The sequence below is a fragment of the Ambystoma mexicanum genome, chromosome 5q (assembly GCF_040938575.1).
Source record: "Ambystoma mexicanum isolate Mex_15411 chromosome 5q, UKY_AmexF1_1, whole genome shotgun sequence".
NCBI lineage: Eukaryota > Metazoa > Chordata > Amphibia > Caudata > Ambystomatidae > Ambystoma > Ambystoma mexicanum.
This window is the reverse complement of record NC_090933.1, coordinates 936,808,367-936,880,455: the sequence shown is the minus strand read 5'-3', so window position 1 is coordinate 936,880,455 and position 72,089 is coordinate 936,808,367.

Sequence of the window (72,089 nt, the reverse complement as noted above, 5' to 3'; positions counted from 1 at the left end):
GTAGACTGCCATTTGGGTGCTGCCAGTCTAGCCGCTTCTCACTGTGGCTTTGTATATTTTTCTGGGCATCTGTGATCAAATGAAATAAGTCATTTATAACACGCCTGTACACAAGTGTTTCTAGGCGCAACAAGACAAGGGTGGGAAAATAGAGGGAGGACAAGACAAATAATCTTACTAGGCCTTGTGTCATTCATATTGTGCAAGTGCAAGAACGAGAAGTGCATGGGGAAAGCGAGGGGGAAAGTGCAAGGGAGAGGAGAGGGAAAAACAGGGCAGCAATGCTCTGAGTAAGTGCAGCCAGGGCAGTGCGGCTCTAGGTAGTGCAAAGAGAACAAGGGGCTGTAGGGTTACAGTTACAGCCCCTAAGTGCATGGTAGGCCCAGAGGCAGTGCAAGGGTGACTGATCAAGAAAGAGTCTGGACTCAGTGAGAGTCTGAGGGTAGCCAAACAACCAGTCGGTACAGCAGACAGGTAGGTCAGGTAGGCCAGCAGGGGAGGGAGAGAGAGGAAAGGTTTGCGCTGCTTCCGGAACTTCAGGTGGTCCAGCTAAAGTTTGAGAGGGGCAGGGAGGCTATTCCAGAGGGAGGTGCCTGCAGAGGAGAGAGATCTACCACCCACTCTCTGCCTGAAAAAGTCTTTAACCCTCAGAGAGGTGTAGGTAACAGAGGAAAGGGCTTGAGAAGGAAGATATTTTAGAAGAGAGTGTTGGATGTAGTGTGGGCCCCAGGCCCAGAAAGCCTTGTGGACAATGCAAAGGGTAATGATCTTGATCCTTGCAGCAACTGAGAGCCAGTGGAGAGATTTCAGGGCTGGAGAGATACGATCCCTGGGCTTGAGGCCAAGGATACGTCTCCCAGTCCTGTTCTGGATTAGTTGCAGAGGGTGGAGAGTAGAGGAAGGCAGATTGAGAAAGAGGCTGTTGCAGTAGTCCAGCCAAGAGAGAACCAAGGCTCTGGAGACAGTGAGCTTCTGGGGGAAAGTGAGAAAGGGAAGAGTACCTTTGAAGAGGAGCAGCTGGTAGTGGGACTTCCTGGCGATGTCCGAGATGTGAGGAGAGAACGAGAGAATGGAGTCAAAGATGACACCAGGTTGTTTGCCTCACAGAATGTCGAAGGAAGAGGGCACAAGGCGGGCGGCCAGAGTGAGAGACGGAAAGCAGGGGCTGGGGTCCCAATGAGAAGGATCTCTGATTTACTGACATTAAGGCAGAGATCATTGGAGGCACACCAATCCTGAATTGCAGATAAAAAACTCAGGAATGAGCGAGAGAGGAGAGGAGTCTGAGGGGAGCCTGAAGGAAAGCGGCGTGTCATCTGCATAACATTGAAAGTTAGAGGCGAAGTAGCGATCAGGTGGGCCAAAGGGGCCAAGTAGAGGTTGAAAAACCAGGGTGAGAGGATGGAGCAGAGAGAAAGGGACCAAGTTGGACCTGGGAGGGGCTGTCTAAGAGGAAGAAGGTCAGCCACTCAAGGGCCTGATCCGTGATGCCCATGTTCTCATGGAGTCGATTGATCAGGATTGATCAGGATGGCATGGTTGACCGTGTCGAAAGCAGAGGAAAGATCAAGGAGGTTGAGGACCGAAGGAATGCTAGAATCAAGGTTCGAGAGCAGATCTTCACAGGTGTTCAGGAGAGCAGTTTCTGTTACTCTGGTAGCTCTGAAGCCAGACTGAAGGTCATGGAGCACAACCAACAGATTCCGTGTGGAGAGTTAGCTGGGAGATGGACAGCTTTTACAACAGTTTTCACAGGAAAAGGGTGATGGAGATTGGGCAATAGTTTGCCGGGCAGGCAGGATCGGCAGACAGCTTCTTGAGGAGTGGATGCATAAGGGAGTGCTTAAGGAGAGAGGGGAACGTGCCAGTGGTGAAAGTGTGATTACAGAAATCGGCCAAGGCTGAAGCGAGGGTGTGTGCATTAAAACACATATTTATATCGTTCTGCTAGTGCAGTGTGTGGCATATACCTTCAGCAGCACATTCGTGGGTATTGCGCAAGCGTGATGGGGGTCCAGAGTGTGGCGCGACCAGTGATTTGTTGCTGAGTTGGGGGGGGCCTTCAGCATGGCTTGCAGGGGGGCCCCCACATTTTGTGTTACGCCACTGGGCCCACTTGCGGTTCGAAACCTCCATGCAGAGAGTTTACCCCACAGAAGGGCCTGTACAGACTACAGAGCGTCCATTGACACCGCCATCTTTGTGTGTTTCTTTTTCGGTCCTAGATGCGCGGGATCTGCAGCATTCATAATTGCAGAATGGCGCCATAGAGATGCGACATGGGCAGTGGTCGTGACTCACGCTGTGCCGCTTGTTCTGCCAGAAGCTCCAAGGAGGTCTCTCGCCTGGCCTAGAGGCATGAGACGGAGGAAAGCATGATCAATTGTTTTTAATCAGAGAAGTCATTCGGGGACTCATAGTCTTGCCATTAATAAGATCTATCCCCTCTAACTGCCTCCAAGATGGACTAGGAGTGACATGAGATCCCTACGGTTTAATAAGAAGTGACGGGTACAATACTGGTGTGAGCAGAGAGGATAATGAAAGCCCGCTTTATTGGAGCGGCCTTTTCATAGGATGTTTTATCGTTTCAATCTGCACGACGCGACGCAGCTGGCAGTATTGTGTTAAGCGCGCCGAAAACGTCAATCACGTAGGAATTAATTTGACTTAAAGGTTGTGCAATTAGAGATTTTTGTGAAATCCTAAAAGTGAACCAACGTTATTTAAATCTGGGAGTATATTTTGTCTGTGTTCGTTGCCTCCTGAATTCCTCGCCGGTGTTTTCCATTTCATCACTTCGTTAAGATGATTAGGTAGGCTTGCCTTGTCTCCGGAAATGTATTTCTTTCATTTCTCGGAGGTTCGTTGTGTGCCTACTGTGAACACGTCTCTTCGTATCTTGAGACTCATTTACAGGGTCTTACTTTAATAAAAATGCGAGAACAAGCCAGGCAATTCCCAAGCAAAATGGCAGCCATTTTTTATCATTCTTATGTTTATTTTATTGTGTACGGTGCACAGTGTAAACTTAGTTCCCTCCGGGCGCAGAAGCAGCAGCAAAGGATTGACAGCCGACATCGTTGTGGTGGTTGGGTTGCTGCAACAGGAGCGATGGCTGGAAGGCTTTGAATGCCTCTAGCCTCTGGCATTGCTCTGGGCAACTCACCAGACCATCACTATTCAGCCGCCTAGCCAATTGCAGCAAGAGGAAAGACCATATGCAAATCAGGCTTGCTCGCACAAAGCTTCAGTGGGCCATGTCTCGTTTTCCTATTAGCTCCATAAGTGACTGGCATGTTGATACATCTTGCCACACTTGGCAGATGAATTGCACACATGTATGGGAGGGAGTTCTTCACATCTACACTAATGTGCCCCATGTTGTGTGGATACGATATGATACGTTATTTATGACGCGCTTAGGACCCGGGGATCGAACCTGTGTTGCTCCATGTTGTCACGTTGACCCTGAGCTATCCTCCCGAGACCTCGAGGATGTGTAGGGTCTCCCCAGGGCTATGTGGATTTTCTAACATAAGAGTTACATTTTTCATTGAGGCCACCGTACTCTGTCCCCTTATCCTGTCTCCCATAAACTGGTTTGGGCTCATTAGCTGGCTGATCCCATTCCAGATTCTGCTGGTACAGGGCTAGGAGGAGGGGATAGTGGCAGTATTGACGGGACTGAATAGGTGGCAACGTATGGGTCCCAAACCAAGAGGGACGGCAGATGGGCGCCATTCTTCGGCCCATCACGTAGCCGGAGCAGGTTGCGTGAAAAGGCTGCAGGGACTTCCAACTCAGCAGACCAATTGAATCTTGTGACTCATTGGGGGTCATTACGACCCTGGCGTTAAGGGTTTAACGGTGCCGTAAAAGGTGTCGGCGCCGTTAAACTCTTAACGCCTGATTACGAGTTCCCTTTGCGGCTCCCGACCTTAACAGCTGGTCTTGACCAGCCGTTAAAGTAGGGACCGCAAAGGGACTTCTGAGGTAATTACGGTACCGCAATTTGCGGTACCGTAATTACCGCCTTCCCCAGTCCCATTGAGCCCTATGGGGCAAAAATGGGAATGGGGAAGGGCCAATGGTAAATGGGGAATTACCGCCCCGCCAACCTTGGAATGGGGCAGTATTTCCCCATTTACCATTGGCAGACTCGTTACAATACCAGCAGCAACCATGGTGCTAATAGCGCCATTGGTTACCGCCCGTGTTGTAATGAGGGCCAATTATGTGCTGTACCATTTAGAGAATCGAGTCAGCGCCAGAGCTACCATTTCAACCTCGGAGCATAGGAAAGGTGATTGCCTTAAGCAGGGCTGCCTTACGGGATTTGACGCATGGGGCAAGGCAACTTTAGTCTGAACCCCCGAATCAAAAAAATGCAGAGACCCAAGAATCTCTGACTTTGCCGCTCATCTTCACAATCTCAACCTGTTACTTGATAGGTTGCCCTGAAGTATTTAAAATAAGCATGGGAACTCCCTGAACGCACCCTTAACTCCTTCGTCTGTGCTGCAATAAGAATTATAGACAAGTGACATTTCAAGGATAGCATTAGCTGGGGTACACACTGGCGTAACAGGGGCCCCTGCAGCACCCGCAGTGTGGGGGCCCCGCCAGCACATGTCCTGAGAGGGGGACCCACTTGAAAAAAAAAAAGTTTCTTTCTGAATTCTCTCTGCATTCATAAAGAAATAATTTCTGCAACAGAAATAATTTCTTTATGAAGGCAGTGACTAAAAGACTGCAAAAATAAACTTGCTTTTTGAAGTCTGAGGGCTCCCCCGACCCCATGACGTGGAAGACCCTCGGCTGGAGGACTCCATGTCATGGGGTCGGGGGGAGGGCCCTATGACTTCAAAAATAAATAGTTTACTTTTGAAGTCACTCAGCCTTCATAAAGAAATTATTTCCGTTATGGTTCAGTCCTTAACTGAATAATTTCTTAATGAAGTTAGAGTGACTTCAAAAAGAAACAATGGGGCTCATTCTGACCGTGCCAGTCCGGAAACAACGGTGCTGGTAAGTTTACCGGCACCGTTGTTTCCGGACCGGCATATTACAGGTCTACCTGCTGGGGCCACCGTGCCTGACAGGTCTGACTCTGCCGGGCACAGCGGCCACGGTAGGCAGACCTGTCACAGAAGCACCGGCACTGTTAACAACGGTGCCGGTGCTTCTGTGTCCCCATTCCCATGTAGTAGGAATGGTGATTACCGAAATGACCGGCGCCTGACTTGCCGGCGGCAGTACTTGGAATAGCCCGGTGGCACCGGGATGTCAGCGCCGGTAATTTTTTACGGGTCCAGCGGCAACCCGTGGTTAGCATCGGCACGGTTACCGCCGGACCTGCAATGAGCCCCAATTTCATTTTGAAGTAATAGGGGTCCACTCAACCCCATGACGTGTGCGAGTGTATGGTGAAAGAGTGCACACTTAAATGTATAGGTGGCTGTCGGTGTGAGTGTATGGTGAAAGGGTGCACACAAATGAATGTGTCGCTGGGTGTGCGTATGTGCTTGTACGGTGAAAGGGTCACACTTTAATGTATGGGTGGCTGCCTGGGTGTGCCTGTATGGTGAAAGGGTGCACACTTAAATGTATAGGTGGCTGCCTGTGTGAGTGTATGGTGAAAGGGTGCACACTTAAATGTATGGGTGGGTGCCTGTATGGTGAAACGATGCACACTTAAATGTACGGGGCAGCCGCCTGAGTGTGCCTGTATGATGAAAGGGTGCACACTTAAATGTAAGGATGGCTGCCTGGGTGTGCCTGTATGGTGAAAGTGTGCACACTTAAATGTATGGATGGCTGGGTGTGTATATGGTGAATGGTTTGTGTGCTTGTGTACAGGGGCATAATAAAACCTACATTTTGGGAGGCTAACCCTTCAAATGTTGGGAGAGGCGCTAACTTCACGGGCGGTGGGGAGGGGCAACCTTATTTGTGTGGGGGCATGTAACTTCTTTACACATTTTAATGAGACTATTCTATTGCAGATTCAATGTTACAAGCAGTTAACTCTCTCCTTTAAGTCTCCTACTCCCTCTCTACTCTTCCAATCACTCCCCTGACATGCAAGTACTGGACCCACATCGTGATTTCAATTGCGTAAAAAATGTGGCATTTGAATGCCGGTACTAACAGTGAAATGCTTTACGTTGGTAATTGCTGGGCCCTTATTAACAGAAAAACCCAGGTGCCATTTAACATCTGCGTCCTGTTCTGTCCGGCAACTGGTCTAAAGGTCATCCAGGTCGAGTTAACATAGCCCAAAATTTCAGGGGGGGTGCTGAAGCGCCCAAGCAACTGAATGGTGTTGCGCCACTACTTGTGTTTAATGCCTTGATTACTCCTAGCCCTATTCTTCCTCGTCCCAGTACTTATGTATGAGGCATGAGGCACTCTGCCTCATACACAAGTACTGGGATGGGGTAGAGGTACATGGAGGTAATGCCTGACTTAGCTACCTATAATCTTCATTACTCCTATTCCCACTCTTCCTCATCCCAGTACTTACCTATGAGGCAAGGAGCCTCATACCTGAGCTCTGGGACAAAGAGGAGGGACGTGGAGATAATACTTGGCCAAGGAGCTGATTTTGGAGGTTGGGGTAGGGGGTGGGAGGGAGAGGGGTTGTCTGGGGTGGGCGGGATTGTGCGATAAATCATAATGGTTGTCCATGTCCAGCTAAGCAGGCATGATATGTGGTATTAGTGGCTAGAGAGGCATTTTGGTGCAGCCAGTCTAGTCATTCCTCAGTTTGGTGTGACTTTCTTTTAACTGGACATTTCTGATAAAACAGTCCTGCTAAGTGTAATTACCTGGCTAGATTGCCATTTGGCTGCTGCCAGGCTAGCCATTTCTTACTGCAGCATTGTACATTTTTCTGGACATCTTTGATAAAATTATATAAGTCATTTATAACGCGCCTGTACACAAGTGTTTCTATGCACAACAAGACAAGGGAGGAAAGACAGAGGGAGGACAAGACAAACGATCGCACTAGGCCTTGTGTCATTGTGAGAACGAGAAGTGTAAGGGTAAAGGGAGGGGGGAAGTGCAAGGGAGAGGGGAGGGGAAAACAGGGCTGCAATGATCTGAATAAGTGCAGCCAGGGCAGCATGGCTATGGGTAGTGCAAGGAGAACAAGGGGCTGCAGGGTGACAGTTACAGCCCCTTGGTGCATGGTAGGCATGGAGACAGTACAAGGGTGACCGATCAAGAAAGAGCCTGGACTCAGAGAGACTCTGAGGGTATCCAAGCAACCGGTCGGTACAGCAGACAGGTGGGTCAGCAGGGGAGGGAGAAAGAGAAAGCAGAGGAGAAAACGTTTTGAGCTGCTTTCGAAACATCAGATGGTCCGGCTCAAGTTTGAAGGGGCAGGGAGGCCATTCCAGAGGGAGGCACCAGCAGAGGAGAGGGAATTACCCCCACTCTCTGCCTGGAGAAGCGTCTAACCCTTAGAGAGTTGGAAGTATCTGAGCAAAGGGTTCGAGAAGGACGGTATTATGGAAGAGAGTGTTGGATGTAGTGCGGGCCCTGGCCCCAGAAAGCCTTGTGGACAATGCAAAGTGTCTTGAACTTGATCCTTGCAGCCACCGAGAGGCAGTGGAGATATTTCAGGGCTGCAGAGATCCGATCCCTGGACTGGAGGCCAAGGATAAATCTTGCAGTCCTGTTCTGGATTAGTTGCAGATGACGGGGAGTAGCAGAAGGCAGATTGAGAAGAGGCTTTTGCAGTAGTCCAGCCTAGATAGAACCAGGGCTCTGGAGACAATGAGCTTCCGGTTGAAAGTGAGAAAGGGAAGAGTCCCTTTGAGGCGTAGCCGCTGGTAGTGGAACCTCTTGGCAACATCCGAGATATGAGGAGAGAAAGAGAGAGTGGCATAGAAGATGACTCCAAGGTTTTTTGCCTCACAGGAAGGCGAAGGAAGAGAGCCCAAGGTGGACGGCCAGAGTGAGAGAGGGAAAGCAGGTGCCAGTGTCCCAATGAGAAGGATCTCCATCTTACTGGCATTAAGGCATAGATCATTGGTGGCGCACCAATCCTGAATCACAGATATACAGTCAGGAATGAGCGAGAGAGGAGAGGAGGCTGAGGGGGCCCTGAAGAAAGCTGAGTCATCTGCATAACACTGAAAGTTAGAGGAGAAGGTATAGATCAGGTGGGCCAAAGGGGCCAATTAGAGGTTGAAAAGCCAGGGTGAGAGTATATAGTCCCTAGGGAACGCCACAGACAGAGAGAGGTGGCAGGGAGAATGGGACCAGGCTGGACCTGGGAGGGGGGGCAGTCCAAGAGGAAGGAGGTTAGTCACTCCAGGGCCTGATCCGTGATGTCCATGTTCTCACAGAGTTGATTGATCAGGATTGCATGGTTGACCATGTCGAAAGGAGAGGAAAGAAGGCGGGTGAGGACAGAAGGAATACTGGAATCAAGGTTAGAGAACAGATCTTCATGGGTGTTCAGGAGAGTAGTTTCCATGCCTCTGGCAGCTCTGAAGCCAGACTGATGGTCGTGGAGACAACCAACAGATTCAGTGTGGAGAGTAAGCTGGGAGATGGGCAGCTTGTCCAAGAGTTTACCCAAGAAAGGGGTGATGGAGATTGGACAACAGTTTGCCAGGCAGGTAGGATCAGAAGGCAGCTTCTTGATGAGCGAGTGCTTAAGGGCAGAGGGGAATGTTCCAGTGGCTAAAGAGTGATTACAAAAATCGGCCACGGCTGGAGCGAGGGTGTTAATTTGGTCCTTAATGGTTCTGGAGGAGCAGGGGAGCACATGTTTGGACGACGCTTTCATAGATCGGACTTGCATAGAAACCTCGTCAGGTGTTGTCAGAAAGAAAGAGGAAAAAGGAGGAGGAGAGGTAGAGATGGCCAAAGGGGGCCGAGAGACGAAAAGGGAGAAGAGATAGAGGACAGGATGTCCTGGGAATTAGCGGAGAAGTGAGAGGCCAGAGCCGTACAGAGGGCCTTCGAGAGAACAGGAGAGTTAGAGACCGCAACAGGATTGACCAGTTCCTTGCAGATGTAAAAGAGTTTGGCCGTGTTGTTAGAGGCCGTGGAGACGCAGTCTTTAATGTGTGCTATCTCCTTGATGAGTGTTATTGCCTTGTCTGGCATTTGGGTGCAACCAGTCTAGGTATGTATAAATGTGGCCTGCCATGCTTTACTGTAATGTTATTACGTGTCTACACTGGTCTACATTGTGCAGCCAGTTGGACCTGTTTTCATTGTGGCATGGCATTTTTAATAGCAAAGCATTAATGTTCCTGTGCACTGTTGGTGACTTGCATGTATTGGATTGGTGTTACCCTACAAAACAATTGCAAACATTGTGACGTTATAGCCAATTTTTCTCAGAAAATGTGCTGTATACTACATTAAAACACATATTTATATCTTTCACCTAGTGCAGTGTGTGGCATAGCCCTTCAGCAGCAAGTTTGTGTGTATTGCGCAAGCTTGACAATCTAGGCTGGCCCATAGTGTTGCGCGACCCGTGATTTGTTGCTGAGTTGGGGGGCCCCCTCATTATGGCTCGCAGGGGAGGCCCTACATTTTGTGTTGTGCCACTGGGGGTACAAGACTCATTTCGACAATAGATGCCACATGGAAGGTAATTGGGTGCAGTATAAAATGCAGTTTAGATTAGTCGTCATATGAAAAAGGTACAAATAACAAAGTATAAAAAATGAACTCAGTTAAGAAGTCTCACAGACTGCACACATGCTCAAGCATGTGTACATGAGATTGACTGAAAGCAATGAGGAACATTGGATGGTGGCTATATTCGATGAAAAACTGCGATGAGAAGAGCGTCACAGTTTTCAAGTGTTGTTGCCATAAGTGGGCCAAGAAACAATTGACTTGCTGGTGTGCAATAAACCAAGGGTCACTATTAAGAGTTACTACCCTGATGGACTAGCGTTCCATCTGAATCTTGGTTCTTCGAGCAGCTTAAGTTAGCACATCTTGAGCTCAGGCAGGCTGAGCGGAAGTGGTGCCGCACTTACAGCCCTACCCTTAAAGCACAATATAAGCAATGCGCCTCTGGCTACTTTGCTGCCGTCGTAACATCCAAGAAGACCTTTCTCAAGCAAAAAATTGATTAAGACCTTAATAAGCCCAGAGAGCTATTTTCATGGGTTAGATCATTGCCCTCCACTGCCAACTTTACTCCAGCTGTGATCCCGTCACATGAACTCTGTGACTCACTGTCCCAGTTCTTCATCACTAAAATTGATGCTATTCAGGGGAACATCCTGCGGACGGTTCAGCCTACTGCACCTATTGGTGCAGCTCCAGTTGTTACTATGGAAGCTGGCCACCCTGAATGTGATTATTTCCCTATGTTTTCTGAGGCACTGATTAGTGGATCGATAAATCAAGGAGTCAGCAGCCCCTTCAGATCTGGTGCCGCTGTCAATGATGAAAGACACATCCAGCGCTTTTTTGGGCGAGATCACCCAGGCCATTAATGTGTTTTGCCAGTCAGGCTACATTCCACGAGAGTTGAAACTAGCCACTGTTATTCCACTCCTTAAAAAGCCAACCTTAGATCTGTCACATCCTGCTAATTTCCGTTCGATTTCACTGCTGCCTTTCTTCGGGAAGCTTCTAGAGGCCCTGATATCCCCACTTCTTTTATCTTTCCTTGAGACCTCACGGTTCTTTCATCCCCCCCTGTCTGGTTTTCAGCCGGGCCAGGGCACAGATAGCGTATTGATGTCGGTCAAGGATGATATGGCAAGGCTGGTCGATGCAGGGGTGGGGGCCTTGATTCTTCTTGATCCGTCAGCGGCTTTTGACACCATTGACCACCCTACTGTAGAGGACGAGCCAAGTACCCCTATCAGGAGCTCCGCCCTCATGTTGCCTATATGTTGGGAACCGGAAATTGCGACATGCGCAGTAGCAGTGAGGATGCCTATCCCGCAAATAATGCTTGAGACAAGGTAGCCATTGAGAAAACCCCATATGCATTCACAAAGAATGGTCTTCTGGAGAAGGTTTCGGAAGAAGTGTGAAGAAAAATAAGAAAGAATACTGGTGACGTCATGCAAAGTGGAATTTACGCACCCAGAAAAGACACGAATGAAGAAAGAATATAGACATTCTATAGTATTTGAGGATGAAGTATCAAAGTAAAGCAAAATTCCGGAATCGGAATGAAGCTTGCTCTTGCAGAGAAACACTGAAGACATGCAAAGTCATTTTACAATTGTACAGATGCTGTAACGCAAGCAGACAAAGTAATCCTGAGGCAGGCTACATAGTAAATAGAGTGCAGAGATGCGCCAATGTATATTCATAGGAATGTATAGAATCTCGATTTTCCTCAATGCACTTTAGAAAACTTAAACCCTTGTGAATGGAAAGGGCTTGAAGTGTGGCGCAGTTGAAAATAACTGATGGCAAAGGAGAATTCAAGAAAGAATGGCTGGCCCAGTATCAAGAGTAGGGGCTGCCATGAGCCTGGTTATCTGCTTGAGAAGCTACATGAATGTGAGAAAGAAGCAAATTCCTGTTTCAGGTGTAATGGAAAAACACTGAAAGTGTCAAGAGTTCATCATTTATTTGTAAAAGTATTAAAGAAGACCGGAATCCATAGTTTGCACCAATAATGAAATGCTTTTAATTTTTGAGTTCAAGCTGTATTTTGTTGTACTCAGTTGACAAATATTGCTCTGTCAATTTCACTTTTAAAGTTCTTATAAATTCTGCAGTGTTCATTGCTTCAGACAATTGTTCTGGCATCCTCAAATGCTCATGAATTCAAACAAAACTTTGATTTCCTTGATTGTGCATTAGTTCAAACATTCACTTTAACATCCTCAACAAGTGTTTCCCCACATTATGTCATGAGGTTCACCAGGAGGAAAAGTGCTAATTAATTTTGTATTTCAAATCCAATTCTGGTTATAATTTTTGTCACCAGGTCCAAAAACATATTCCATACATTTAGCCCAGTAGGAGATTTTACTCCAGATACTTCAACATGGTATTGTGTGGAAATACCTGTTCGTCTACAATCAGGGCTTCCCCAAGAATGTTTAAGTCCTTGCAGCGAAATACAAAATTAATTAGCACTTTTCCTCCTGATGAACCGCATGACGTAATGTGGGGAAACACATGTTGAGGATGTTGAGGATGTTAAAGTGATGCTTGGGTCTCTGCATTTTTTTGATTCAGGATGCAGCCTAAAGTTGCCTTGCCCCATGCCTCATAATCCCTTACGGCAGCCCTGCTTAAGGCACTCACCTTTCCTCTGCTTCGCGGCTGGAATGGTAGATCTGGTGCTGACTCGATTCTCTAAATGGTACAGCACATAATGAGTCACAGGATTCAATTGGTCTGCTGAGTTGGAAGTACCTGTGGGGTGAATTTACTTTTGCTTTCTCTATTGGGCAGCCTCAATAGAAGAAATCAATTTTTGCTGTCCTTTCTCAGTTCTTCACATTTAATTAACACTATAATCATTTAATAGTTGTCACGCCACTTAGCCAGAGACCGGGGTTCTCCGTGCCATCTCGCCCTGCTCCTTCTTGGCGGATCTACCCGCGCTTCCACACTTGGGGATCCACCGTTCGGAGGGCACCCGGGGTCCGTGGTTACATGCCTCTGTGCTTGCGCGGAGGACCGCATCCTAGCTTCCGCGCATGCGCAGTAGGCTGGGCCCTCGCGGCTTTGAAGGCTTGCTCTTCAAGCCTCGTTTTTGGCTTGTCAGCACCGGAAGACGAGACGGCTTGTATCTCTAGCCTCTCAGGTGCTGGCGGCCCCATAAAGGAAGCGACAATCAGAAACTAGTCGGGTCTCAACGTGGTTTGTTCTGGATCGTGTTGCTCGCTCCGCTTGGGGCTTCCTAAGCTATCCTGTTTCCTGGTCTGCTTCCCCTTGCATGCCTGTGGTTCCCTGCTTCCTGCATTGTGCTTTCCTGTTCTGTGACCATCCAGTCCCTGGGGTTGGAACCTCCCTTACCTGCCTGGGTTCCTCTACCTTGTGCCCTCCTCCATTCCTGCCAGCCTGTGTTATTCTGTCCCCAGGGCCTGCTTGCCTTTCAGTCAGCCTTGTGCATCCCGCTTCTCCTGCCTCCTCCCTTTTGCTTGTCTGTATTGGTACCTACCAGGGTCAGTTTCCATACCTTCCCGCCTGAATTGCTACCTCCTGCTACTTCCCTGAACTCACTCTGGACTCTAGTTTGGTTGCCTCTGTCTGGTCCGCCGTCTCCTCAACCTGCAACCTTTTACCAGCGTTGGATCTCCAGTTTTGGCACAGTTTCAGTTACCATCACTCCGTGGAACAGCTCTTCAGCATTTCTTCCTTGTCGGATGATCATCTGGTCTTCCACGCCCTTGGAGGACTGCAGTACACAAAGCCTTCCCTTCCAGTGCTTGCACTGTCCTGACATCACGGAAATCAGGGGGTGAGCGCATCGTGACGTTGGGAGTTGGTCCATCTTCCACCCAGTATCCATCTTGGGTTTAGGAAGGGCCGGTTCCCCGTGTCATACTTTCGTCTGGATAAGCAGACAGCCTGGCTGCCACTTCAAAGTCTTCAGCTAAACCAACAGGTACGCAGCACTCACGTGATACTCACCTTAGCAATAGTATTTTATGCACTAAAGAGCTCGGAAACATGGTCTCCAGTCACATGGTCAAGATGGAAATAAACTTTGGGTCGAGCTACCCCAAAACCAAAAAAGACCATGCCACACTCCCTTTTATTCTGAGGCACAGTGAGCCTCTACAAGACAGAGTTCAAAGCCGTAATTGAATGGCAGGAGTGATGATGGATAAGGGCTAATTGTGTGGGAAGGCATGACCAGGCCAAACCTCCCAGCACCTGGGGTAACGAGCTTGCATGCTGCTAGCAAGTGGAATATTCCAGAAGGGTAGAAGTGTGCCAACCAACTATAGAAGGCCACGTATTACAGAGCCTTATAGTTTGTGTAACCAATAGGGTGTGGTGTATTAGTATGACACGGAAGATGGCTTGCACTTGGGATGGGCTTAGTTGTCCACCTGATCTTACAGACCCAATCCCAGCAATGTGGAACACATACCTAGATGTTCCCTTTAAGCCTATCACATCCCCTTGTAGGTTTTCTTAGTTTGCCACATAGGATGACGTCAGTAGTGACAAATATTTAATATAAGAATCCTGTTTTTTCATGTGATGCTTTGAGAAAAATCGAACGAACGTCCTTTGATGTCCGTTGTAACTCCCGGTTTTAGATAATTGTTCATAAAACAGAACAGTGTTTTGACCACTTCCTGAGTCGATCTGATTATTGATGAATGAGTAAGTTCTGCATCCCCATCCATCTCTAAGTATTGCAACCTAATCTTAAAAGGGCCCCAGGTCCCGTGGTTCAGGTGGTACTAGAGGGAGGATGGTTAAAGATCTGTCGACCAAGTGGGCTTTTAAGGGTCTCAGAATTTTGGACGTCCTCTGCTATATAGCTGGAGGAGCGCGAGGCTTCCAGTGGATACCAGCCGACCTAAAAGTTCTTGCAAGACAATAGAGATAGGTGGGACGGGTCCCTATTTCCCAAAATCCCCTCCTGGATTCCACAAGGAGCTGAGCAGACCGAAAGCGTTGGTGGCCGGTTGAGGAGGAGACGATCCCCAGGGTCAGAAGCTGAAAAGCGAATGGTGAGTAGATTGAGAAAGGTGACACAAAATATGAATGAATAATAATTGGGGAATTTGATGATAGGAGAAAGTAACAGGTGGTTGGTTGGGTATTTAGTTAATGACGAAGAGCATTGTATAAAGGTATATGACGAGGAACGTCACAGAAAGCCCAGAGTCCTATGTTCAAGGAATTTTTAGAAGAAATTATTTCAAAATCCAAGTTCATAAATAGACAACACACAGACCAGGTCTGTGAAAGGGAATAACTTACACTCCTATCAGAGTATTTTTTAGGGGCAAGAATAGCAGCGAGGAGCGCTGAGGAGATATATGTTGGGGCCGGCTAGTCTGTCTGTTTGTGTATTGTATGTATTTTTTGTATAAGGAAAAGAGTGAGATGTCAAGGAGCAACAAACAATAGGTTGTGTTAAGAGGTTGAGAGTAAAAATGTATTTATTTAGTCATTGTTGGTGCCGACTGAATAGGTAGATTAAAGTAAAGTGTGAAATAGAGGCTTGGAGCAGCGACGATCGGTGGGTGCTCAGATGTATTGTTTTTCTGAAACGTATTTTCGTGTAAAAGTATCAACAGTCGATTAAGATTTGTCACAACGGAGGATGTTACGCCACTAATGCACCTGTGTAAGCAACTGCCAAAACAAGCACTCAAGCTTAAGCAATATAGTGCAGAATGTGTTAAGGGCACGGCAGATAAAATGTTCATGCCATGGCCACAAGGGGGATCATTGTCCAAAGTGGTTTTGAAACACATGGCCACATACATGCACCCAACGTACACAGGAAAGAAATTGGAAAAGAGGTTAGCTAGCTTAGAGCTTTGGAATATGTACCAGGAGGTACGGGAAAATCTGCCTCCTGAGGACTGGATACTTAATCGGTGTAAAGAGGGGTGAGTTGAGCCTTCTGCTCCCCATACCACGCCTGAAGTAAATGCGACAGTACCAAAGATGATGGAGTATATGCATTTAGGGAATTAAAAGCAGCGACAGGGTATAGTAATATAGTAATCCGATACATGAACCACCTGCTTATAGCAGTGATGAGAGTCCAGAAAGGATCGCAGAAAAGGAAGAGGTCTTACAGGATAAAGAGAAAAGTCAATGGCCAAGTGTGACCCTAGAAATGGAACAAGAATTTAAGAGATGGAAAGGAGGAAGAGACAAAGCTGACGAGATAGCGCTCATACAGAATGAATGGATGGGTGGACAGATATTGCTCAAACTTGATGGGAAGAACATCAGGGAAGTAAGGCAAGTGGAAGATCAAGATGAACAGGATAAAAAAGACAGGGAACGAGAGAAACGATTCAGAGAAGATGAGTGTAAAAGGAAGAGCAGACAAAGACAAGAACAGATGTATCAGGAAGAACAGCTAAGAAAGGAAGAAAGAGCAGAAAAGCAAAGAAAATATGCAATAGACAAAGAACAATCGAAGAACGAGGTTAGCAAAGAAGAGAGAAGAAGAGGAAGAACAGAAATTGAGTGATAAAATAATGCAAAGACGCAGAGACAAAGAGGTGTGTAGGAAAAATGAAATAATGGAAGGAAAAAGACATGAAGAAGAAAGCGTTAGAGGGGAAGCGAGGAAATGAAGGGAATTTGACGAGGAAATGGAACAAAAGAGAAGACAGAGGGCATGTGACGTTGATTGCATTGAGAAATAGCAAATGGAACCAAGTACAGTAGTATTATGGGGCGACACAGAGGAGTTTCTCCCACCACAAGAAGCAATGCCAGGACCCTCTAGGGTAAACCTAGAGGGAAATTTTGAGATAGGAAATATCGGAAAAGAATTGATAAAGCTTATCAGGAGATGAGGACAAAACGTGAGTTGAGGAACAGGGCAAAAGAAGATCGATTTGAAGTTGCCCAGCCACGAGGTAAGGAGGCAAGCCTGTTCAGTTGCAAGTACAGAGCATTATCTATGGACAGGCTGACTCTGAACAGAGATGAGAAGGATGACAGTCATACTATTTGGGGACAAGTTATGTCAAAGACAGAGAAACCTTCCATGGGGAGGAGGGTGCAAGTATATGTTTTCCTGAGGGATGCTTTCAGACAGACAAGAAAGTAAGATGGTCAGATTTAGACCAACCTAAAGAAAGGATGCCAAAGACCATGACGTACCCAGAGTGGTTTAAAGGGCAATCTCATAGTGAGAGGGGGGAATCAGCAACAAATGTGAGCAGACTGAGGTTGTTACCAGGTAGAAGGCGATCAGGAACCATTGTCCCTGCTATGGATAAGCAGGCGATGGGAGATGATTGCGATTTTGGGATTTCACAATTCCCTAATTAGAAAAAGGAGGGGTCAGACCGCAGTAAATCCCCTGGCCCCAAATTGATAAAGACCATTTAAAATGCAAACTTCCTAGCTTAACGGCGGGTGCAGGAAAATGGATTTATGAGTTAGAGAACATGACAGGAGGAACTACTTTAGCCATAAGGGACATTAAAGGTCTTCTGGCAGCTATCCTTGGGGAAAGGGCTGATGACATTTGTACAAGAGCAGGATACTCAAGTGTCACAGTACAGAACACAGCGCATGACAGACTGCCGTTCAATAATTGTAGGGTGGCAGTCTGGAAAGCACATCGAGAACAATATCCTGATCCATCAGATATGGGTACAATTATGGCACATAAGATGAAAGAGGATGAAGATCCGGTTGCTTACATTCAACATTTTCAGGAACAGTGGTCTTTGGAAACTTGAGAGCCATGGGGGAAATCAATACCTGTATTCTATCATATTTTATGTCAGGGATTGCCAGAACAGGTACAGAGGCAGCTCAAGAAGTTAGTGGGAATGGAAGCAAAACCATGGGCAGAAATACAGTTGACTATTGCACATCATTGCCGGTTGTTGCAAGAAAAGAATAAGAAAGAGGGAAGATGTCCGTAAACTTGAGGAAGTTAAATTAGTTCAGAAGAAATTGTCAAAGTATGTATATAGAAGGAGAAGTACTGATGAGTGGCTAAGGGCTGGGAATGCAGCAAGCAGCGGCTATGTCACAGACGAGTAATCAATGTCAATTGGATCAAGGAGGGAATGGATTCATGCTGATAGGCAGAGGAATTGGTTTCAGAGGAAGAGGAGGTTTTCAGAATAATCCAGGAGGCTTCCAGAAGAAATGCCATGAATGCTCAAGGCTTCTCTGGAGCTACAAGTAGAATTCCTTTTACAGAGAAATTACCAGTCTCTATAGGAGAATATGATATACCTGTCCCATTATTGTATTCAAGGCAGACACCAGTTAATATTCTGGGCTGAGATCTCATGACATAGGTAAATATGACAATTTCTTTCACTGACAAAGGTATAGTGTGTTCCACACCAGGAATACATTATTTAAACGTGGGCAAAACTATCATGGCATTTACAGGGCAATTAGCTCTGTGAGGAACACCATTAGAGCCAGAAGTCTTTCACTATGGGGTACACATTTTGTTAACATGGCTACCCAGCTTAGTGGGCAAGATTATGAGAATACCTGATGAATTTCTGTTCAGGCCACAGGTGTCTATGGATGAAGAAGGGGGACACACTATTCCACTAGAATTGCAGGCAGCCATAGTACGAGGGGAATTGGCTATGCTCGAAGGAACCGATGATGAGGGCAGGCCATGGAGAACTGTAATTGCCATTGGGGAAGGGTACAGATTGACTGACATCACTGACGAGGATATGTTCAGAGACAACCCGTCAGACGATGAAGTGATGCTTTAAATAAAGTATCACTTATTGGATCAAAATAGAAAGAAGAGAGATCCCACAGCGATTAATGATAGTGAGGCAACGTCCAGCATTTTCTGATGATGATATGGAAAAACTGCCAGCCTCTTTATAGACTACAGGCCCCTATGACGTAAGACTGTGGAAGGGGGTGGGAGAAGTTAAGATCAAGCTGAAACCAGGAGCGATTTTACCTCGTGCAAGGCAGTATCCAATGTTTCGACAGGCAGACGCAGGGACTTTTAAGACTATATCGGCTATGATGGAACAAGGCATCTTAGTGACGTCAGAGTCACCTTGTAACACTGAAGTGTGCCATGTGAAAAAATCAAAGGGGGGGCGTGGTATTTAATTAAGGACATGAGGCTGATTAACCAGATTGTACAGGCAGAATTTTCTTTAGTTCCGAACCCTATGACAATTCTATGCAGTATTCCCCAGAGGCATGATATTTCATGATGATGGACTTGAAAAATGCGTTTTTCTCAATTCTGTTGCACAAGAATTCTGAAGACCTTACGTCATTTACGTTCCGTCAGACTAAGTTGAAAAGCACACGTTTGCCCCAAAGGTATTGTGAATATCCATCGATCTTTAGTAGGGTCCAGCATATGGACCTAAGCAATATTGATTTGCCAAGTAGCGTGCTGCAGTACATTGATGATATTTTAGTCTGTAGCACAACAGAAGAGGAGTGAAGATGAGACTCAATTCAATTAATGATTATTCTAGCAGACAAATGATCACAGTGGATAAGGAGAAATTGCAATATTGTCAGGAAGAAGTGTTATACATAGGTCAGTTAATTTCACATGAAGGAAAGAAAGTTACACCCGAAAGAGCTGAGGCAATTATGAAACACCAAAACCGCACACGATAAAGCAAATGCAACAGTTTCTGGGACTATTTTATTATGTCAGAGCATGGGTATTTGATTATAGTTCATATAAAAGGCCCCTTTTGCAGGCTCTGAAGAAAGCGCAGGTGAATAACTAAAACAATTGAATGGACTGAGGCAATGGAGGAAGGATTTGAGGAATTGAAAAAAGCAATTTGTACAGCCAGAGTTTTAGGAATTCCCAATTATTCTGAGGAGTTCTTCCTGTTTTCGCACATAAATGGAACAGTTATGACAGCAGTTCTCACGCAGAGAACCACATTAGGGTACAAACCCTTAGCATATTATAGTAGGATTTTAGACCCAGTTCTGAGAGGACCCTTTCCTTGTGAACAATGGCTGGCAATAGCCATGTTCGCTATTGAGAAGTCTACAAGCATAGTGATGGGTGTTCCATGTCTTTATTTGTTGAGCATGCATTATTTGCTGTTTTGGAGAAACCTAAAGGTACATTGATGTCTCAGAGAGCTTCTGCTTATGAGGTAGTTATATCGAATCCAGCAATCAAAATAGTCAGGTGTAAAATAGTGAATCCTGCCACTTTTGTAGCTGAACCATTGGCAACGGATGAGCAAATGCATGATTGCTCCAACTATGAGGAATTTTATGATGAGATCCTGAGAGTAAAGGAGAATGTTCTAGTAGCGGGGGAGGTTCTCTTTATTGACGGGTCTTCGAAAATTGAACAAACTGATGGCGAAAGGCATTCAGGCTCAGCTGTGGTAAGTCACAGAGCTAATGGGGAATTTGAAGTTGTTGCAAGTGCATTTTTCAGCACAGGCTGCAGAGCAGGTGGCGCTTATTGTTGCGCTTGAAAATCACACAGGGCAGTAAGTAAAGGTGTACAATGACTCCGCCTACATGACGTCAACAGTGCACACAGGGCTAGCACGTTGGAAAAGGAGGGGCTACCTCCGAGTGGACGGCACTCCAGTAAATCATGCTGCATCATTGGACAGGCTTATTAAAGCACTACAGCTCCCTGTATCCATTGCAATAGTTAAGTGCCCAGCACATACTAAGAGAACTGACTTTATTTCACTCAGAAGCCAATCCGCAGACGAAGAGGCCAAAAAGGTTGCATAGTCATCTGATATTTTTAGTTTTGATACTCCTGAGGTGAAATAAAGAATTGTCACAATTATGATGGTAAATAAAGGGTTTAATTATTTGCCCAGAACGTAATTGATGGAAGTTCAAGGTGGAACTCCACAGGAAGAAAAGGAGCTGTGGACACAGAGGGGGGTGTTCTCTATCCCCTTTCAAATCATTGTGGTGACAGGAAAGCTCTGGTAAACCAGCTACACTTCCTTGCGCATGTAACTAGGGATAGCCTCGCAGCAACCATTGCGGAGGACTGGTTTGTACTGAACCTGTTAGAATACGTTGCTTTTTATGTAGTAAATTGCATTTTATGTCAAAAGTTCACTGCTGGGCACACACTGTGAACAGTCAGATGAGTGGTTCCTCGACCAAACTGTCCTTTTCAGCATTTACATATTGATTATGTTGATTTGCTGTAAGTATGTAATTGATATAGGTATATGATAGTGGTAGTGTGCCCTTTTTTGAGATGATTAAAGCTGTTCCATGCACACATCCTGATGCCACTTGCACTGCAAAGTTTTTAGTTTGAGAAGTATTTCCCAGATGGGGAGTATCTGAGGTGCTAAGATCTGACAATAGGCCCCATTGTGCGGATGAGGCATTTGAACAGATTAGCCTATTGCTTTGTATTATACATACGTTTTCTTCTGCTTATCACCCACAATCGAACGGATTATGTGAGCGACTCAACCGTCTTCTCAAGGAAAGGATAGTAAAGCTGAAATTGACACTTATGAAGGAGTGGCTGCACTGCCTGCCCCTTGCATTATATGCAGTGAGAAATCAGCCTGGGTCAGACCACCACCTCACGCCCCATGAGCTAGTTGCAGAGAGGCAGATAAGAACACCTCTGACTCCTCCATCGAGGAATAGAAGTGATGCCCAGACAATTGCAGAATTGTTAGGAAATGAGTTACATGCGTACTTAACTTGTATGACTGCTAGTATCTATGTCATTTGGGATCAACTCAAGCGGAAGGGGTGTCGGTCTCAGGACCCAGATGAAGACAACACAGAAACCAGACTTGAAAAGTTATGTGTTCCTAAACTTTTTCCGGAGATTCTGTTCTAATTAGGAATTTCACTAGGAAGTGGCACGAACCAAGATTTAGTGGTCCTTAAATTGTGGAAGACACTACTCCTTCAGCAGGGAGGCGAGCTTGGATTCACCTGGGAGATGTGAAAGTATACACTGCTGAGACCGTCACACCCCCTCCACATTCTAAAGCAAGTCTAGAAGAAGAAGTTCAGCACGTTCAGACTCGATTGATGACGACGAAGCAGGACGCAAAGATTGTGGAATAAATAAATGCGAGGGTGCATTTGGACTGTGGCTCCCCTGGACACTCCTTATAGATATTTTATCAGGAGGTGGGAAAGTTATTGTTCTAGTGCCAAAGGAATCTGTTAACATTTGACCTTAGGAAGTACTGAAGTAAATGAAAAATGCCCAATTTAGACTTCCTTTTTGACGACTGGAAAAGGGAACAGTTCCCAGATTCTTTTCTCACTGAGTTTCCTTTTGGACACCCAAATGGTATTGCCATAACCAGGTTTTAAGGGATTTCTTGAATTTGGGGAGGGACGGTTCATTGGAGATGGCCGCCGGAAGTGAATTCCAAATTCTGGGGGCTGCACTGACTACTCACATTTTTGAATCAGGGGATGCAAAGGAGTGTGTTAGTGTTGGATCTCTATATTCTGGAGGAGGTTTTGTGGGTTAGGCATTGGTTAAGGTAGCTTGGTGCTGAGCCTGTTACGCATTTGTGTGCTATGGTGAGTGTTTTGTGTAGAATCCTAGCTTGTATGTGTAGCCAGTGGTCCTATCTCCTGTGTTGGGAAATATGGTCTCTCTTTTTTATACCTAGTGCTGCTCGGAGGGCTTTGTTCTGAATTAGTTGTATTTTGTTTAGGTTTTGTTTTGAAGTCCCTAGTAAGAGTATGTTGCAATAGTCCATTTTTGCCAGTATGAGGGCTCTGGCAAGGGTCGTACAATTTTAGGGTGTGAGAAAGGGTCTGCTTAGAGAGATGAGTTTGGCCGTGTAGGCCGTGGAGGATGAAAGCACACTAATGTGTTTACACATGGTAAGACTATAATCTAAATAGACCCCTAGGGTCTTGACTTGTTTGGAGATATTTATTGGTGTGCCGTCGATGACTATGGCTGTGTAATGTGGATGTAGTTTACTTAGTCGGTCTGGGGATCCTACTATCAGTATCTCTGTTCTTACTCCATTAAGGCAGAGGCTATTTGTTGCCATCCAATTCTGGATGAAGGAGTATATTTTGTTTATACCGATGGTGGCCTGTTCGAGATTGCCAGAGATGGGAATGAGTATTTGTGTGTCAATGGCAAATGCCAAGTGGTTGCAGATAACCTGATGGGAGCTCCTGCAGATGGTTAACACCACCATAAAGGGATTTATTGCTATCAAAGAGGAGCCAAGAGCCATACACCCGGTGAGTCTCCAGAAAAGATGTGTCTTGGTTATGATTACAGCCATGAATAGAGGTGTTGGTGCCAAAATCAGAGAATCATGTTGCACATTCATACCTTCTCACAATGATGAGGATGGCACCTTGACAGAGGCCATAACGATGCTGACAAACCTGCACTTCAAGATGGAAGATGAAGTAGAAGACATTGCTGATGACACTTGGTTTGTGTCAATCTTTTCATGGGTTCTACAATGGATGGCAAATATTTTCATGTTCCTTGGAACCCTGTTGGTGACGATCATGTTCGGATTCTGTGTAATCAGGATAATAATCAAACAATCCAAGAAGAATGCATAGAAAGCAGTAGGAATGAAGATCGTGATTGATGTCGAATCAGGGTTCAAACCCAAAGAGCTGTCAGATGAAGAAATCAGAGACTACGTAAAGGCCAGAATTCATGCACCGAAGGGACAAAGTTCCCGTATTCGAAGAACCCCAAGAAGTATGTAGGGAGATGGATATACTGCAGCCCAAATGGACAATGATGCAGTCTTATGACCTGGCGTGTTGATGAACATGTGAAATCAGCAGGATGCTTTAAAGGAGTCATAAAGATATGGGGTCATTTCGACCCTGGCATTAAGGGTTTAACGGCGCCGTAAAAGGTGTCAGCGCCGTTAAACCCTTAACGCCTGATTACGAGATCCCTTTGCGGGACCCAACCTTAACGGCTAGTTTTACCAGCCGTTAAAGTAGGGTGCCGCAAAGGGACCTCGGTGCTAAAAAATTGCGGTACCGTACTTAGCGCCTTCCCCAGTCCCATTGAGCCCTATGGGGCGAAAATGGGAATGGGGAAGGGCCATGGTGAAATGAGGAAATACCGCCCGCCAACCTTGGAATGGGGCGGTATTTCCCCATTCCACCATGGCGGACTGGTTACAACACCGGCACCAACCATGGTGCTAATAGCGCCATGGTTTAGCGCCGGGGTTGTAATGAGGGCCATGGACTCCGAAGAAACACTTCTTCAGACGAGGATGTCTTGATGTGAAGATTGATGAGAGAGTGGTCGATGAATCACTCAGAGGGAGGAGTGTAGAGGAGAAGCCAAGTACCTCATCGAGAAGCTCTGCCCCATGTTGTCTATATGTTGGGAACTGGAAATTGTGACACACGCGGTACCAGTGAAGATGCCTATATTGCAAAGAATCCTTGAGACAAAGTATCCATTGAGAAAGCCCTATATACATTCACTAAGAAATAATGGTCATCTGGAGAAGTGTGAAGAAGAATAAGAATGAAGACTGGTGATGTCATGTGAAGCAGAATTGACACACCCAGAAAAGACACAAATGAAGAAAGAATATAGACATTGTATAGGATTTGAGGATGAAGTATCAAAGTAAAGCCACATTTCGGGATCAAAATGAAGATTGCTCATGCGGAGAAACACTGAAGAAATGCAAAGTCATTTTACAATTTTACAGATGCTGTAACGCAAGCAGACGAAGTAATCCTGAGGTTGGCTACATAGTAAATAGATTGCAGCAATGCCAGTATACATTCATAGGAATGTATAGAATATGGATGTTCCACAATCCACTTTAGCAAACTTAAGCCCTGTGAATGGAAAGGGCTTGAAGTGTGGCACAGTTGAAAATAACTGATTGCGAAGGAGAATTCAAGAAAGGCTCGGCCAGTATCAAGAGTTGGGCCGCTGTGAGCCTAGTTATCTGGTTGAGAAGCTATATGAATGTGAGAAAGAAGCAAACTCGTGTTTGAGGTGTAATGAAAAAACACTGAAAGTGCCAGAAGTTCATCATTTAATAGTATTTTATGCAGAAAGGAGCTAGGGAACGTGGTCTCCAGTCACATGGTCAAGACGGAAATAGACTTTGGACGAGCTACACCGATACCAGAAGATAAGACCATGCCACACTCCCTTTTATTCTCAGGCACGGTGAGCCTCTACAATGGCGAGTTCAAAGCCTTAATTAAATGGCCGACCGCAGGAGTGATGATGGATGAGGGCTAATTGGGTGGGGAGGCATGACCAAGCCAACCCTCCCAGCACCTGGCATAGCCAGCTTGCGTGCTGCTAGCAAATGGAATATTCTGGAAGGGTAAAAGCATGCCAACCAATTATAGAGGGCCACGTATTAAAGAGCCCTATAGTTTGTGTAACCAATAGGGTGTGGTGGATTAGTATGACACGGAAGATGACTTGCACTTGGGATGGGCTAAGTTGTCCACCTTATTTTAGCGACCCAATCGCAAATCTCGGCAGTATGGAACATATACCTAGATGTTCCCTTTAAGCCTATCACATCCCTGAGTAGATTTTCTTAGTTTGCCACATAGGATGATGTCAGTAGTGACAAATATTTAGTATACAAATGCTGTTTTTTCATGTGATGCTTTGAGAGAAATCGAGCAAACGTCCTTTGATGTCCGTTGTAACTCCCTGTTTTAGATAATTGTTAATAAAACAGTACAGTGTTTTGCCAACTTCCGTAGTCGGTCTGATTACCGATGTATGAGTAAGATCTGCATCCCCATCCAAGTATTGATACCTCGTCTTGAAGGACCCCAGGTCCAGGGGTTCACTGCCCTGCTGGCCTGCCTTGCCTAGGCCGGCATGACCAGCCAAGTGCTCCCTGGTTTACCTTGTTTTTGGCAGAGAGAAGCCAAATACTGGTGCTTCCACCCTTTCTCTCACTCTCTTGCTCTCTCTACTGTGTGGTTTCCTACTTTTTAACATCTGTATTTGGCCACTTGTGTGTCTCAACCGCTCCCTTGGCTTCAGATGCTATTCTTATGCTGACGACACTCAGATCCTGATCCGGCTAGATCTTAATCTGACTGAGATATCGTCACGCCTCTGCCAGTGTCTGTCTGCTGTGGGAGATTGGATGAATCACAACTTGCTCAAACTTAACGGCGACAAGACAGAGGTTCTGGCGGTGGGCACCCCCCTACTCCTCACTCTGAGTGTCCTCTTTCTAGCCAACGGTTCTTGTTTCCCTCCCCGTCCCTGTCACAACGGTAAAGAAACTTGGGGTTGTGGTTTTCTCTACTCTCTCTATCGATCACCAGGTTTCAACCATGTGCAATGCAGGAAACGTCCAACTGAAGGTCCTGCGGCAAGTGCTCCCCTTTATACCTCCTAAACTCATGCCACCAGTCATAGCCACTCTGGTCCTTTGTCGCTTGGACTGTTGCAACACACTGTATTGTGCCCAGCCCAAAGGGCTGATCGAGCGGCTCCAGCACCTACAAAGTCTTGCTGCTTGAGTTGCCACAGGATGTCCCTATGGAGCTCACATCACCCCTCTGATGCGTGCGTTGCACTGGCTACCTGTAGCCCAGCGCATTATATTTAAATCATTCTGCTTGGTTAACCAGCCCTTCAAGCTCAATGGGCCAAATACCACAGAGACAAATTTTTCAGTTATCTCCCTAATCGGATGCTCTGTTCCAGGTCTGCAGGCCTGCTATGTGTGCCTACTTTCTGCCACACAAGAGTGAGTGGTCAGGCCTTCTCGTTGGCGGCGGCTCAACTGTGGAATGATCTACCACCCCCACTAAGAAATATTTTTAATCATCTGCAATTCAGGAAATCCCTAGGACTCTCCTCTTTGAGGGTGCACTGTTTAGCCTGCCCTTTTGTTTTCCGATCACCAAGATACCCTCGGTTAAGGGTGCACTTTATAAACATTGGTAACATAACATAACATAACATAACTACCCGATCCGGCAGGTTGAATTTGGTGGTAGCGGGCCAGGACCTGCGTTAAAGTTTAACTAGGGTCCCTGGGCCGAAACCACCTGATCGGGCATGCCGGAGAGGGTTGCAATGCTATTGGCACCCCGGGTTGCCTATCCAGTAACCTGAGGTGCTGAAAGCAAAGTATTTCATTTGAATGGATGAGACGTAGTGTCCTGTTCATTCAAACAAAATACTCACTAAAGATGGCCACCATGGATCTGGAAGACGGGGCTCCATACGGAGCACCTCTTCCATTTCCATGGTGGCCACAGTGGACACTGGGAGGAAGCAGCAGCAGCGGTGTGAGGGGGAAAGGTTAAACAAAAGAAAGGAAAGGAAGTGAGGGTGGGGGGAAGATTGTGGGCAGGGGAAGCAGCCACCAGGTTGCTCGGAATGTGGGCTTGCTTTGCTAGCTACTGCCTATGATCCAATCAACCTGATTGGTTGCACACCCATTTATGGCTGCTAATTGTAAATAAAGAAACGATAAAGCCAACTAAACAACGAGGGAGGATTTTGTGAAGGTCCTACCCTGAGAGTTAAATCACTTAATTGGTTATTATGTATGTATAAAGTGCTTTGCAGACTGCTGAATGAAGCAATAATAATGGTGCAATAAACATAAGAAACAAAGCAAAAATGATATGCAGTGTATGAAGTCCCCTGAATATACTTGGGGATGACGGTTGTGCCAAAGGGTCAGAGGGAAGTAATTTTATGCTTACCAGAGGATTTTCATAGAACTTCAGATTCACACACTAATAGAACATAGCCACACAGGCTAAAGCAAGCAATGACAGCAAGGGCTCCAGGGGGTAGGAAGGAGCCTCCATGCCTGAGCATGACCTTTTTGGAATCCAAGATGGTGGCAGAACTTCATGTAAGATCAGACTATACTCTTTCCAAGCAACATGACCACCAACCCATGGCCCTATTAGAGAACAACACCACCCTCCATACATTGTTGTTCTTAGTATCATTAAGCACCACCCAAGGGGAAGAGAGACCCTACTATAAAAATCAGCCAATTCAATCTGGCAGTGTGGAAAGCTAGAGTAGGAGCTGAAGGTAGGAGTTCAGCAGAGAGTGGCAAAAGAGTACTGAGATGAGAACAGGAGGAGGAAGCTGCAGGTTGGAGCGAGATTCTGGGGGAGGTTGAGAAAGAGAGAGCTGACATCAAGATGAGTAGAGTTGTTGAGCGCAGGGGGCAAAGAATCAGAGAAAGCGAGAGAGTTGTGAGGAAGTTGGAAGAAAAACAAATATCATGGGGTATAGAACTGAAGGTTCGAGGAAGTAAATTAAAAAAGTAAGAAAGGTAAGCTTATGTCAAGAAGAATGGTATTTGGCATCGGGAGAAGAAGAGTTGTGAGCACATTGGAGGGAGAATTATGCATCTAGGGAGTAACAGAGTTTGGGGAGCTTGGAGGGGACAAATCATCAGGAGACCAGTACACCAGGATGGGGAAGGAGATGAAAACTCTTACCATTGGTGGCAAAGAAAATAGAGCTAGAGGGAAAGATGCCGTTACTATACCAGATGAAGTGAGAGCAGAACATGTAACCCAAAAGAGAAGGAGGGAGGTTCCAGCAGACCGGGTTGGTCCAGGCAGAATTTAGATCCAGTCAGTTAAGGTACACAATGGTGCAATCTCACTTGGGCCAGAGAGACTAGCTATGGTCAGAAAGAGAGTGTCCCACGAACCAGAGATCTGGAAGAGGGGCCAGCCATTGGATAGAAACTCCCTGAGCCCCATTCTGAGACCTGGAGAAATTGAAACACAGCCAAAAAGGTATAACCACTACCTGAACCTCCTGGAAACTGTTCTTCAGGCTTCTCGCAAGGCCAGGACGTGTTGGCCATGGAGGCACTGACAATAATATTCAACCAATGAGGGTTTGGGAATCTTGTGAAATGCACAACCCTAGAGATAGGGGTCAACAATTGAACATTCGGGCAGGGCAAGACTGAGGCTATCTCCGAGAACCTTGTAAAAGTATTGTTTTTTTGTTTTGACATTCACTGAGAAACTCTAATTGTTGAGAACTAGATTCTAAGTTTTCTTTTCAATTCCCACACTGGTACTTTTCCCCATTGTCATGAACAAAAGACTTCCATTATCGAGAGTGGTAGACTTGAACACCCATGAGGACTCAAGAAGGGGTTCCTGCTGAAGCAAGCTCATTTTTACTTTCTTTATTGACATCGCTTTGCGTTATTCCTTGAAAAATTTTGAATCACCTTATTCCCTGAATCCGTAGTTTGCCACTGACATTGTCTTGGTCCCTTAGCCCACACTCAGTGCACTCTGTGGCTCTGGCCACAATCCAAATCGCAAGTGAAGATGAATCAGACGAAGGAAAAGCAACATTCAGCAACAGTTAATAGATGTTCGTTTACACATGATTTGAACAATAATAACGTGGTATGCAAATGTAAATCCAAGGGTACATCGTGCCAAAGTTTAAGTGGCAACAGTTGGAAACAGCAAAGGGAACAAGGCAAACATTGAGTAGAAAGTAACCCTTGTGAAGTGAAATGTCATTGTATAGTTGGTTTATATAAAGAAATGAGACCAGAACAATTGGTAGTTTCTTAACTGTGACCACATTTAAATATTATACATCTATATTTATGAACATTTGTGGATGTGTGGGTTGGTGTGTGGTGAAGCATTTTTCCGAGAACACCCCCTCCTTCGTATGGAGCAGGAGCTCCCCTCCTCACTGCCGGAGCAGTGCACCGCCTTGTGAAGGTGAAGCAGGAGCTTCCCTTCATCAAGGTAAGCCCCGGGCTTATTTGTGCCCATTTCTGCCGACTGCACCCGCACCAGTGACATCATCCCTCACGAGCGTGGGATCTGCACGCCGACACCGTGCAAACCATCCCCAGCCGTGAGAAGCGACCGAAGCTGCCTTAAAAGGCAATTCCACATTGCATGCACCTGTGTAATGCACGTCGCGGCCATTCCAAGATGGCGACCTAGTTCCCTGATGGCCTTTACTTTGTTCTGCACCTCCAGCCTGCCTGCCCACTAACCCCCTGATTGGCCTATTTCATCTTTATCCAGCCAATCCGGAGCCGGGAGGCATGAGCCGGCATCCGGAACGAAGGCAAGCAGGAACAAAGGCAACTTCCTGTCTTTGCCTGTCCTTGCCTGATCTTGCCTCTTGCACGAACCCCTGCACAACCGGACCTGATGCCAAGTCAAAAAACGAAGGTACAGTCTACCTACGCCCTACACTTTGCATCATCACACAGCCACTCGCAGTGACCATATCTCCCAGCTACTTCTCATGAGCACGAACTATCCGTTAATATTTCCCAATACATGCCACTTTACTTCTGACTACCAGACGGTATACCATTGATTATTAATGTAATGTCTGTCAATATGAGCCTGCCTTTGGTAATTGCTGCTCACATTGAACCCATTAATTGGCCCTAAGCCATCTATGTCATGCGATCTGACACTGCGCCCAACTGAGTTTTTTTTGGGCCATGTTATACTGCTATTGTTGTTGTACCTAGCCTGTTACCTGCATCTAGCCTGCCTGTCTTTGTCCACTTCAAACTGCTATTGAATTTGTACCTAGCCTGATACTTGCATCTAGCCTGCCTGTCTTTGGCCACTTCAAACTGCTATTGAATTTGTACCTAGCCTGATACTTGCATCTAGCCTGCCTGTCTTTGATCACCTCAAACTGCTATTGAATTCGTACCTAGCCTGTTACCTGCATCTAGCCTGCCTGACTTTGATCACCTCAAACTGCTATTGAACTTGTACCTAGCCTGATGCCTGCATCTAGCCTGCCTGTCTTTGGCCACTTCAAACTGCTATTGAATTTGTACCTAGCCTGATACTTGCATCTAGCCTGCCTGTCTTTGGCCACTTCAAACTGCTATTGAATTTGTACCTAGCCTGATACTTGCATCTAGCCTGCCTGTCTTTGATCACCTCAAACTGCTATTGAATTCGTACCTAGCCTGTTACCTGCATCTAGCCTGCCTGACTTTGATCACCTCAAACTGCTATTGAACTTGTACCTAGCCTGATGCCTGCATCTAGCCTGCCTGTCTTTGGCCACTTCAAACTGCTATTGAATTTGTACCTAGCCTGATACTTGCATCTAGCCTGCCTGTCTTTGGCCACTTCAAACTGCTATTGAATTTGTACCTAGCCTGATACTTGCATCTAGCCTGCCTGTCTTTGGCCACTTCAAACTGCTATTGAATTTGTACCTAGCCTGATACCTGCATCTAGCCTACAGAGTCTTAGCCCCTCTCTAACCACCACTGAACCCAACTGGCCTCTACTCAGCCACCTAGCATGTACACCTTGAGTCCTGCTTACAGGCCACCCTGGCTACCCTTGTATATCGCCTTCTTCACCACACTAGGAGTACAATCTCTTACTCTGAGCACCAAAGCTCACATTCCTAGGCCCTGCGCCACGTCATATTCCACCCCTCTTACCCACCCTTTCATGCTCAACATACAACAACCCAATACTGGACCTAAAATGACCCTTTATCCAGAGAACACCATCTTACATAGGTCATGTAATATTGCAGACAGAAACCTGAGACTACGCGCTCGCCTGTCCAAACTACATGAGCCACCAGCCAAGAAAGTCGAACTACTTAAACTTCTAAACAAAACACAGTTACCCTTGAAGGGTATTGCAGAACCCACCAAGAAACAGTCCAAGCCCAACAGACCTAGAATAAACGACACCAAACGGACAACCAAAGGTAGCCACAACACCGACCATAATCCTTATCTCAAAGGTGCGCTTATAAACACCAGGTCGCTAGTCGCACACGCTACAGAGATATCAGATATCATTCTTACAGACAACCTAGACTTCCTGGCCATCTCAGAATCCTGGCTACATGATGCGGCAGGCCCTGCCCTATCACTAGCAGTCCCAGATAACTATACAATTCTGCGAGCGGACAGACTCACCTCCCGAGGTGGAGGTCTAGCAATCATAGCTAAAACTAGCCTGGACATGAGGATCATCACCACTACCACTATACCATCCTGTGAATGCCTCACGGTCAAAATAGCCATCGCCAATTCCCAAACCCTAAACATCATCCTCATCTATAGACCCCCAGGTCCCATTGGAACATTTGCCGAGGACATCTCAACAGCCCTGTCCAATAACCTAAAAAATACATCCCAAACAATAGTGCTAGGCGACTTTAATCTAGGTTACAATGACAACAAGGATACCCAATCTACAGCGATTGCTCTGACCTTGAAAGAGCTAGGATTCTCCCAAAAAGTGGAATTACCTACCCATAACAAAGGTCGTATCCTTGATTGGATAGCAGAACATAATTGCGAAGTAAATATTACGGACTCTATACCACAGATCTGGACTGACCACCACCTGATATTATTCACAGTGACAACTAGCCGGGCTACTGCCCTGTCCTCACTTGCCCCACCCCTGCCCATGAGAAACAAAAAACTAATGACAGCGGAAAATCTGATGCCTGTTATAACACCTATATTGAATTCACTACCAGACAGTATGGACCCAAATCTGTTAGTTGAACATTACAATGTAGCCATGACCTCAGCCCTTGATCACATAGCCCCGCTCAAGCTTAGAAATGGCAAACCTAAAAAACACCTCAATTCATGGTTCACTCCCCATTTAAAAAATCTCAGGCTGGCTAAAAGAAAACTTGAAACTATATGGAGACTCTACCCATCAGTCAATAACAAGCTCAACCTCTCCAAAGCCTCCTCCCAATACAAGAAAGAAATACTATTAGCCAAACAAGAAACCTACAATATTAGAATATCTAATTCAAAATCCAGTGTCAAAGAACTGTTCAGCATTCTGAAAGAACTGGAAACGCCCGTTGTACCGCAAAAAAACTGCACTAAGGATAAGAAATGGTGCTCGAGCATACAACATGCTCTAACAAATAAAGTAGCAAATCTACAAACCAAAATTGCCATCAAGAAGGCATCGCTAACGCCCCACATCCCTCAGAGCGCAGCGCCACCTCCACAGCTTAATATTGAAGCCCGATTCTGCTTTTCTAAGGTATCGACAATAGAGGTAGAAAAGGTCATCCTGGGACTTAAACCGTCCAACTGCAAAGGCGACCAATGCCCAGCACAACTCATCAAGGATGCTGCAAGAGAATTAGCACCATTTATAACTAAACTAATCAACTCATCCTTTACCTCAGGCTCAGTCCCAAACAACTTAAAAGAATCTTGGGTACTGCCATTACTAAAGAAACAAACCCTTGACCCTGCCATTCCGACCAATTTCAGGCCCATCACGACTGTGCCCTTTCTTCTAAAAATTCTAGATAAAGTGGCTTACATGCAAATACAAAACTTCCTAGAGTCTAACCACTTACTTGGTACCCGTCAATCAGGATTCCGCCCACAACATGGGACCGAGACAGCGCTAATAGACCTTAAGGCCCAAATAGACGAATGCAGAGATAATGGCCAAGCTGCCCTACTTCTCCTTCTGGACCTATCAGCAGCATTCGACTTAGTGGACCACACAGTCCTCTGTAGTCACCTGGACTCTGCAGCCCACTTCTCTAAAGAAGCCATAATCTGGATTAAGTCATTCCTAAGTAACCGGACCATGAGAGTCTTCGCTCCATCAGCCTCAGCAGATCCTATTCCCATAACTTGCGGTGTACCACAAGGGTCTTGTGTGTCACCCACCCTCTACAATGTCTTCACGAAGCCCCTCTTCGATGAAATGGATCATCTGGGTATCGCCTACACCAACTACGCAGACGATACCCAGATCCTCCTCCCACTCTCGGGAGACTACGCCAAGGACCTGGCCCTAGTGAACAAAATATATAGCATCGTTCAGGCATGGATGGCCACACACGGCTTATGCCTGAACGAAGATAAAACTGAGCTTATAATCCTAGGCACCACCTCCTACATATCCAAACTTAGCCCCGATTATGACAACTTCATTATCGACGGGAACAACATAAAAGTAGCTAACGAAGTGAAAACCCTTGGATTCTACCTAGACGCCACCATGAACTTTACCAAACAAGTTAACTCCTTAGCTTCTGCCACTGCATACACATGCAAACTTATCAGAGTGAGCAAACAATTCCTCTCCACAGATAGTTGCATTACACTTGCCAGAGCCTTGATACTTTCCAAATTAGACTATTGTAATGGACTCTACATTGGGGCAAATAAACAGACCATCCACAAAATTCAAGTCCTTCAGAATAATGCCTTGAGAGCAGCACTCAAAATGAATAGAAACAAGCACATATCCTCTATAAGAAGAGAATACAAATGGCTCTCCACCGCAGACAAAATTCATCTCAAAATCGCCTCCCTCACCCACAAATGCCTTAACAACAAAGCTCCACCCTACCTCATGGACAGATTACGCAAAAGAACCTCTTCCAGACCTACTAGATCAGCCAACGCCAATTGCCTCCAAGTTCCGCGCTTCAAACTTTCCACCATAGGAGGAAATAGCTTCCCGGTTAAGGCTGCGCAGTTATGGAACTCCCTCCCTCATGACATCAGAGAACCCCAGCCCTTCGCAAACTTTAGACTGAACCTTACTAGGTGGTAAGAGCCAAGGACAGCCAACTAAGTTAACTCGCGTGACCCTATATGCCACACTGTACATAACTGTATATAATTCATATTTCGCGACCTTGACTACGCAGGAGATTGCTCCCCGCTCCCCTGTTCCTTGATCGCTCCTTGTACATAATTGCTTACTGTAACACTGTCGATGCCTATACTATCTGCTTATTTCATGTACGTGCAACTAGCTGAGCATATCTGTAACCAAGCTCAGCATATTTCTGCACCCTCGTATTATTCTTATGTAACTATAACCAAGTTGAGCATATCCTTGTCTGTTTGCGCCCTGATGCTCCAGGGCATGGCGCGCCATACAAATAATAAACAAAACTAAACAATTTATATGGAATGAAGGGTCCTTTTAACCCCCCTACATCCCGTATGAAGTGGAAGTTATGCTCATTCATTTGCTGGAGACGTCCCTATGTCCGGCTACCGGCGACGGACTTGGAAGCCATTTCATCACACATAACAAACTACATTTCGTACGTCCTAGACTCCATTTTGTACTGGTCCGACTCCATTTTTCATTAGGCTGCACTATGATTCCTAATAGGCTCTCTCTCCCTTCTTCCAGCGGTGCGCACAGTTGACCCAAGCACCCCTACCTCCTCCTCCTCTGTCTGCACCGGTGCTGTCCTGTTCTCACGGAAGCTTGGGTGCAAATTGTTGCAAACTGACAATGTATTTCTTCTCTTCCTCTGAGATCATTGCCCTGTGTGTGACCGGGCTGAAGCCTGGCTTGCGAAAACCATTAATCTCCACAAACATGCCCCAGCTCATTCAAAACCCCCACCTTTAGGAATTATTGCCTGGATATTCTTCGCCCCACTGTGTTCCTTTCATGTAGCAGTTGGTGGGACCCTTCCCCGTACAGGCCACCCTAGATTGCCCCCCAATTAACTAATCCAGCGCGATCATATATTCTCCCAATACTAACACCTATCAGTCCTTTCATTTGAACTATGAGGCACCAGGCGAATGAATCTCAGAATGACACGTTTAGATAAGGCACCTGGACCACAACATCCCTGTCCCCACTGAGGCCCAAGTTAAGAATGTGCGCCTTTTGCTACAATTTATAGACAACCCTGCGTTTTCGTACACGTTTTATGTCTTATATCAATCCCTGCATGTGAATAAATACTGTGTAGTTTAGATTAGACGGTGTGGACTCAGCCTGAAGTTCACCCCTCCCAGATGAGCCGAGCTGACCCACATGCCACAAGAAGCAACAAGTTCAGCATCAGCCAATCGAGCAGCACCGTCGCCGTATAGTGTATAATGTATTAGCTAATGAGCCAATGAAGTGGCACCATGTAACACATATAGAAATCGTCATTGATGACGCGTATTGTGGTTAAAATGTCATGTTTCTGTATTGTTGGCAGAGCGCTCTCAGAGCAGCATAGTCCTCTGCATGTCTCACTTTACTATCATATAAAGCATACTTTGTTTGACTCGCAATCTTTTTCCTGGTCTCATTCCTTACTGGGGTGGGCCCATTTATTCTGAGTTTTGGGTTTGTATTTTTTGGGGAATGACCACTTTCACTTGGTGACCCCGACGAGATGATACGGGAAAGCCCCCGAGCATTGCAGTGAGATCTGGGGCACCCCCAGCAAGACTGCCTCCACCTACGGCTGACTGGTACTTTAAAACACGTACGCTTCTGAACAGGTTCCACGGGTCCCGGCTTTGCAAATACCCAACCTACTGCACGGAGGCTCTCGGATGAACACGGACATGTGAGTATTGATTGCGAGAAAAATTAAAGGAGGGGTAAGAGTAAGGGGAACAGAGTCAGATTAAGTCACTAGGAAACAACTCATGAGTTTAGAGCATGTATGATTGAGCAATTTTCTTTCTTTCTTCATATGGCCATTAGGATTTTATATAAGGTGACAGGATAAAAGGTGATACGGGAACCTAGCTCCAAAACGGGGGGGAAGGTGGTGCCGTGCAATACTGTCTCAACCAGTACAGGATTATAAAGGATGAAAAAGAAATAAGTGGGTGTCTTGTGTATGGAGAAGACTCAGAAAATATTAGTTATTCTTTTTCTTTACTCTTGGTAAACATTCTCTAGAGACGAAGTGAAGTGCAGACGAAGCAAGCTTGTAGAAAATAAATTGGTGAAGGTCGCGGCAGTAGCAGCCGACCTCCCCACTGAGCGAGAGGGAGCTGGAGAGGAGTGGCAGGTAGCATTACAAGTGAGAATGGCAGCAACTTGGGCAGCAAACAGACAGGAACAATGGGCTGGAGAGGAGCAATATGGAGGGCCACAATGGCAAGGAAGACATGCAAGAGGAATAGGTGGGTACTGAGGACAGAAAGGAGGGTATGGAGGACAGGGACCCTGAGGGGGGGACAAGGAGTATGTTGGTTTTGCAGTAGGGGGGCCACTTTGCAAGGGAATTTTGCGCCCGTCCCATGGCATACTATCAGTATACACAAGGATTGAACAACGAGCAGCAGTATGGTCACCCCCACCCAGACAGCCCCTATGGATTACCTATGGGTAGGCACAGACAAAAGGAACAGGTTGACACCCGCCATATGCAAGAGCAGAGAGCACCGCCACAAGGGACACAGCAGTGATTATCATGTCAGAACCAAATGGTAAACACACACAGTAACCCCTGCATCACCACTGCTAATGGCGCGCCAGCACCCTTCCGAGGAACGGCTATGGTTGGGGAACATGTTTTTTCTTTTCCAGGGACAAACACACATCCAGACTAGGACAGCCCACAGAGAGCACTTGCGTGTCCAATCCTATCGACTACCCTACGTCCAGACGAGGAACCACTGGTGGGAGTGGAGGTAATAAACAGTTCATCTTTATGGTGGACTCAGGGGCAGAAAAATCCTGCCTAATGGAAGGCCGGTTTCCGCTGTCAGACCGGAAGTTGGAAATGCAGGGATTTTCTGGGGCTGTGGTCTCGGTTCCATACACTAAAGATTTAGACATCACAGTGGGTGGGAAGACAGTGCGAGCACCCCTATTGTACCACAAAGACTCGCCGATAAATTTGCTGGAGAGGGACCTTCTTAGCAAGCTCAATATGATGATCTCCTTTACTGAAAGAGGTATAGTGTGTTCAACCCCGGGAATATGTCAGCTCAGAGCGATGTTATTGATTAACACAATAGCAAATGAAATAGCTGTCCGGGGAGTGCCCATTGATGCAGACATGTTTGTGTATGGAATACAGGTTTTGCCAAGAGTAGGGCCCGAGATAACACAACAAGAATGGAGAATACCTTCTGACTTTGTTTTCCGCCCCGTAGCTTACCCCGAGCTGGTACCTGGGACCATATTGCCCCTAGATTTACAGGGTGTGCAAGTATCAGCGAAACGTATCGTGGTGATCGGTTTGGACACGCATGGATGCGTGTGGCGGACTGTCCTATGCATAGACCCTAACATAGCACTGCGCGATTTAACAGATAACTGTTCACTGACAATGACAATGATGGAGAAATAATCATGGAAATTTGCATGCCCTGTGAAATAATGATTCAGCACAGGCAATTGACAAATCCCCTCATGGCCATTGTCAGTGCACCCCCAACATTTTTTGATGAATACATGCACCAGGTGCCCGCCAAATTATGAACAACTAATCCCCATTATGTAGGGCTCTTGCAAGAGGTGACGCCTGTTAAAATCAAACTTAAGCCTGGTGCAGTGTTGCCCCAAGTGAAACAATACCCCCTGTTACAAGAAGCAGAGGAGGGGATAAAAGAGACAATACATGCATTATTGCAACAGGGCATCATTGTGCCATCAAATTCTCCCTGTAATATGGCCATTTACCCAATTAAAAAAGCAGAGGGCGGGGCTTGGAGGATGATACAGGACTTACGCCCACTTAATGATGTCATACAGAAGTAGTTTCCCCTTGTCCCAAATCCTGCATCCATTTGGTGCAGCATTCCAAAATCTGTTACATGTTTCACAGTGGTGGACTTGAAAAATGAATTTTTCTCGGTACCACTTGATTCAAGCTCACAATACTTGACTGCCTTTACCCTGGGGGGAAAGAGATATGAACATTGAAGGCTACCCCAGGGATATTACGAAAATCTAAGCATTTTCAACAGAATACTACACGAGGACCTTGGCAATATTGATGTCAAAAGCACAGTGATACAATACGTAGATGATCTTCTAGTTTGTGGTGAAAGTGTATAACAGTGCAGAGCAGACTCAATCACATTGTTGAATATATTGGCCCAAAAGCGGTACAAGGTAGACAGAGAGAAGTTACAGTACTGCTTAACAGAAGTATTGTACTTAGGCCAACTGATATCAAAAGATGGCAAACGAATACTCGCAGACTGAGCAGCAGCAGTGCGTGCAACTATCAGACTTTGCACAGTAAAAGAGATGCAGAAGTTCCTAGGCATATGAAATTATTGCTGAGCATGGATACTAGACTATGCAGCATACACAAGGCCCTTGTTACAGGCACTAAAAGAAGCACAACGAGAAAACTCAGCAATTAAATGGACAAAAGAAGTGACCACTGCCTTTGACATGCTGAAAGAGCTAATTTTCACCACCCCAGTGCTAGCGACCCCAGACTATGAACAGGAATTTTACCTGTTCTCACATTGTGATGGAACCCTTATGACAGCGGTCTTAACTCCAAAAATATAATTAGGGCACAAAACCCCTGGCTTACTGCAGTGGCACACTTAACGATGTGATGCAGGGACACTTCACTTGCAAACAGGCTCTCACAGCTGCCGCCATTAGAATTGAAAAAAGCGTCACTATTTTAATGGGTTGCTTGGTGACGTTGTTCGTCGAGCACTCCTTATTTGCAATTCTTGAAAGATCCACGTCCACACTGACAACGCAAAGAGCGACTGCGTACGAAATCATACTCTCCAGCTCCAACATTCACGTAGTGTGCTGTAAAACAGTAAACCCAGCAACGTTCATTATGAAGCCATGCACAGTGGAGGACATGCAAAATCATGATTGCGCCACATATGAGGGGGAGGACAATGACATTCCCAAAGCAATCGAGAACACCCTAGAGGAGGGTGAGGTGTATTTCGTGGACGGGTCAGCTTCAATTTGTCCAGAGACAGGGGAAAAACATGTGGGAGCAGCAGTTGTGAGTTGGAAGACGGGGAATATGAGACACTTGTACAGAAATGGTTACCAATGCATTATTCAGCACAAGCGGCAGAACTTGTAGCATTACACGCAGCAAAAATGTGCGCAGTGACAATATATTCCGATTCGTCGTACATGACCACAACAGTACATGGTGGGTTGTCAAGGTGGAGTAGGAGAGATTTCAGGAGGGCAGATGGGTCCCCAGTTCAGCATGCAGAACTCTTGAAAAAGCTCATACAGACTTTAGCAGAACCATCAGTAGTGGTTTTAGTGATGTCCCAGGCCCATACCAATAACAGTAACGCCATATCATTGGGAAATGCGGCGGGAGATGCTGCTGAAAAAGAGGCAGCATATTTTTAAAATCCCTGAATAGCACAGTGTATATTGAAAAGAAGTGTGCAGGAGGAGAAAGAATTGGGATACAATTCGATGCTGAATTCACAAATAATAGATTTACAGAAAAGAGCCCCAATCGAAGAACACGAGCTGTGGTCCAAGAGGGGGTGCACACAGTCTGCGACAGATCTCCTGTGGAAAAGTATTGATGCCTGTAGAGCTTTTACAGCTTGCATTTCAACAGGTGCACTTCCTAGCACATAACGAAAAACAACACATAGCAGCAGATATACAGGAAGATTGGTTTGTTCCACAACTGCAGGAACACATAGCAAAATTGGCTATTGAATGCACAACATGTCAGACATACAACTCTGGAATGACTTTGAGGACGCTGTGAGGAACAATGCCACGCCCCATCGGACCCTTCCGTGAATTGCATATTGATTATGCAGACATGGGAGAAAGGTGCAATGGAGCAAGATATCTCATTGTGGTGCTCTGCCCCTTTTCACCCTGGGTCGAAGCAGGACCCTGCGCCCACCCAGATGCGAAATGTGCTGCAAAGTTCTTAGTAAGAGGTTTTCCCGCGATGGAGCATTTGTGATGTCATACACTCCGATAATGGAACAGACTTTGTGAACGACCTATTAAGGAAATGACATACCTCCTCGGAATAAAACACAATTTATGTTCCATTTACCACCTACAAGCGAACGGAATGGTTGAAAAAATCAATGGCTCCCTTAAAAGTAGGTTGTCAAAATTGTGTCACACCCTTAAAAAAATTGGGTGTATTGCCTGCCCCAAGCACTGTTTCAATTGCGCACACAGCCAAGTAAGACCACCACTTGTCCCCACATGAGATAGTAACAGGGAGACGGATGCAAACTCTGATCTTTCCAATTAGGAGGGCATCTGGCACACATTGAACAGCCACAATACTGGGTGAAGATTTCAAAGATTATTTGTCACAGCTCACACATCCACATGCAGTAAGAAGCATAGCAAAACAGGTTGCACCCCCCTTCACATGAGAAAGTGAAACTGACACAATCACTGCAGTGGCAGATAGCCCCAGCACACAGCTAATACCTGGGGAATGTGTGTACATTAGAAGTTTCGTAAGGAGATGGAATTCTCCAAGATTTCATGGACCTTATGAAGTAGTATATTGCACACCAGCAGCGGTGAAGGTTACACCTCTCAGATGTTAGGAAAGCACACAGCGCTACAGCGCCAGAGGGGGAAGAGCAAGGGCAACAGAGCACAGCTGTACCATAATGGAAAAAAGGACATGGGGGAAAAAGACTGCAGCATGTGTAAATATAGAAATGCAAAAGTGATGTAAATAATTTCTGAAAAAACAAAATATTACAATGTTTGCATAATCACTAGAAGATACATGTATGATTTGTCTCCCTATCTATCTCCCTCTTTGCCTTTCTTCTAAAACTGCTTTTACTGTAATCCTTACCTTCCCTGCTATCTCCCTCCTCGTCACCTCTCTTTCACTGGCTTCACATAGAGGATCTCGCCCTCTATTAAAAGACAAATTGATGTAAATGTATGTGTACTTAACCCATTATATCTCTGTAGGTACATCCTTGGCCTTGATGCAGTAGAAGGCCCACACCACCCAGACCAATCTAATTGATGGTACGCTGACATGAGCACCATGGCTAAACAATCAACTAAGGAGAGTTGCTAGGTGTGCTCCTTGATACCCCATGCCTCAGGAACACCTAAAGTCCTAATACCCCAAGAAACACCTATTGCGGATGCCCAGTGTTTTATTCATGTTGCACTGTGTCGAATTCGGAGTATCTTCCAAGCACACACTGTCTCGGTACAACTGCTTGAAAATTTGAAAACCTGCCACAGCAAGCCTCAAGGAGTGCTCTGCATAAAGGAGCCATTTTTTGTTATAAAGGGGACAATGTTCACAGAGAATAGATGCCAAGAATAAACAGTCATGTGTAAAGCAGAAGCATTGCCCATAGGACTATCTGATGAAAAATGTCACTTGGTCAAAAAAACATGCATGCCAACCTGGTCTCACCACATTGCCAAACTGACATGGGTAACAGCTCTCGAAATACCAATCAAGATCCAACGTGAACTACAATACAAACTGTGTTTCCACAGAGAAGGGAAAGTGCCCATGCATGCAAACAAACACTGCAACAAGACACTCATCCTGCCTGACATGAAGAAAGGAACAGCAGTGTTAATGGACACTTACCGGGTATGCGGCAAACAGGCATACTTGCAAGAGGTACTTGTGCCATGGCCACACTGCATTCGGCCCTGATGGTAATTCCTGAGAGTCACATCCAAGGGGAGAGGGTGCCAGCCAAGATTTCTCCGGCACCCCAGTCAACAACCGAAGAACCCCCTATGTATGGCGTACTGTTGGAAGATCAGCCAAACAGCAGAGTGTCTTGAAAAAGGAGGGCCTCGAATTACATCTCCACAGATTCTTCTGAACGTTTGGCACAAATACCTGACAAATTTAAGCTTTTCACGTCAGCAGAGGCATTTATGGTTGCAAATAATCCACTGGGAACTGATCCAATTGGCAAATGACACTGAAGAAGGGTTCAACATCATCAAGGTGGAACTTAGAGCCCTAAGGTTGATGACCATGCGGTTCAACATCATCAAGGTGGAACTTAGAGCCCTAAGGTTGATGACCATGCAGAATAGGTACATGCTGGACATGCTCACATCAATGGACAGTGGTGTTTGCCAAAAAATGTGGAGTGCATGTCGCACGTTCGTGCCTTCTGCCGATGCTGAGAATGGGACATTATCACACGTGATAGCTGCAGTACACAATCTCGGCGAAAGGGTGAAGAATGAGGGTGGCGTGCAGACCAGCAACTGGTTCAATGCACTTTTTGAGTGGGTACCATCGTGGCTTGGGACCATCATGATGCTACTGGTGCCCATCGTAGTATCTTTCCTGCTAATTTTTTGTGTGTGCCAGGCAGGGATTCGATGTTGTGCACAGTCAATCCCCAATCAGTGCAATGATGATGGTGACAATGGGTAGCCCAGCAAAGGTGCCACAGATCGCAAGAGATGCCCAAGTATAAACAGGAGAGAACACTGAGCCTAAATAACGAATGGCCGTGGTGTATAACACATGGGACAGGGTAGACGACTTACACCATACCATTAAAGAACCCTACAAATTAGAATGGTACAAAGAGGTTTGGATAGACCTGGCTGGGCATGGTGGGTGCATTTACATGATTTTTACCCCTGATGAATATGCCAGAAGAGGACAAAGCATGAGATCTCTCTGTAGGGACTGGATGCCCATCAAGGTGACCCCTGCCTGGGATGAAGCAGTGTTAGAGGCAGAAGAACAGAAATGTTTGAGGGCCCTGGCACTTTAGATGTAACGAAAGGGGGGAATGTAACGGAGGAAGGGTCCTTTTGACCCCCCTACATCCCATGTGAAGCGGAAGTTATGCTCATTCAATTGCTGGAGACGTCCCTATGTCTGGGCTACCGTCTACGGAGCTTGAAAGCCATTCCATGACACATAAACTCCATTTTGTAGGTCTCCAGACTCCATTTTGTACTTGTCCCAACTCCATCTTTAATTAGGCCGCACTATGATTCCTAATAAACCCTCTCTCCCTTCTTCCAGCGCTGCGCACAGTTGACCCAAGCACCCCCACCTCCGCGGCTCTCTGTTCTCACAGAAGCTTGGGCGCGAATTGTTGCAAACTGACAATGTATTTCTTCTCTTCCTCTGAGATCATTGCCCTGTGTGTGACCGGGCTGAAGACTGGCTTGTGAAAACCATTTGTCTCCACAAACATGCCCCAGCTCATTAAAACCCCCACCTTTAGGAATTATTGCCTGGATAATCTTCGCCCGACTGTGTTCCTTTCATGTAGCAGTTGGTGGGACCCTTCGCCGTGCAGGCCACCCTAGATTGCACTCCATGTAACTAATCATGCACGATCATATATTCTACCAATGCTAACACCTATCAGTCCTCTCGTTTGAACTATGAGGCACCAGGATGACACATTCTGAATCTCAGAATGACACTTTAGATAAGGCACCTGAACCACTGCTTCCCTGTCCCCACTGAGGCCCAGATTAAGAATGTGCGCCTTTTGCTACAATTTATAGACCACCCTGCATTTTTGTACAAGTTTTATCTCTTATATCAATCTCTGCATGCCAATAAGTACTGTGTAGTTTATATTAGTTAGACAATCGACAGTGTGGACTCAGCCTGACCTTCACCCCTTCCAGATGAGCCCAGCTAACCCATATGCCACAAGAAGCAAAAAGTTCAGCACCAGTCAATCGAGCAGCACCATCCCCATATAGTGTATAATGTATTAGCTGAACGAGCCAATGAAGTGGTACCATGTAACACATATAGAAATCGTCATTGATGACGTGTATTGTGGTCAAAATGTCATGTTTCTGTATTGTTGGCAGAGGCTCTTGGAGCAGCATAGTCCTCTGCATGCCTCACTTTACTATCACATAAAGCATACTTTGTTTGACTCGTAATCTTTCTCCTGGTCTCATTCCCTACTGGGGTCTGTCCATTTATTCTGAGTTTTGGGTTTGTATTTTTTGGGGAAAGGCCACTTTCAAATTCCACACAATTTCACCAATCTGCACATAGTTAACTGTTAGGACCCTCTGGACAATACTGGCTACATGACATTTGGATACCCCACTCCTTTCCCCAGATTTTAACAAAACTCTATGGGCCTGATTCATGGAACGTTTTCCTATGGGATTGCACCATTTTAAAACACTTCCATGAATCAGGCCCTAAACTTGTTTGTGGGTTTGTCGCTTGGCAGAGCTTTGTTCCTTGTACAATTCTACAATGTTTTACCAATCTGCACCACATTTTGCATAGTTTTCTGTTAGGACCCTCAGACATCACTGGCTACTTTAATTTAATTAATTTATATAGAGTGCAATGGACCTGGAGGCATGAAGGCGCTAAACAAACATAGAGATGAACAAGCTGAGGCGGTCGCCTTAAGGCCGGGGGGTTGAGATCTGGGCAAGCGCCGAGATAACGGTTATGCAAACATGAATGTGTTCAGCTTTTTTTTAAGGGCTCGAGATTAGACTTGAGTCTAAGGTGAAGCATAAGGCCATTCCAGGGCGATGGTGCTGCCACTGAGAATGCCCCCTTCTCGGTCTTCTTAGATCTGCATCTTGGAATGACTAATAGTTTAAGATTATTTGATGCGAGGGCTCTGCTAGTGGCCTTGTTCACAATCATTTCACTAAAGTAACATGGCATAGTGCCCTGTGTGCACTAAAAGGTGATCAAATGGAGGCAGAATCGAATTTGCGACCCCATTGGCAGCCACTGCAGGGCTCTTCTTGCTTCCGAAATGTGGTCACGTGTCGAGAGACCCATTCCTCACGGCCCTGCTGTGGATCACTTGGAGTCGACTAATTTCTACTTTACTAATACCTGTGTGGAGACTGCAACAATAATCCAGTTTTGCACCCACCATTGCTCTGGCTAAGATCTCTGCATTGGCCTGAGTGATGAGGGGGCGCAAGTGGGCGAAGAGCTTCAGATAATATGCTGCCGCTGAAACCAGATTCCTAACGTGAGCCCTCTTAGTCAGGAGCTGATCAAAAATGACCCCGAAGGATTTATGACATGTGGACACCACACCCCTTTCCCCGGATTTCAGCACAAGTCAAAATTTGTTTGTGGGTTTGTGGCTTGACAAAGCTATATTCCTCATACAATTCCACACCATTTCACTAATCTGCACCAAATCTTCCTTAGTTACCTGTTAGGACCCTTCAAACATGACTGGCTACATAACATTTGCACATCCCACCCCTATCCCCCGGATTTCAGCACCTTCACACATGAGACAGTTGCCTGAAATCGGCAACACATCAATGTTGTCATAGAATGCACCGCAACAAACTGCACCATGCCAGGGTGAGGCAACAGGCGGGGAGAGAGTACAGTAGGTCTTTGCCTTTATACAGTAGGTCCCAGTATTCAGCAGCACACTGACTCTCGCCTTCCCTCAACGTCTGCTCCGTGACATGTCAGCCAGCCACACACGGCCGTTCTCAGTGCAGGTTACTTAAAAGTGCAAGGCACATCAAGCAAGAACCAAATTGGAACAGTGACCTACACGATCATTGATTTTCAACAATTGATGATATTGTTGTCATGTCTGTGCACAGAGGGTACATTTTGCTAGTAAGAAATAAAACTCTAATCTTATCGCACAAGATACAATAACATGTGAGAGGAAAAATCGAGTAAAAAAACAGGAAGGGCAGCAGTGCCAAGAAGAGACTGAAGTGGAAGCAAAGTGTCACAGAGAGAACAAGTATTTAGATGGAAAACAACTAGACTTTAAATTGAATTAACAACATTGTGGAAGAGAAACATAGTAGGTGGTGAATATCCTACAATTGAAAATGACAGGAATGGGAAACTTGCAAGATTTGATCCTCACATATGAATGAAGAGTCAAAAATAAGACCAATATTATGAGTAGAACAGGCAGGAGTTATTTGAATGGAGAGACAGAAGATCAATAAAGCGATCAGAGAATGATGCTGGGCCCATGCCCATATTATCACTCAAAGGTGCATCATTATGTTTCCAAAACAACGGTACAATATAGGTCAGAGAAAATAAGGAATGCAATCAGACAATAAAAGCTCCAGGCATGAGAGTTGGGACAGCAGTATTAATGCATCATGATTCAGCTTGCAGATTCAAGGCGTATGAGAAGCTACCACCCAACTGGGAAGGGACGTGCCCACTAGTGCACATCAATACACCAGCATTAGTAGTACCACAAAAGTACATCAAAATGGACAACTTTCCCAAAATGCACTATAACAAAAAGAAGGAGAAATCTATAGAGCTAACTAGGGTGAAGAGAGGAAACTATATATCTTCAGCACTGGAAGACTCTCTAGATGAAATACCTCCCGAGCAGAGATTGTTCAGCAGGATGGAAATTCTCTTTGCATCCGTTGTTCCCACAGTACAATCCTACACAAACGCAAAATGGCTCCAGATCACGAGGTGGGAGCTAATGCAAACAATAAACTCAACCGTCAATGGCTTCAGTACTATAAAAGAAGAGCTCCAAGCAATAAGGTTAATGGCCCTCCAGAATAAATATGTTCTGGACCTCCTCACAGCCATGGAGGGAGGAGGTCCAGAACATATGTGTATGCGCCAAGATCGGGTTTTCTTGCTGTAGATTCGTTCCAGCAAATGATCAAAACAACAGAACACTCACTAAAGCAGTTACCAGGTTATCACAGATGCATGCTAAAATGGAAGCAGAAACAAAAGATGCAGGCAAAGATGAAGGCTGGCTATAATACATCTTCTCATGGATACCAACATGAATGGCCAATGGACTGAAGCTCCTACTTGCAGCATTAGTTCTAGTGTTGCTGACACTCTGTGTCATCAGAATATACATTACACAATGCCTAAAAAAGACCGAAAAGACAGTAGGCATGAAAATACTGGTAGAAACAGCTTTTAAAGATGACAAGATAATAGTAGCTCGAGACACCCTGAGAGCACAGATAACAGGTTTTCCACTGTTCCCAACTGGAGTAGTGTTTGATGACCCGGATGTTTCCAGAGAATATTGGGGAAACTGGGTTTGGTGCAACCCTGAAGGAGATTGTTGTTATATGACATGGAGTTTGGATGACCATGCCAGATTTTATGGACACCTAGGGGCGGTTTACGAAGATTTGGCTCCCGAAGCAGAAGGTGAACAGGTTTGGAGAAGTGGTTGACAGGTAGATCAGAGGGGGGACTGAAGAGGGGGGTCCCCTATGCACATGTCAGCCCAAAGAATGAGAAACCACAGATGTAACTCGCTATTCGGCCAACCACCATGCACGCCAGTATATCTCACTTATATACAACCATTCAAACCATACCCAGTTGATGGCTTCGAAGAGACAGGTGTCTCATCACTGGATCAGCTTGACTGATAACAAAGTCTGCCATGATGACATCACTAGTGACAACACAACATAGCAGCGCTTGTCATGAAGCAAATTTGCATCCCTGCACGAAGATATACAGACACACACACACGTACACAAAAACCATGCTTACACCCTTCTATGGATAGAAGACAGATACACGTACATACTGTCAAATGCCTTTCCTTTTCCCTCAGCCAAAATGCGGAACGCCAGGAAGCCAAGCAAACACGGAACACACTTGCAAATGCTTTATCGCAACTAAGCATAGAGACCGATGGGAATGGATAAGGGACCCACACATCTTTATCATGACTAATCGCTAGCGAAGATATTAGAACCTATACGGAAACCATAGAATGACTGTAGTGAATTTGCATGAAGCCATTGGTCATTGCACACGTGACCCAACCGAGTCGAAACATTTACTAATGGTGAGAAGTGGAGCAGTTATCCACCAAAATCTGCAAACTGCAGGCACTTTCTCAGTCTAGGTGATCATGCCAGTGGTTACAATGGGGACACATAGTCTTTCTCATTACCTTGAAACGGTACACTGGACGCTGTGAACAGAACAGGGTCCCAGGCCTGCGGGACCTGCTCCAGCCAATCCAGACACTCAGATCATGGGGTGGTGTAGAGTGCTGCATGGGCCAATGGTCCTCATGTGACCCAGCAATAAAGTAATAGATATTTTTTTTGGGGAAGTCTCAGGCGAAGCCACCTGACATGGTGAACCAATGACATGATTAACATAGGGGATTTCCATAGTGATTACCACCCAAGCCACACAATCGGCATGTCCCTTAGGTTTTTGGGGATGGATTGGTTTTAGTGACGTCACCTAGGAATAAAACCGGTTGGAACATTATCATACACTGAGATTGCCGGATCCTTTGTTATTTCCGTCATGATAAAGATGGTATATTTTGCCCCATGGCTGAGTTCTCCGTTATTGCTGGGGGCAAGGGTTTGAATGGGCCCCAGATACTCTGCTAACTTGTGGTATCATTGATGCGAACCCCCCCCCCCCATCCACTGGTATACTATTACACTGACATTCTACAAACCTGAAATTTGGCACGTGAGTAGGTTCCATGGTGTAGACAACTTAACAAGTATAAAATACACATTTTTCTATTTTTCTATTTTTTAAGCAGTCTGAAATGCTTACCCCTGCTATATGTTGATATGTGGATTTTGGAGAAACCAGAACACACATTGTGGATTCTGTAACAGACCCGAGTCTGTAGTTTGTTGCCTCTTGCTAAGGAAGTGGAGCCTGCTATATACACATTCTCCGGCATAGTGCTCTGGAGTGCTTTGGTGTTTGGGAGTGTGGGATTTGGCAACACAGACCATCCCCCCCACGAGAGCCCAAAACACTCCAGAGCAGCGACTGTCAGTATGCCAAGACTGCACCTCTCGGGTACGAGAATCTGCAGATTATTTGTGGCACCCTGATGCCTCCACCCTTATAACGGACAGGGAAGCTTACCCCCTCTTTCATTAAATAACTCCCAAGTTCCACCTTCATTGCTCCCCCACCTCCAATGCCCCTCCCCTCACTCTACTCCCTCTTCAGTGAAGGAGTCAAGGACAAACTATCAAACCTTAGGACCTTGAGAGAGTGATTGCGGACTGAGTAGGGAGTGGACATGGGGTGGTGCACAGGACCAGGCTGGACATAAATGAAGTGCAAGTTAAGTACAGAGAGCAGGCTGCTGGGGAGCGGGTCGTCTGCAACCTTACTTTGTCCAAAGACAGGAACTCGGCCATCATGCTGCCAAATACAAACTCCAAACCGCGGCTACAAAACCCTTGTCATGGCAATGTCCAGATCAAAAATCCACAGAGGAAAGGGGGCAAAGAAATCAGGGAGCCAGATTAGGCCCCCGTCAGACCCGAGCGTCGGCTAGAGGACCCAGAATTGATAAGAGCAGTAAGGACAATAAGGGGGTCATTACCTCCTACTTCCAGATGCAGGATCTGAAGAAACTCAGACGACCATACCTGCCTGTACTAATCCAGCAACATTGGACCTCACAATGACCGACTATGGGGACATTGATAATAACTCCCTACTAGCGCTGAGCTACAAACTCACAGGCACAGTGGCTAGATGCATAACACCATCAAAGAACGTACGTGCACAATCCCGAATGGGAATGTGCCTGAAGTATTGAAGGCTATGGTGCATGCCAGTTCTACATCTATTGCAACAGACTTGCCTAGCCCGACCTCAAAGGATGAACCGGCAGCAGATGTGTTGAGAAGTTGGAAACACCCATTCTGTTCATTTAATCTCACAGAGGTTGTCAATGACGCCAAACCTGTGTCCTGAGACGGCAAAGGAGCCTGTTGACCTTGATGAGGCACTATTCAATGACGTAAGGGGGTCAAATAACTCGAACACCAGCAACAGCTCAATGGCAGCGGATAGAGTGCTGCACTTTGCAGTATAAATATTGTTTAAATTATGTGGTGTGATCCCTGAGGAGGTGGAAAAACAAGTGCTTTATCAACTTTCTAACTACCCCCTAAAAAAGGGGATACCAGAAATCAGTGCCGAAGGGACTGCCCTTGAGACAATCAGAGAGCAAACCCAGGAAGGGGTTGAGCAGGAGGCAATAATCATCCCCTCTGGAACAACCTCACAGGATGGAGCAGGTGAGGCAAACAGTTGCTCGAGTTACCAAACACGGAATGAAAGACGTATGGGAAAAGGGCAAGATTGAGAAAAGTAAAAAGAAGAAAATAACCAAACAAAGTCCAAAAGAATCGGGCAGAACCTTTAAACTCCAAATCAATCATACTGGATCAAAGACAAAAAAGGAAACACAGAGGAAATTAACAAAGAAAAGGGGGAGACCCTAAGGGACACTAACCAGCTGGTTGCTGAGGGACGATCCTCCAGTGTAGGTGGATGAAACAGATGAACAGTCCGTGAGGAACTGTCAAAACTACTAGAAGCCCCAGACCTAATGGATCCCGAAGTTGGAGATGTTGCTATAGTCAAACAAATAAGTCCTGAACATTAAACGATCAAATCTCAACTAGCCACACGAAGGACCCGATTGTCTTTACTCTGAGCAGGGGGCCACTCACATTCACTGAGAATTGCACCAACAGGTCAGACTTGCTCAACGTGTGTTCGACCATGTGTGCTATCATCGACTGATTTTAGTTTTGTGCAACCAGTGAAGTTTGATATAGGAAACTTTGTGAAAGTCCACTGTGCTTCCTCCGAGGTACCAGCACTCATTAGAGCTCACCAGAACTCAATCCGGAATGTAGGATATGTGGTAGACTGCCCATTACACGTGATCGTACAGCATCCAGTGATTACAAACAGTTCAGAAATGCCTGTCTCCAATAAAGGGCTAAGGGGAAAGGCGATGGCACTGAACAACGATGTGGGATGGGCCTGGTTTAGGAAATGTATCATGCAGAAATCAGAGGTACCACAGTGAAGTCTAAAAATATCTAGTTGGAATACAAGGGGGTACAAGCCCTTATTGGATGAAAATGGTTCCCGACCTCTGCTTAACAAATTGATTGTGATATTTCTCCAGGAAACGTGGCTCAGAACTAAAATCCAGATAGAGGGTTTTACTCTGTTCCAACAAATGGCGACTAAGGGTCTCAGAGGATGCCCTTTTGGTGGCCTGATATAGGGATTAAACAAGGGGTCACTCCAACAAGTGTTAAAATGCTGTCGAGCTCCCCCAATGTTTTGGCCATAGAGGTGGTTGTGCAAGGGGTGGAGGACAAAATGGCAATGCTGTTTATTAATATTAATGCCCCCGGACAGGGAGAACTTAGACGAGCTGCAAATGTTAATTGACCAAATTTTCTCAGATTGGGTAATAGCAGGAGACCAGGAATTTATTTTGCTGGGGGAGACTTAAATGCCGGGTGTAGAGACAGAGAGGACAACCTGATATACAGATATGTTAAGGCAGTTAGTAAAATGAAGTACCCCAAGGGCAACAAAAAAGGGATCCATGGGCTAGACATGTTAAGAGAACGGGGCATGTGGCTGTACAATGGTCGGACCCTGGGAGACATCCTGGGTTATAACACCTGGACTATGGACAAGGAACAAGCAACACCGGACTACTTTTTTGGCACAAATGCCTGCTCAGAAAGAGTCCAGGGACTGGAAGCCAGAGAGACCCAGTTCAGCGATCATCACATGCTGATCTTATCGATAGCAGTTAAATTGATCCCAAGGTGTAAGGGGGGAGAGCGGGATGTGAAGTTAAGCCATGGGAGAAACAGGATTAGTTGGACACCTAAAAACATCACTAGGACATCCAGGTATATGAATCTGCATCATCATGTTGGGGGGAGGGTGGTCTGTGGGTCCATTCGGAGTATGGCTGGGAACACTGTCGGTTGAAACTGGGATGGTGAGGGCCAAGCAGGTGATTATACAGGAAGGAAAAGAGGGTAACATCTTTGACATGGAAATAAGTGATGCCAAAAGGAAGGTGCAGTGAGCTTTGAGGAAATTTAGAGGAGTTGAACAGTCCACTCTAACTCGGGAGGCCAAAATAAGGAAAATAAAAAAGAGATTATAAGTGCTGGTTGAAAAGGAGAAGGTACTCAGAGCTAAATAGCCATTGGCAGCGGATGTTTTCAGCACTTTGTAGTGGAAACACTAGGACCATCTGGAAAATGCTGGCAAAGGCTAAAGGAGAGACCAGAGGTAATATAAGCAACCCGTTCCCGGGAGCAAATGGCTTGAGTTCAGAGGGGCACATTTTGTGACTAAAGCAGAGCAGCAAATAAAGTTTGGAGAGACGGGCGATGGCAGCTTTCCCTAGCGCTAGAAGAAATATACCGGGCAATATTAAAGCTAAAGGGATCACGGGCACCGGGTCCAAATGGACTAGTGAACGCTGTACTGCAAGATAACCCTAAAGCATGGCCAGTGGTTTTGAAAATTCTTTTTGAGAAGGTGTGTGAAGAAAGTATAGCATTTGATACATGGCTAAAGGCCATCCTTTTGCCAATATAAAAAAAAGGGAGACAGAGAGAGTCTGGAAAATTATAGATTAATTTCCCTGTTAGATGTTACAGGTACATTATTCACTGGCTTTGTGCTTCAAGCTCTAGAGGGCTGGGCAAAGGAAAACAATATCTTTCTTGTACTACACACAAACTGGCTTCTGCCAGGGCTCCCCAACCACCCTTTACATAAGATTGCCTTATAGCCTGATCAGAGATGCTACAACCAAGGGAAACCTGGCCTTATACTTGATCTGGTGGGATTTCAGTGCATCCTTCGACACTATTAATCTGGATCACCTTCGGCAAAAACTGAGAAGCTGGGGTTGCCCAGAATGGCTGCTGGGAATACTGAGTATACTTCACACAACAAACAGTTTACAAATGCGATTGAACAGCATGGGCCACTTTTCTCCCCCGGTGGAATTTAACCGGGGGTTAGACAAGGGTGTAATCTGGCACCCCTACTGTTCTGTCTGTACTTGGCTGATTTACCCGCAAAGCTGCTAGAGAGCACGGGTTGCCCTGCCAAGACCTGTTTGAACCATATTGCCAGCTTGCTGCATGAGGACGATCTTGTCTTACTCAATCGCACAATAAGAGGTGCGAAAAAATTAATTTAAGACGTTATTAGATTATGCAAGCAAAATTAATGAGTCATTAACAAGATGATGGCTGTGTCGAGCATGAAGATTGCGAGGGTGGCTCTGCAGATTGACGCACATAAACTGGAGTATGTCGACAGCGACCCTTATTTGGGCCTTGACCTATCGGTAGATAGGTCTCCGGACTACCACGCCAATGGCCTATTTAAGACAAGAACTGGGACTAGTGCCCCTCACGAGCCAAGCCCTAACACAAAGGTGGTCAATGTATATAAAGGCGAGAAGTGGACCAATGTTTAAGTTGTTGAATCTAATGTTATCAAAATATGAAATGGAAAACAACCATGATTACGTCATCTTAAATGAGGTTTGCTTCTTAAACATTGTTTTGTCCCCTGACTTTGATAGAGGAACCAGGTTTGGGATACTAAAAGCTGTGAAACAGTGGGTCTGGGTGGGAAATTTCACACACCTGGAAAAGCTTCACAATTACAAATATGTACGTGGGATAGCCCATTGTTATTTTCAGACCCAAAAATATCTTTTGAAGTGCCCAGGTCCACCGGTCTGAATGTTTAGGCTGAAACTAAGAACAAATCAGCTGCCATTGCTGGCTTTGCAGGGTGCACAAGCCAAAATACTGGCTGATCAGAGAATATGTCACATGTGTGGGTCAAAAGAGCAGATGGAAATACCTATACACGTACTGACTCAGTGCATAAATGGGGTACCACGTACATGACAAAGTTGGGGGAATTTGTAGGAAGCTATGAAGTAATTAAAAGTGATGAATTCAGGTGCTATTGCTTAAACACCGATCTTGAATCCATGCATATGGGGTTGAATTCAGTTTGGCAAGTGAACTCAGTATGCCTAAAAACAATATTATAGTGTCAAAATATGGTACTACCAGCAGCACACAAAAAACCTGATGTGATCTCTGGGCAAACCAACAGTCTCAATGAATGAAAGGGGAGAACCTTATCTATGGGTACATGTTTAAACTCCTGTTGAGGTAGCGTGTATTTTACAAACCCGAATTTTATAAACCTGAATTTTATAAACCTAAATTTCAATGAACTTTTAATGAATTTCTATGAATTTTATGAATTTTATGTCGTTGTGATGAATTGTTATGAATTTGTATGAATTTCAAGAAGTTTTATGAATCCCAAATATGAATTAAGGGTTTTTATGACTATCGGAATTTATAGGGAAAATGCCATGAAAATTCTTAAAAATGTATAATGGTAATTGTGTTATTGTTAATGTCATAGCTCAAGAGATGGCTTCATCAAAAAACAAGACTCTTCTGAAATGGATTGACCTCCAAAAAATGAAACTACAGGAGCTAGAGTGTACCATGGACGATCTTATCTCCAATTCCAAAAGAGTCACCAAAAAACTGAAAATCCAGGACTGGATAACCACCAAAGATCAAGCGTCGGCATGCAAGTTGCGGACTCACCTTCATCCGACGTTTAATAGGCTAAACGCTCTCCTAGCCTATTGCCTGAAATTTCCAGACAGGAAACTAAGGTCCACCTTTCTAAGAACCCGCTTGAACTTACTTCATACAAGAGAAATCTTGGGAATAAGACACCAATCAGCAACAAAAGTCTGTAGACTATGCAACGCCCCCGAGTCCATTGAGACAGTTCGCCACCTTCTTTTGAACTGCCCTTCTTTAACGCAAGAACGCTCTGCTTTTCTGTCTCCCTGCTGGATCGATTCCCGTTTGATAGAAGAAGACACCTGGTGGTGTCTTCTCATCTCAGGGGAAAAAACCCGCTGGACAATAGCGACATCTAAACTGATGGAAGCGGCGCTCAGCAAAATCAACGCCCTTGGGCACGGCTTAACCCTGCCTATCTCCTCGCCCTAATTGCCTCAGCGTGCCATGGGGCGTGACATGGAATTTCTTCACGTACGTGACACTTGATGTCTATTTAACAGTAGACGGGAACTTTCTTAAACAAGATCGGCATCCCAGACTTTCTAGGAAGATGTCAGCCTTGTAAAAATCATATATTTTGATTGTGCACAAGTAAATAAAAAAAAAAAAGAAATCGTGTTATTTTATAGTTGATGGACTGACTGAAACATGTTATTGTTTAATATATGTTACATTCTGTAAAGGTTCTTTTGAATCAATACAAATAAAATAAATACATGAATAAATTAACATATGTGGCTATGAGTTTGTGTCTGTTTGAAATGTTCAGCATAATTCCCAACATGCTAAAAGCCTGAAATTTGGCATGTGGGTAGGTTCCATGGTGTAGGCAATGTAAAAAGTTTAACAAATAAGTGTTCTGCAATGTTTACCCCTGCCATATTTGGACATGCATGTGTGTGTGTCTGTTTAAAATGTTCAGCATACTTTCCAACATACTTTCGAGGAGAACCATCTCCAGTTCCGGAATCACCTCAAGACCTTCCTCTTTGCTTCTGCGTTCTCTCCTCCTCTCCCCTGCTGAACTCCTGACTTAATCTGCCTGGTACCCTGGCTACCCTCTGATCTTGGGCCCAGGTCCCCTCCCGCGCCAACTGTACTCCTGCACTGCCTCCCGGCCAACCCTGCACTTGGGGACTGTTTCTGTATCCCTGCAGTCCCCACCAGCTCTTGACACTTGATGTCTGCACTTACCCCTGCACTAGCCACTAGATGGCTGCACTTTTCACCTATTATTATTTTTATTTATTTTATTTATATATTACTGTTGATCCTATGTACTGCACTGCCCTCTCTCCCTTCCCACCCGCACTTGCCCTTCCCCTCTCCCCCTGCACTTGCGCAATCTCAATCTCACCTGGCCTAGTAAGAGCAGTGTCTCTGTCTTCCCTCTGTTTCCCCTTGCCTTGCCTTGTAGCGCCTTGAAGCACTTGTGTATAGGTGCATTATAAATGCCATATCATATCATAACATGCTACAAACCTGTAATTTGGCATGTGGGTAGGTTCCATGGTGTAGACAATGTAAAAATTATAAAATATACAGTTTTTTAATTACATTTCTTTTTAAGCGGTCTGCAATGCTTAGCCCTGCCATATGACTCGTTGTGCCATAGTTCTGCTATAGTTCTTTGTAAACTTCAGCAGTTCATTGTTCCTAAACTTTCCACACTATCAGCATTCTAGCTGACATAAGCTGCACTCACTTTTTAAGTCATGCGTGTGACAAAAAACAGTGCTTTTGTAGTAATGCATGTGAAAGGAAACAATGCATATCTCTTCTATAGTATTCGCAATGACGTTGTCTATCACATTGTGACAAATCTCTCATTATAACTACAGGAACTTCATTACCCATGGAAGTTGATGAATGTATGCCATCTCCACAGCACAGCACAAAGCTTACGTGCTTCAAGTGTACACATACGGGTACGGCACTTCAAGCTTACACGCTTCAGCCCTACACGTATGGCACTTATGTTGAGGTCGCTGCTGCCTCAGCAGTAGATCGGGACACCAATAATGTAGCTGCGCAATCTCAACGCTCCAACTCAAAGTAGCTGGAATCGATTGCGTTGTTATTTGGGTAACGCAAACAACCATGCAACATCATCATCTGTATTTGTTCACTGAATGAACTTCACACTAGGACTGAAGTCGGAATAACCGTGCGCAGCATGGGTACACCTGCTAGTATTAACATAATCTTTGAAGTGAATCACTTACGGAGCTGCAGATAAGACATAGTCGATTAAATCATTTGCCTAGGATAATACACTTTGATTAAATGGTGAAACCAGGTTGTGAACCATTTAAGAAACTGAACACATCTTCCCAGGTTTAGTTGATATAGATATTTATTAAGGTTTTGCTTCGCATTTTTTGTGCTTAAATAATACTTTAATTATTGCAATGCCGTGGAAGGTAAATTACATAACAAAAATATGTTGAGCAATAGGAATATGGGTTTAATTTTATTCTCCCCATTCCGCATGCAAAGTCACAATAGCATTGTGCACGTAAATGTAGCCTAACAAATCCCCCTTGGGTTTTAACGCCATAGTCATTATTTTATAAAGCATGCAGCATTATGCACCCTTCTCACTTCTGATCACCATCATTCACATTTCTTAAGGGACACAAGTCCCGGCTAATATTCCCCCGCCCTCCCATCATAGCCAAATGGCTCCCTTTGTAGGGCTCTGTTGATAGAGCAAAGTGTCAGGTCCTTGGACAGCCGCTCTGCTACCTATGGGAAATTGTCCAATGAAGGTGCTGAATGGGAAAGGTGCCCCACCTGCCCCCTCACTCAGTACACCACTGACCTGCCCCTCGGTCCTCGTCGACTTCTGCGCTGTGGTCCACCATGGGACAATAATTTGCCTTCTCACTATCGGATTGGTTTTCACAGGCACCGTCCCCAACTGGTTTGCCTCCTACATCTCGGATAGGCACCAAGTATTCTAGATGGGCAACCTCAGGAGGAACTGTTCAATACTCTTTCCAGTGATCTTCATTCCCTCTATGAAGCCATTGGAGTCACTTCTTGCTAACCCAAATCTCCCTACTAATATATGGATGATAGAAAGGTATGGCTCAAAATGCGCTGTGCTTAAGACTCTCATGCTTTAGAGAGTGTCCAGCTTCCATCGCAGCTCAATTCTCCATCATCTGAATACACCGTACTAGGCCAACCAGCTAAACAGGAAATAATTCAAGGGTGGCTACATGACATTCACCTTGATTGATAGACTCACTTGCTGACCCCAGCTGCCAAATCACTTGTTTCACTATCAACATGGTTCTCTCATTCCAAAACACATGACCAAAAACCCTGACTGCCTGGTGTCAAGTTATACTCATCTAGAAGGTAAAAGCTCTCCTCACCCCAGAGGACCTCCAAACCATGGTCCACACCCTAGTAACCCCACACCTCGATGGAGGGAACATCCTTCTCACCAGCAGCCCTTCTTATGGCTATTAAACATGCCACGACATGCATGCTTACATGATCTAAGAAATGGGACCACATTTCTCCTGTCCTAAGAAAACTGCACTGGTTACCTGTCACAACACATCAATAAAGTCTACATCATATACAAGGAAACTACTATCTGGATGCCTGTCAACATCGCCGCAAAGCTCACTGGTTCAGGTGGCACACGCACATCTACGCACAAGACCATCACAAGTCACAAGACAAAATCATCGCCCAAAAAAACAAAATCAGGAAACAAGCATTTTCTTGCTGTGCCCCAGCCTACTGGAAGACTATACCCAACGCTCTCGCAGTTCAGAAGGACTGTAAGCACCCAGCAAACACTGGGAGGAGGGGCCATGAGCCCCTCCTCCCAGGAGAACATGTCCACTCTGGGTAGGACCAGCTCGATACATAGATGCAACGTATCCCTCTGGGGCCAGCTTAAACCTTTCCTGTAATTCTCAACCAACATTGTCCAGTGCTCCATTGCCCACGAGCTAGGCTTCTGCTGAATACAAATACAAAAAGAATATGAAAGTGGCAGCACACAAGTGGCATCTCCTGGGCTGTGGCCAGCGCCATGTGACTCTTTGTTTTTGGAGTGGCTGGCTTTCTTGTTCAGGACAGGGGGGTTCCACAAGTGTAACAATTTGAGCAGTGACCCTAAATAAGAAAGAATAGGAATAACAAATAATTCGTATTTCTGGAATTCTATACAATAATTGCTAGACTCATTAAAGGTTTATTCCAGGCACACTTCAGGGGGTGAGTCACTGATTTAGCCTGTTCTTAAACACCTCAAATTCACAATGCAGACAACAGCGTCCAAAAAGCCTTTAGAGTAGAATAAGCATCCATTTCGGACTATGTATTTTGCTTTTCACAAGTTGCAGTTATAGCATGTGTTTTTCTGACCATCACAAGACATTCCATCTCGGTGTCCTCGGTCACTTGACAAAACCCTTGTGCCTAAAAGCTTGTTTACAGTGTAGAAATGTTTGACCATAGCACACAAAGGGGCCCTTGATTTCATTGTGGCACAATTAATGCTTTGTTGTAATGTGTCTATCTTTCATATCTCCCTGGCAAGCTGTTCAGGATGTTTGATTGCATGTATGAGGTAACAAGTGCCCAGAGTAGGGATGCTGTGTGAGTGTGCTGCTTTCCCTGCGCTACTCTAAATTCTTTAATATACAGTTATGAACCCTCCCAACGGTGTGTATTTTGCCAACTTCTGAAGCCTGAAAAGTAGATGCACGCAGGCTTGACATGTGGCCAACTTTGTACCAGACATGCAGATGAACTGGCCTGTTGTTAAATCTCAGTTACCATTTTAATGGTATCCACTACAGAGTGTAATTTGCTTTCTGACTTTGAGAACATCCAGACATGTAATTGCTCATTTTACTATAGCCGGTAAGATAGCCAGTTAGATAGCTCGGTGGGTTGAGGGCTTGGTGCTGCAATGCGTGTGTGATTTGCAGGTTGCAGGTTCCAATCCCAGCAATGTGAGCTTAGCATTTCATTCTTTTGAGGTCGATAAATTAGTACCAACAGAGCTATTGTATATATATTTGTTCGATATAAAGCGCTTAAGCGTAAGTGCTATATAATAACACATCATTATCATTTGGACTTGGACGTCTGCTTGCATTCACAATAATATTGGCCTATAGACACTGGTATTAATGATACATATGGTGACCCATTCTTGTATGAAATGTATATCACATTAAAGTGATATCTTAATCATATTTTTCGTAGTGTACTTAGGAACAATGCTGTGTGATGCCACTTCCTGTTTTGTCAAGGGGTGAAAGGTTGTGTTCCATCGCTTCCCGTGACGTCACTTTGGGTTGAGGCCAAATGACATCAATTCCTTTAATGTCATCAGAGGTCAATGGTTGTATGATGTCACTTCCGCTACCACTGGCATTTTGGTGAAATGACGTCACTGCATGCAGAGTGTGGGGGGTGGCAAGTTGTATGTCATTTCAATGAGGTGCAGCAGCACTATTCATTAAAGAAGGTGCAGCACTCTGATTAAGGGGGAAACCGTACTTTTAGTTGGTTGCAATAGCATGTTCCATTATAGGAGCAGCATCTCTTTGAGTGTGCAAATGGGGGAATGGAGTACTTTCATTGGTGTGTATCAGCCCCTTCCACAAAGGGACCAGCATTTTAAAATGCTGGATATATTATTAGCATGCCTCTATATCCTTTACAGTAGGGCAGGGCTCCCTGACTTACATTGTTGAATACAGTTCCAGACAGCACCCCTCCTTGCAGAGGCACCAAAGGATGGATACATATGCCTCCAGTATTTTAATAGGTGTCCCTCCAGACTGACATTGGAGGCGAGCACTAGACACAGGAGGAAGAGAGAGAATTCGTGGGTGGGAGAGGAGAGGTGTAGGGTAGTGGGGTAGAAGTCCATAGTATAATTTGCATGTTTACTCAAAATGAGAATATCTGATAATGTTCAGATTATTTTGTTTCTTTCCAAGTTGTAAAAAAAAAAAAGACTTTTGTCAGTATACCTTCATCTTCATTCCAAGTGTCAACTGAAGGGAAAACAGGGTCCTCCACTTTCTGAAGGCCTGTGGGGTTGGCCATGTAGGACATTATCTGCTATACCCAAATCCATGTACGTAAAAGATGTACCAATCAGAATGGTGAGACAGTAAAGCTGCAATCTTGACCAGAGCATCAGATTTATTCTATTTGAGGATCCCCCCAAATGCAGGTCAACTTGTCACAGCCTCAGAACATGTCGCTCTACATCTAATTGACGACTACAATAAATCTCCAATAAGTATCCAACTCTGCTGAACCCAGTTTTCATTTCCTATCCGGAATCAAAGTGATTGTTGCTGCAGCCATTTTATTGGCTTTTTTGTAAATTCAGTTTATTGAAATTACATAATACAAGCATTCCTTTTCACATTTTTAATTAAGCTTGACATCAACTGAAATTGGTATCCAGTGAGAATGTCACTGTGCAAATGACAGCCAGGTGGCGACATTTCTCTAGAAATACACCCACCAAACAATCAAACACGTTCCCCAAATATTCTAAAATTGGAGGTAATAAATATATAATTATACCCCTCCTAGAATATTTGGGGAAAGAATTTTAGGGGTCAGGAAAAGAAAAGTCGCCTACCTGGCGACTTTTTCACAGCAACATTATCACATGGAACCCTGACATTTTCTCTCCCGCTCTTGCACCTTTCACCCACCCTCCCTACCCTTCTCATCACAGGTACCGAACAAAAAGGGCCAAGCAAACTAATGGCACACGTGTTGTAAAACTCACAATCAATATCAGTTGTGTAGCATTCCCGCTGTAACTTCTCTCTGGTTTCCACCTCATCGGGATTTCGATATCAGCACAAAAGCCGAGACCGTGGTCAAGAACTCACACCGGGTATCTCTTCTGTTTCCTGAGCCAGAGCCAAACCTCTGCTCCAATCATACATCCTCAAAAATGCCGCCCATTCCATTTCCCTAGAAGGTTGCATGTCATGGAGGGCCTCGGTATGGGTCTCCATGTCACATATCTCCCTCGCCTTCCCTGCCCACACTCTTTCACTAGGGAGGGATTCCCTCTTATATCCAATAGTGATGCAATCCCTAGCTTTCAGGAGGACAAAATGGACCATATGCAGGAGGCGCCTTCATTCCCCATCCACTTCCTCTCAGCCAAACAACAACAACAAAGGGTCAAGACTTCTGACATTCTCATCTAAGTCTTTGATCCATTCTAGAACCTCTTTCCAGAAACATGTACCCTTGGACATGACCACCACATGTGCCAGTACGTGGCCTTTTCCCCACATTTTCACCAACACCCTGCGTCATATTGCCCTCTGTATAACAGTTTAATTCCGTGCAATTTAAATTGCCGCACAATCGAGGTTTTATGTGCACTAAGACACAACTTCTCCCAAACTCCCCATCTAGTTCCATTGCCAAGTCCTTTTTCAACTTTTTTCTGAAGCTCTCTGCCCCTACCCCTGATGCCCTTAAAAAGGATTTATATATACTGGAAATCAGGCACTTGGTCGTATGGCATGTATCGAGGCTATTCACAGTATATGTCAATTCCTTTGGCAGGCCTGACTTCCACTTACTGGCCACGAGAACCACCTTCAATTGCAAATGCATAAAAACGGATAATTTCCCAATATGTAAGCCATCCTCCAAAACTTCGAATGAAACAAACTAATTTCCCTTCATTAGTTGTCTAACCCTCTCAAAACCCGTGTCATACCAGGAAGCGAAGAGGATCCTCTATGCTATCCTGCACAGGAAGAGCCCACAGATGACTCAGGGGGAGGGCCGCGTAGGGACACCTTGCATTGCCTTTCGTTTCCCCCAAAGGCCCCAATATAAACTGAGCACCACATGCATGTATACTCTCCTTCAGGAGCCATAATCACTCCCCAACCATAGCTGTCTTTAGCCGATGGTTTTCCAGCACTACCAATTGCTTTTCCTAATCTCCTCGCAGGTGCAGGACAATAGCCCTAATCTGAGCCGGCCTGTAGTAATTGTACATGTCAGGCCCCCTCCATCATTGTACTTTTGCATGATTAGTGTGGCATACGCCACTCTTTGTTTCTGTCCCTGCCAGAGGAACTGTAGGGTCCTGTGCTACAACTTGATGAACATCTCATCCGGGATTCTGATGGGGAGCATTTGGAACATATATAAAACCTTCGGCAACAAGGTACATTTTAGTGCATTTAAGCATCCTAGCTAGGACAGAGTCAGTCTCGACCACTCCTCCAGCCTGTTATATAGAGCTCACAGCATGGGGACATAGTAAGCATCAAAAAGCTCCTCTAAAGTCTTTGTCACCATCACCCATGGGCATTTCAGGCCCTTGCGCTTAATGGTCGCATTCAACGGGACCAGGTCATCTATCGACCTATCTGGCCCCCTATCATAGGAGAAGAGAATCAATTTGTCTGCATTTATGTTAAATCCCGACAGAATGCCATACTCCTCTATGGTGAGGAGAGCCGCTGGGGCCAAGGTTCCCGGATTTCATAAATGGAGGCAAATATCATCAGCGTGCACCCCCAGCTTGTATTCTCTGTAAACACCATCAACCCCTCCACCTGTATGTCATTCCGCACCTTTACTGCCAGTGGTTCTAGAGAAAGAGCAAACAGTAACAGTGACAAAGGGCAGCCTTGTTAGGTCCCTCTCCCGAGTCGGAAGGATGCTGATCTCTTCTCATTCACCACAACTTGAGCCATAGAGTCTATATATAGTGTTGGGTTCCCTCTCATAATTCCCTCCCCAAGCGCAGCTTTTTCAGGACCTCAAACAAAAACCAACTATCCACTCTGTCAAGCATCTTTTCTGCATCTAAGACCAACAGTTCCAGATCACCCCTGCCGTCCCTGTGTGGATTTCACGAGATCAATGTTTTCCAAAGTGCATCAGTGCCCTGTCATCTCTGAATAAAACCTAGCTGGTCTGAGTGTATTAAACGGGGCATCAATGCCTCTAGACGCATGGCCAGGGTTCTAGTGTAGATTTTTTTCATCCATATTCAGTGAAGAAATCGGGTGATACGATTGGCATTTCGTTGGATCCTTCCCCTCATTAGGAATCACTGCTATTAATGCTTTACTAAATGATGGAGGAGCGAGCACTGTCTACACAATATTATTAAATAGCTTAACTAAGTGTGGCTGCAAAGGCCTTGCAAATATTTTATAGAAACCTATAGTAGTGAAACCACACTTGCCAGGGGCCATGCCAGTCAGCATCCTGTCGATCGCCTTCTATAGTGATCAGAACATCCATACAACATGCTTCCTCCTGGGACAGGTTGAACATGTGAATCCCCTCTAGATATTAATCTATCACTCTTCCTGTTCCCCCTTGACCTTTTTGCATAACTCCTCATAGAACCTAGAAAACCACTGAGCTTTGTCTGGGCTTCACATTCCCATCCCACATCTTCCTGTATCTTCTCCACCCATCTCCTCACCTTTTGTGCCCTAAGTCACACAGCCAAGAGTGCATCTACCTTATCCCCTTTTTCATAATATTTTTTCTTTAAGAACCGTAGTTTTGCGACTGTCTCACCCATTCCCCATGATTTCAACTGTAGCTGTTTTTGTTAAGGATTGCCAGGTTCCCCTCATCATATTCCAATCCCCCTGTGAAGTCTCCCCTCCGATCATTGCTCATTCCCGCTTTCATTGTGCCCCCTCTCTAATTAACAAGCCGACCCACGTGGCCTTGCCCATCTCTGAAACCATGTGCATGTCTACTTCATCTATGTCATTGATCTCAAAATACTCTCAAATCCCCTGATCAAGCTTTTCTGCAAACACCTGATCTCACCAGAGGGAATCCTTGCACCTCCACTGGGAATCTCTGCTATTAATGCCTGCCATTTCAATATCCATAAACACCAGGTCATGAACCGACCATCCGACCCGCCAGATGTCAGATGTCACATTGACTCTCCCTCACCATATGTTCACACGTCTGGCCTGTGAGCAAATAGTCAATTCTAGTATAGGTTTCAGGTGGGGGCGAATAAAAAGTATAGCCTCTTTTCTTTGGGTGGGTAGCCTTCCACACATCCATCAGCCTTCTTGCCTCCATGAGCCACTTAAACCCATGCCCCTAGCTAATGGTGGATCTCCCCTGTGACTCCCTCAATCCTACATAAAGAGAAACCCCCAACACCAACAAAAAAGAAAATTGACCTGGAGACACCCTCTTCATAAACAAGGGCCACTAGGGTATGACTCCTCCCGTCAGTACATAGTCTACCTTCGGCAATCTCAAAGAAGGTAATCGCAAAAGTGCTCCTTCGCCACCCACTATAAATGGCCTTCAGAATCATGTTCCCTTTTTAGGAAACAGTGAAAGGGGCCCCTGAGGGACCCTCAGATGTGGAAACAAGGCACAGTCACCACACTCGAATAGATACGCCAGACACGAGGTTCCGTTCCCAAAATCTAGGGTTTATTCCAATACAAAGAAGTCCCAGTTGGCCAAATGGTCCCACGCCCCACGACGTTGTCTAACAGACCTCGGGGGACGCAAGAGAGAATGAAACGTACATCAGTTACATTTATACAAACCGAGCACCTTACAATCAGCAATGACACAGTATGACACATTTGATGCCGCCCTCAATTCATTTCCCTTTGAATTAGAGGCGATGATTGATCAGTATGACAAATATGACACCTTAGACCACCATATTTAGTAACGGTTTGCAATCTTCAATTTTACAGACACCATTCTTTATTTGCGAGAACACAGCATTTCTGTTTTTCATGGGCAAGCTGCGCGTAGGAGACTGGCACATACCAGACCTCACCATCTCTTAGTTTCGATTCTCGTTTTAGAGGTCAGCCCGCTCTCTGGGGCCTCACTGGGCTCAGAAAGGGAGGCCGTAAAGAAGATCATAATTTAACTCATTCAATGCTAGTTTCGTACATTGCTATTCTTTTAGGAGACTCGCTGGCATTCGTGTACTGATTAAATGCCTTGCTCCCTGTCTTCAAGGATATGTGAGGGAGGGAATCGGGCATTTCTGTCTGGCTCTCCAGTGTAATGTTTCAACATGTTTCTTAGCCTTGGACCATTGAAGCGAAATAATATCTACAGCAAAGCAGTTTTACATGAGGCAAAGTGGCAACGTTAGAGAGAGCAGAGAGAGAAAACAAAATGGCGATTCTAGTCATCTTAAAATGGCTTCACTCTAGTTGAACCAATAGCTACGTAATAACTAATGAATATATATTCTTAACACTGTAAATGAGGCGGTTGGTCTTCGGCCAACCAATTATCATTCATCAAATTCGGGCTCATGTACACTTGTTGTCTCCTTGTTATTATTATCAATATCAATTGCCATGAATTCTTTAATGGTTTCAGATTTGTTACTATGGCGAGTGCTTGATTTAGTAATGTTTTTTCGTTTCATCATTTGTACACACTCTTCGCTCATTTCAGTACATATTATGGGGAGACAATGTATGCAACAACAACATGTCACGAATATTCCTAGGATTGCTACTAGGATTGCAAATAGCTTCCATCCCCAGGATCGCAACACTTCCCAGAACCAGGAGCTTATGTTCAATTCCAGCCACCTTCAGGGGCATGGAGATCAAAGCTTAACACATGCAATGTTCTTATCGCCTCAAAAATCGTGGGGGAGGAGTCACTTACAAATACGCAACACGCTGATCCCACGATTTTGCAAACACCGCCGCGATCAACTAAGATTATATCAAGGGCCATTCTATTTTGCAGTGACATTAATCTAATTCCTTTTTCCTCGAGAGTCATTATATAATACATCAGTGGTTCCATTTATTGTTTCTTCCAATATCCCAGACAGTCGTCTTATGTTATAAGAGTTTATCGCCTGGCCCCAAAATGGTATGAATGATTTTGCTATGTCCCCTACAATCAACCCGCCTTCAATATTACGGCGAGGTCGTGACCTGGTCAATTTGGTTATGTCTGATGTTTTTAAAAGAACCACTCCAGGAAACAGAAATCCCAAATAACACGTGCCTCCCTAGTTCCTAGGTAACCAAGGATATGCTTTTTCTCCACATATGAAATACACAGGATCTCCCACATATATTGGTTCCACTTCTTTATAAAGGAATGCTATATTCCTGCATCTGGTAAATGTACCTGAATACCTGGAAAGAACCCTTTTTCTTTTAACAGAATGGGACAGAATGAGGGTTATAATTCACTGTATATGAAGGGGGTTCCGCATCCTTATTCCCCTGTGGGTTCATGTGGAACGTGATCACAGAAGTTTTATAAGGTACAGACAATCTATCCTGTGGCATTATTGCTGGTGTAATTAATCGTCTTTTATGGAACATGGAGCAACCCACCAGTTTCATAATCACTTCCTCGAATTCCTTCATATTTGTTTTATTTAGTTGACCAGTTTCACTTTCGTTCCATTTCCCATAATATAGGGCACTCAGAGAAGCATAACATGCAGAAGTTAAGGGCAGGGGCTGTACATACTATCCTATTCCCTGACCACCATGCTGCAGCAGGTGGGCACAAACCCAATAATTATTTTTTCTTAGGATTGAGTGTGTCATATTCATTATAAACAGCAATGTGTTGTTCCCATATCCTTCCCTATGTTCCTCTTCCATTGGGGACAAGGTATAGGAAATCACATGGACTGGGCTTTCCGTTGTGGAAATGTTCATAATAGGCAAAAGTACTTCAAGAGGGTGCATTTCTTCTAGGTACCATAATACTGATATGGTCAATAATGGGGCTAATATACTCATTATACACATTATTACGGTTAGACACAACATACAATTCTTTTTACCATGTCCTTTTTTTACCATACTATGTACTACGTTTAATTCTCTATCAGCATTGGTGCAAGAGGGGGCATTTGCTGGTTCCAACATTTCTTCTCTTCCCTCTTCTTCTGCTGTGCTCATCGTGACTATCTCTTGTTCATGTGTTTCCCAGGATGTTGACAGAGTTCAATCAATGTCTACAATCTTTTATGATAGTTTGCTATCTGCCTGCATTGCTTTTTCATTTGGCAAGGCCTTCGTGCATTTTCACATTGCCCTATAGTTTCAGAGCAGCTGCCTTTGTACCATGTGCGCCCCGCTTGTTCACTCGGGTTCCTGACACATGGATTTAGCACCGAGGAGTTGCGTTTCATGAGCTGTCTAACTTGCACAGCTCTTAGGCCACCCTCCTCTAGGCCTCCGGTTCCCACTTCATCTGAAAATAGGAAACAGAGGCAAGAAATTCACCTAGAGATGAAAATGTGATCACTCCTTCTTTCTGTTCCGCAAGTTGTACCGATTTGCTCCGGGTACCGTGCGATCAACAAATAGTGCGGGTGCACTTACGTTCTCGAGCTTGGAGTCAGCCTGGGGCACAATGGCAGATGATGATGGGTGCCAAGGCGACAATGCAGGCTGTGGCGCAACAGAAGATGGTGGGCGTCACAGAGGTATGCGCTTGATGTCAGCCAGCAGAGATGCAGAATCTGCTGGACAACGTTGAGGCACTCTTTGCTCTTCCGTTTTTATGGCAATCTCATCAGGCTTTGTTTCAGGATCAGGCAGTTTCTGTGGCAAGGGACCGGCAATGGCATTTTTCGTTTCTGGAACCGCTGCTATCTCTTTCTGGTCTTTGTCCCGATCAGTTGACGTGTCAAATGGCGGTGGGACTTTCTTGGCGTGCATGGCATGAATCCACACCTTGCGTCCATCCACGCGTATCGCTGTCTGCGTGGTCAGGAGTATTTGATACGGCCCACGCCACCTGGGTGCCAGTGATGCTTTCCGTTCGTAATTTCGGATTAATACTCAGGTGCCTGGCTCAAATACATGTCCTGTGCCAGTATACCTCACTGGTAATGCCTCCTGCACCTGCTGATGAATCAAACACAGTTTTTTTACTAACAAATTACAATAAATGTTGAGTACAGGGTATTCTACCTCTCTCATTCTTTTCGGCTGAGGTGCGCACCACACATTCGCTGGTCTCCCCATTATGATTTCATAGGGGGAGAGCCCAGTTCTGGCCTGCACTGACGTTCGCATACACAGTAACGCTATTGGTAATGCATCTACCCAACCTAGTTTGCTGCCTGCACAGATCTTACTGATTTTGGACTTTAAGATTCCGTTATGCCATTCAATAAGACCGGCCGAACTCGGATGTCTCGAACAATGGAATCTTTTATCGATCTGCAATCCTGCACAAATCTGCAGTATCACTGCACCTACAAAGTGCGGACCATTGTATGACCATATGTCATGGGGCAGACCAAAGCGAGAGAAATACTCTTTTAGCATTACTTTCGCCGTGCTCATAGCTGTACAATCTTTCAAGGGATATGCTTCCACCCATTTGCTGAATGCACATATGATCACCAAAACATACTTCAGATTTTGGCATCTCTCCATTTCTATGAAGTCAAAGTGAATCACTTCGAATGGCATAGAGGGAGTATCAAAACTTCCTGTTGGAGTCACCGTTCCCTTTCCCACATTGTGCTGTAGGCATGTAATGCAGTTTTGTACCAGCCTTTCGGCATTCTTTTTTATAAGTGGATTTTCCCAGACTGTGGCTAAATGTTGGACTATTTTCTTCGCACAGATGTGTGTGGGACTATGAGCCATTGTAACCATTGCGTTTATATACGCATTTGGCAACATCTAATTCCCGCTTTTCTTGTCCACCCAACAACCCTCCAAATCCATTTCTCCAGAGCCCTTGGCCCATCCCTGTATTTCGTCGGCGGTAGCTTCCGCCTGCATTTCTTTAACAGTCACAATTCCATTTTCTATCATGCAGGGCACTTCCTCCGATTGTACTGTCAACATTTTTGTACTCAAATCAGTGGCAGTCTGTTTCGCAATCTTGTCTGCAAATGCGTTTCCTTCTCCCACTTTACATGTCACTTTTTTATGCGCCTCGCATTTCAATATTGCCAGGTGCTTTGGACACGTAAGTGCAGACAGCAATCGCACAATCAGAGGGCCATGTTGAATTCTAGCCCCATGGGATGTTAAGAAACCTCTCTCGGCCCATAATCGGCCAAAATTATGAACTACGCCAAAGGTGTACTGGCTATAGGTATAGATATTTACGCTCAAGTTCTCCGAAATTTCACAAGCTGCTGCTTGGGCAGAGTGATAATGAATTCTTTTACTCTTCACGACACTTTTTAATGTTGTAACAGCATATGCGGCGGTTGATGTGCCGTCAGGTAGTTTAAAACAGGAGCCGTCACAAAACAGTTCCCCTTCTGGTTCCTTTAGTGGTGTGTCACTCAAATCAATTCTCCCTTTTGTTTCTTCCTCAGTAACCAATAGGCAATCATGGGGAGGCAATTCAGTCCCACCACTATTTTCCCCGGGCATTGGCATTAATTCTGCTGATTCAAAGCGCTACACTTCATAATGTGGATGTGGGGCGCGAACAATACAATTTCATATCTAGTCAATCTAGCAGAGGTGAGGTGTTGCGTCTGCGTTCTATTAAGTAGAACGTCTATGGCATGTGGCACCATCAAAATTAAGGTGTGCCCCAAAACCATCCCTTCATTTTGTTTCACTGACGCAGCAGCCTCTGCAACAGCTCGCAAACATTGTGGTAGTGTGCGCGCTACAGGGTCCAGCGCAGAAGAAAAATAGCCACACTGCCTTTTTCTTCCACCTTGTTCCTGTGTTAAGACAGACAACGCGCATCCTTCGTTCTCATGCACAAATAGCCTAAAAACCTTTTCATAATTCGGTGTGCCCAAAACTGGAGCAGAACTCAAAATGGTTTTTAGCGAATCAAATGCTTTCTGACATTCTTCATTCCACTGCAAAGGCATCACAGCATCCTTTTTTGTTAATTCCACCATTGGTTTCACAATTAAAGCGAAGTTTATAATCCATTGACGGCAATAAGAAGCCATCCCTATTATCGCTCTCACACCTTTCTGTGTTGTTGGAATAGGCATACCAGAAATACTCTTTATCCTCTCTTGCGTTAATCTTCTCCCTTCCTTTGAAAGTAGGTAACCCAAATAAGCTACTTCTTTCTGACAGTACTGGAATTTCTTTAAGCTCGCTTTATGGCCATCCGTAGCTAGATGAGTCAATAATAGAACAGTACCTTCTTTACATATCTCCTCCGTGTCAGCAGCGATTAGTAAATCGTCAATGTATTGTAGCAACACACAGTCTGCTGGTAATTCTAACATGTCTCGCTGTTCTTTCAATGTTCTACTGTATATACTCAGACTTTCAGTATAGCCTTGTGGAATGCGTGTAAATGTGAATGATCGTCCTCCTAGAGTGAAAGCAAATAAATACCTGCTTTCTTTGTGTACTGGAATGCTGAAGAAAGCGTTTTTGAAATCGATAACACTAAAGTATTCTGCTGATGCAGGCATCATTGTCAAAATCGTAATGACATCTGGCACTAACGGGAATTGGGGGTCTACCACTTTGTTCAGTGCACAGAGATCAATTATGAAACGGTACGGTACCTCATTACCCCCTTTCTTGTACATGGGAAGAATGGGACTGTTACATACACTACCTGTAATTTCTTCAATCACTCCCAATTTCACCAAATCAGAAACAATGCTTTTCAATCCTTTCTCTCCTCCTGCTGAAATTTTATACTGCGGAATACGTGGTAGCGTTATTCCTTCTTTTAATGTAATTTTCACTGGCTCTATTTTCAAACATCCCACATCATTGTCATTCATGGCCCAAATGCAAGCTGGTACCTTACTCAATTCCTATGATAAAGGTTCTATCACAAATTCAGAAGTCGGCATAGTCTGGGGAGAAATAGTCAAACATACCCCATCTGGTGTACAATGAATAACTGTGCTTAGTTTTTTCAATAGATTCAATCCTAAAAGATTTTCCCCACAATGCTCTGTTAAAAGAAATGGACAATGTTCAGTAAAAGGCCCAATTGTCACTTCTACTGATTTGGACTCGGGGTTTATTACTGGGGTACCTGCGAACCCTACTGAAATATTCTGTCGCCCTGACAGAGGTATGTCTTGAACCAAGTGATGATATATCGAGCACTTTTGTGCCCCCGTGTCTACGAGGAATCTATACTCTTCATTCCCGATTTTCATCTCTACGTAGGGTCCTTTCTGATTCACGGGAATTGACACTGGTCCCGACCCCTGTCCTGGGCTGTCCTATTGGGGTAACAACACATCATCCGATGTGTAGTCTCCACTGTTATTATAATAT